This window comes from Bactrocera oleae, chromosome 2 (genome assembly GCF_042242935.1).
Source record: "Bactrocera oleae isolate idBacOlea1 chromosome 2, idBacOlea1, whole genome shotgun sequence".
In the NCBI taxonomy this organism is placed as follows: Eukaryota; Metazoa; Arthropoda; class Insecta; order Diptera; family Tephritidae; genus Bactrocera; species Bactrocera oleae.
The window spans coordinates 50128586-50200674 of record NC_091536.1 but is presented as its reverse complement, the minus strand read 5'-3'; the positions used below and the strand labels follow the sequence as shown (position 1 = coordinate 50200674).

The window sequence follows — 72089 nt, the reverse complement described above, 5'->3', positions numbered from 1 at the left end:
GTACATAAGAAGGAATTATTAAATTTTTAGACAGAAATAAAATTTATTACAACAAAAAACAAGGGCACAAGAACAATCCGTTTAACAAACGAAAAAACAAAGACAAAGTTATACTTGGTGGGAATAGCGCATAACTAGTACACACACAGTTGTACATATATTTAAAGTCCATATCGGCACTTTTCTGGCAATACCCCTTGTTCTTGTTAAAACTCAAGCAAGCAGGATTGCAAACAAAACATTTAAGCATATTACATATGCACATAAATACGCACATAACGTACACGCTTATGTACAAAGGTTAATAACCTCATTTTAAAAGCGGTAATATACACAATTAACATACATACAAACGAGTACGGAACAATAAATTATAAAACACAAAGAAAGAAAAATAAAGCGGAACTAAATAAAACCCGAGACTAAGAAAACGAAATACGCGTTTGTTATTGCCGAAGTCCGGATACAAAAAAAAAATCCTATTTATCTAAAAAGTAATATCTTTATTTATCGAATATTATCAGTGTACACTGAGAGAAAAAAAATATATCTAAAAAAAAAAATTAATTTTTTAATTTAACTTTCATTTTTGTAAATGAACGCAGATTCTAAGGAATCTAAACCAACCCAATATCTAAAAGTACCAAAAATGATTTCGGACGAAAAGAGTCCATGTACACCTGCAGAAGCTACACGCTCAAAGCAAGGTGCTACAAAACAAAAAAAGATAAAAGACATTTCATACACCAAATTCATTGCAGATAGTGACAGTCTAATACGATACTGCACTCGATTTTCATCTTCGCCGATTCAAGACAATTCTGAATCGGTATTAGAAATCAAAAAAGACAATCTTGGCAAAGTTTGGAAACGTCTCCAAACTGCATATGACGCAATCGTAGAATCTGACGACTCAGATCTACCGGAAAATTTAAAATCTTCGGATTTCGCCAAATACGAAAACTGCTTAGACCAGTTCGAAGAAACAAAAGCAATGATTTCTGACCAATTGAAATCAATTAATCAAAGCAATTGCACCTACTCCACAGCCAAGAGTAGAGCTGCCACAAATTCAATGCCAAGAGGCAAGTTCAGCCATCCATCTCAAGGTGTCCGCATGTGATACAGAAATATTTCATGGTGGTTATGAACAATGGCCGTCCTTCCGAGACATGTTTACTGCCGTTTACATAAATCATCCAAAGTTACCAAATGCACAAAAATTGTATCACCTCCGATACAAAACAAAAGGTCAAGCAGGCGTAATAGTAAAACAGGTCGATAAACAAATATCGATATTAATGAACTTGCCAAAAATGCAAAAGGAAACAAGTGAAGAATTTATCAAACTTCAATCCACTGTTTCAAATTGTTTGTCGGTTTTATCGACACAAAATATTTCCACAGACAGCTGAGACCCTATACTGGTAAACATATGCACTGCCGCATTACCAGAAAAATCATTACTTCTATGGGAGCAATCGCTCTCATCACGAAGAAAATGCCCCACGTGACAGCAAACGAAAGATTTCCTAACTATTAAGTACGAAATCGCAGAAAGGGTAGATAAAAAAAATGGTCAGAACGAAAACTGTTCACCGCGACCTAAATAGAAGCTTCCACAGACCCCAAGCCAGTAGCAACAACAATTTAAATAGAAGCTTCTTCAGAAATCAAACGTTCACATCCGAACAGTACAAACAAACGTCATGGGAACTGTGTACAGTGGGGCATTAGCTAAAATCTTGCGAGAAATTCAAAAAAATGAATATTACCGATCGAAACAATTATGTATGAACAAAAAGACTTTGTACAAACTGTATGTCACATGCGCATTCACTCAAAGTTCAATTGCGTTTATTGTCATAAACGACATCATTCCATGCTTAATTTAAATAATTTTTCCAGTTCACCCCCAAACAGCGCTAATATAAAAAGAGCCACTGGTTTATTTGCCACAACGAATTCCGAAGTGCAAAATCCCGAAAATTGTCTAGAAGCACTATGCTGTTTAAAGGCATTAAAAACTCAAACGCTACACAGCGAAAACCAAAGTAGGGTACTACTACCCACAGCAGTCGTCTCCATCGAACACCGAGGAGAACTGTTTAACTTAGGGCCCTAATAGACCAAGGATCAGAACGATCTTTCATAGCGTCTAGGGTAATAGGCTACAACTGCCAACAAAACCAGCCAACTTTGAAATTACAGGAATGGGCTGAAGATTAGTGCAAAACTCTAATAAAATCTGCCCCATTACCTTAATTTCCCCCCAAGCGGATAAGAGAATTAAAGCAGAAGCTATAGTCTTACCGCAACTTACAAATATGCTTCCAAGCTATCACATAAATAGCAAACATTGGCAAAAGGTTTCACACCTAAGGCTAGCAGAGCCCATCTGCAACACTCCCGCTCAAATAGATCTTCTATTAGGCAGCGATCTCATACCTCAGATAATGCTTGAGGGTATTGAGAAAATTTCAAACACACTATTGGCACAAAATACTATTTTTGGTTGGATCCTAAGTGGACTAGTTATGGAACCAGTACCACATTAACAATTCAAGTTGACGAAAATTCAAAAGAACACAACATTGAATCACAATTCAGTAAATGTTGGGAGTAAAAGAACTCTTCCCCATATCAGTTACAATCCAAGAAGATCAGTACTGTGAAGACTTCTACAAATCGACAACAACTAGATCAGATAATGGTCGGTACGTCGTACGACTACGACTAAAACAACAATTTCCCAACACAATCACAAATATAGAAAAAACCTACTTAAAAAAGGCGAACTCAAACCAGAATATGATGGTGTGTTGGAAGAATACCTCCATTTACTACTTATACTACTCATTTTACTTGCCGCGTCATGCAGTAGTAAAGCCAGACAAAAAAACAACTAAAGTAAGAGTTGTCTTTAATGCATCAAGATCCACTAGCTCGGGGAATTCCCTAAATGATATTCTATTTACGGGACCCACACTAAAACCAAATTTAATGCTACTAATTTTAAATTGGCGTATATTCAAATACGTATTTAATGAAGACGTCGAAAAAATGTATAGACAAATAGTCGTACATAAAGACAACCAAGATTTTCAGCGAATTATTTTCCGAAAATCTCCCAGTAGTCCACTCCGCGACTATAAATTGAAAACAGTTACCTTTGGCGTCAACTGTGCTCCATATTTAGCCATTCGAACACTGCACGAATTGGCAGAAAATACCAAGTCAGAATTTCCTCTGGCAACACAGGTGTTAAAAACACAAACGTATGTAGACGATATCCTGTCTGAAAGTCACAGTCTTCCACAAGCATACGAGTCACTAGCACAAGTAACACAAGCCCTCAAAACCGCAGGGTTTCCGTTAAAAAAGATAACGGCGAACCACCCTAATATCTTAAAGGATATACCTAAAGAAAATCTGTTGGACACTAATTTCCTAAAATTCGAAAAGAAAAGTACAACAAAAACTCTGGGGATCCAATGGAATGCGATATCTGACCAGTTTTCATACACTACAGAGTCAATATCTGCATTATCCGCCATAACGAAGCGACAAATTCTATCCTCTGTGGCGAAACTTTTCGACCCCGCAGGATGACTTTCGCCAGTTATGATACAAGCCAAAATCCTAATACAAGAATTATAGCTAGATGGAACCGACTTGGACGAACAAGTAAAACCACTTCGTTTAGAAAAGTGGTCCCCGTTTGCGAACAACTGAACGATATCTCACAGATACAAATCCCACTATGGGTAAACTATGCCCCAGAGCACAAAATCGAACTACACGGCTTTTGTGACGCCTCTGAAAAGGCATATTGCGCCACTTTATGCGTTCGCACACAAAGCGACACTGCGACCACAAGCCACTTACTAGAAGCAAAGGAAAAAGTGGCTCCCTTAAAAACAATAAGTCTACCACGACTTGAACTGTGTGGAGCGCTATTACTAGGCAACCTAGTATCCATGGTTCGAATGCATTTAAACATGGCAAAATACAAATTGTATCTATGGTCCAATTCTTAAATCGTACTAGAGTGGTTAGAAAAACCACCACATGCATGGAAGACGTATATTTCCAATGGAACGTCTCAAATACTTGACCTAATAGGATCAGCCACCTGGCGACACGTATCCAGTACTGACAATCCAGCTGATCTAGGTACAAAGGGTGCAAACCCCTGCACCTTGTCACCACCACCCTCTGGTGGAATGGCCCCCGATGGTTAACAGAATCTCCTGATTCTTGGCCACAATCGCCCATGCGCAATATAATTGCCCCAGAAAGTCGAAAAATCGACTCCTTTCACACAACATTGCAGGATAATGACATCCTTGAGCGATAATCGCTTACTTGCTCAAGTTCATAGAGCGACTCAAAATTAAGCTTAAGGGAGTAGCGTCATTAGATTCTCAAGCCGATACAGTGACGCACCTAGACTTACAAAAAGCAAAGGTCGCTCTTATCGCTTCTACTCAAACGCGTTACTTCAGCCGAGAAATATCATTACTAAGAGTATCGAAGCCGATTGATAAAAAGAGCTCACTCCTAGTACTTAATCCATTCATAGACACGAAAGGTCTGCTTCGGGTGAAAGGTCGGCTTGCCAATTCAAGCCTAACGTTTAACGAACGCCATCCCATAATTATACCAGAGAAGTCTCAACTTGCCACATTACTCATCAATTATATCCACATATTAATGCTTCATGCCGAACATCGTCTCATGCAACATATGGTCCGCCAGGAATTTTACACTCCCCGACTTAAGCCCCAAATAAAGAAGTGCATTTTCTTGTGCAAAATCTGCACCACGCATAAGCAAAAGATGCGAACACAGATTATGGCAGCACTTCTCCCGGAACGCTGCAACTTTACTCTGCCTTTCTTCATCACAGGTGTCGATTTTGCTGGGGCTTTTCAAATAAAGACGTCCATGTTAAGGTCTCCCACTCTGATGAAAGGCTATGTGGCTGTCTTTGTCTGTTTTACGACAAAAGCAGTGCACTTTGAGCTTTGTACTAATCTGACGAAGGAGGCTTTTCTTGCGGCATTTGCTCGCTTCGTCGGTCGACGCGGCTTTCCATCGAAGATCATGAGCGATAATGGTAAAACCTATATCGGCGCTCAAAGAGCCACCGAAAAACTGTTTGTGGACTTTGTCAAACAAGTCTCACCTGAGATTGTACAAAAGTACGCGCCCCAAGGCATTAATTGGCAATTTATCCCCCCAAGCGCTCCTCATATGGGTGGTTTATGGGAATCAGCTGTAAAAAGCATCAAATCCCACTTTAAAAAAGTAGCTGGAAACTACAAATTTAATTATGAAGAATATACAACATTACTAATTCGTATTGACGCCGTTCTCAATTCACGGTCACTAACAACACTCTCGTAAGATCCCTCAGATTTGACAGCCCTAACTCCAGGGCATTTTCTCAAAGGAACACCCATTCTGCCCATACCTGAGCCAGACGTGGAGTCGCTATCCTTATTAAATCGAAGGGAAAGAATCAAAATTCTCCATCATGACTTTAGCCGTCGATGGAAAGAAGAATATTTAAAGGACCTCCACAAGAGGTACCGATGGAAAACTCCAGAAAAAGCGCCAAAGCTTGGAGATTGCGTCCTAATCCATGATGATTGTCTCCCTCCCACAGAATGGCGGCTTGGCCGCATAGAAAAGCTTCATTCCGGGTCCAACGGTCATATCCGAATAGAAGATCTCCGCACGCAATCGGGAACGCTAACCAGACCGCTCGTAAAACTATGCTTCCTGCCCACCGACCGTACTACCGAAGCTAAAATGGTATCCAATTCAAATAAATCGAGTCAATAAACCCGCAAATAAATAAAAATAAAAATAAAACAAGTAAGGAAGGCCTAAGTTCGGATGTAACCGAACATTTTATACTCTCGCAAAGTTAAATGGTATATTCGTTTGAGACTTCTTTATATATTTTAATAATTAGAAGTAGGAACTGTTGCCTTAGTTATTTACTTTTCACTCACAGTGAAAATAATTAGAGCAATTTATGACCTAAATTCACTCAAATTATGAGAAATCGTTCTTGTGCTTTTTGTATACGCTTATAATTGATTTTATATAGAATGCATTACAACTGTATTGAGAAGTATGAAAAGAAATCGTTTTTGAACAATGAATAACATTTTTTATTTATTATATCGATATTATTATACATGTTTAGCTTAAAAATAATAAATATTAACAACTTTAAAAATAATATAATATTATTATATTAATTTGTATATAATATTTACAATATTAAACATAAATTTTTATATAGATTCTTATGCATATATCCAAATTATATTCCTTTTCTTCTTATACTATTTAATTTCTATCATATATTTATACAATAATGTCTTATATAATAACAAATTATACATATAATTTAAATTTTCTTAATTAGGTTATTTATATATTTTTCTTAAAATTGTCTTAAAAACTACTGTCAAAATTCCTATACCATTCCAATTCGATTATATTTGGAAAAAAATGAAGAACTATTGCACTAAGTCTGAAAACTTTAGTTCGAAATAGAGACACAAATACTGTTATGATAGCTGTGTACTGTCTCAAAAGTAATTGCATTTACACGGGAAGGATCCATGTTTGAAAATGCCCAATCAATTTATGTACCGGCAGGTGTAGTTGAATATTCTGCACCAAGCAGGGAGCTAAAGTTTTTTCTTGGAGCAGATTTCTTATTGCAGTCCCTGTAGACATTAAACAAATGTTAAAATCTCCAACAATTAGCACATTTTGATTGCCTAACTCAGAAGTAAGGACTTCCTGAAGTTCTACAATTAATTGTCTGACAGAGAAAGCTGAATTTCTATATAGAACCAGAATATTAATATTGAAACATTTAAACAAAACCGTTTCTAAAACTTTGCGGCCTGAATAAATTTTCTTTACAGCCTTTGGTTCTATAGAGCTAGCAATACTATGCTTTGCATATATTATAATGCCCCGTTTATTTCTGTTGGTTGTTTCCGTGCTATCTATCCTCAGCTCGTTAATTGGAGTAAATCCTGGTATATCAAAATTTTCGCAAGGATAACTCCAAGTTTCTACAAAACATAAAATATCTGAAGATAAAATCAAACAGTCGCTTTTTATATCATTAATGTAAGCGTGAAGACTCTGAACATTATGGAATAAAATTTGATGTCCTGATGTTCGGTAAATCATAAAATTGAAACTTGTTGTCAAAGCTTTATTTGTGTTCAATTCCCTCAGTTCCGTAAATACGGGATCCGATTCAGAAAATTTGTTAGGAGGAATAAAATTTCCTATGATGAATAGACCTTCTGCAGAAGTAGCTCGACTACAAGCGACATATATTGAAGCTCTAGGCATTCTGGGTCGAGTATGAACTACAACTTTATTATATGTGGCACCCTGTCTTTTATGAAGAGTTATTCCCTTAGCCGGAACAACTGGAAACTGATTTCTTTCAATTGAAATTTGTTCATTTCTTTTATATTGAAAAGATTTTAGAACTTATTCAATTGGTGTCCAAGAACTTTCTAGAGGATGAGGCTTTTTTGATCGTGCTACCAAACCAACAGAAGGTTCCAAAAATTTAATCCACAGAATTGTTGGAAAAGAACAATGGAAATCAATTTGCATAAGTTGTCCAGCTGCCCCATTAACCAAGCCATCACACGTGTTTATGTTCACTGTAATCATATATTTGCCGGAGGTTTTTAGTGTCAATTCGTAGGGCAGTCCCTGCGTTTCAGAAGTTTTGAAAAGTTTAACTCTTTCCAAAATATTATCAATTTCATTTATACCAATTCCTTTAACTGAGTCTTTTGCAGTTGAAAGGAAAGCTTCTGTTGGGATTCGACTGAGCTTAAGGGCATTGAAATTATTTGTCTCTTCATTGGACCAAATTAAATGTATGGCATCATCGGGAACTTCTTCGAAATTAACTACTCGAGTTTCAATGAGTGATATGTCCTCATTTGTCATAGTACCAGATGCCATATGACTCAACTCTCTATTCAACTGATTAACAGGTAAAGAGAATATTGAATGAAGTGTCATTCCACCTTTTCCGAATGCTGCTTTACCCGTAGGTGCGCAAAGAAAAACTTTTAAGGAACTTGGATTGGATCCAGGTGTAGAATTGTAACGATGGTTAAGAGCTTGATATATTGCAGATATCAAACGACTCTTTCCTACAGCTGCACCGCCGCCAATGAACTCATAAAATGGGAGATTTCTTTTTAGGTGGTGCATCAAATGTGTCAAATAGGTTCTTTGCTTAGTATTTAGACTTTGAACTAAAGAAAATAATTCCTCAACTGGAATTAAAGGGGGTAGTTTAATAAGACTAATATTGCAATCAGATTCATTGCCATTATCTGTTGAATCTTCGCCATGCACGTCCAGCAAATTTATATTTGGGTTTATTTCTGGAATTGCCAACACTCTGAACTCATTTTCCACGATAGGTAGTTCATTTTGAGCACCTTCGTCCAAGTCTATTTCATTATAAAGACTTTCTAGAACATTTTCAAGTTCTCTTTGCTCAAAAACATCATATTTTCTTTGATTTTCCTCAATTACAATACGATGTGTTATGCAAGTCTGCTCATTATCGTTTTCAATGAGATCTTGCTGTTCATTCCGCCAAGGATAGTAAAGCATTAACATTTCGCGGAAATACTCAACTCTGGCCAAATCTGGGTTAAACCTTCTATATCGAATAATACAAGGTTTCGTACGTTTTTTCACAAAATCGCTACCGTCTTTAAGAGGCATGACAACCCCGCTTTCTAGTAAATTATCGTCTTCCCTCTCTTCTTCTTCATGATCACTATATTGTGCTCTTCTACTAGATTTAAAATATTTATACCTAGATGCAAAATCAGCTAAGCAAAAGAGTTTCTAACTGATCGTATCTTTGAACATAACAGTCTAAAATACCGGCTACGAATATTTCAGTCGAACCTGAAGGTAGGTTCTGAAGTTCCGCTCTAGATTTTACCATTCGAACACGTTCCTCAGGTCGAGAGGTATTTATAAATATTTCTGCACTACTTGCTTCCGAAAGATGGAGCCCAATGCAGCAATATACTGCTTCTTGTGCAGATATTTCTGTGCCTGATATAAATTTGTGACCTATATGTTTAATTTTTTGCTTAATAGTATAATTTCCAGCATTTACCTCTGATATAGCTTCATTTAAGAGCCTAGAAATTCCCCTGTTAGACTTGTTAATATAATTAATTATATATGAACAGCAAGCATATGCATCCAGTATATATTGGATATCCATATTTGCTCTATGGAGTTCCAAAATCAGAGGATCATAAGCGTTTATAAAACGATCCTGTAATTTTCTTTTTAGAAAAATTTTGGGTTTTGTTAAACTTGACCTAAGGGCTAACAAATAGTCATCAAAAGACATATTTATTTTACTAACAGACAGGAAGTGTTCAAAATCGTTTAAATTAGAAATGTCTTCTGTAGTCATATTTGAATTTAAAACGTTTTGAATTTTGAAAAAGTTTTCCTTGTGTCTTTCTGAATTTTGACTTGTTTCTGTAAGAGGTAACAGTATTTGCGTTGAAGGCATTGGTGGATATGGTATACCAAAACGACAAAACTGTTGTCCTCTTATTTCCCTAGTACAAGACCGAGTATGGTTATTCTTTTGATAACCCAAATAATTGTCTAAGTGGCTGATCGAACCATCGGTAGAAATATAATTGTCAATAAAACGAATGACATCAGTGAATGTCTGAGGATCTTGAAGGTTGATCCTGGGAGCATTATTAAGCCAATACATGCCATGTACATGCGGGGAATCTCTCTGTTGAAACTCCACTCTCCAGTAGAAATTTGTAACAAAATGCTCTCCAAAAATGCCGGCGTTATCTTTAAAATGCTTAAGAATTTGTCGATAGCGGTAGTCAAAATATCTAGCACAAGTAACCGCGTCTGACCGAATTAAGCTATACGTTTCAGAGCATGTACGCTTCTGCCCAACGTATATTGTTCCAAATGACAACTCTTCTGAATTATTATCTTGAATTATGTCAATTGGTCTTTGTCCTTCACCTTTCGCTATAACTAAACGGTTATAGTCTAAGTTTTCTACAGGAATATTGTCCAAAAGAGTTTCTTGACCGCCTGGATTTAGCTCTGAATGTAAAAGACCCGTGGGAGTATTATTACCTGAGGGATTATCATGAGAAGTTTGTGCCGCATGAAAAGATTGAACCAATCGGGAATTCTCTGCAGATGCAACAAACGGAACTTCTTCTTGGTTATTAAATTCTGAAATCCAGTTTTCATTAATATGTATATTGTGCTCACGATACAGAGGGGTATTCACTAAGAACTGCAAAGCTTCCATAATTCTTGCCGGGCGTATGGTATAGATCATGTAATCATGATTGTATTCCAAACGCCATCTTAAGTGAATTTGTATAACATGAGCCTCATCAAAGTACCTTGGTAGAGATGTCACAATATTGTTAACAGAAATTGGTATATTAACAACAGCACCTTTGAGCAAACTCTGACCTTGATATCCTAATGGACGGATTGTCATAAAAGGCAATCTAGGCATTATGAGACGTTCTTCAATTGGGGTTAAACCTTTCAAACAATCCGGTATTTCGGGAAAGTCCGTTAGCTAAACATATTTTTGGAACGTTCTTTTTAACAATCGCAATTTTGCATGTAGCACAAAAATTGTAATTTCCATCTTCTGAAGGAAATTTTTGCATTAAATAAATATAGTTTAAAAAAACTAAAGACACACGTTTTTAAAGAATATCGAACTAAAAAGTTGAAAATAATTTTAAAAATTAACTTAAACAAATAATATATAAAAAATACTAGTATAATATAATTGAGGAAAAGGCTTAAGGCGCTTTGTGTCATAATTTTCGTATATCGAGCGCTCCACGCTTTTTCCTCAATTATACTAGTATTTTTTATATATTATTTGTTTAAGTTAATTTTTAAAATTATTTTCAACTTTTTAGTTCGATATTCTTTAAAAGCGTGTGTCTTTAGTTTTTTTAAACTATATTTATTTTCAACTTTTTAGTTCGATATTCTTTAAAAGCGTGTTTTTTTAATTTTTTTATTTTAAACTATATTTATTGTATATTAATTGATAGTTGTTCGATAGCCATCGCAACACTAATCTTACTTTCAGTAAATATTGAAAACAAAGTATTTTGCATAAAAATTTTTATTTTCATTCTTTCAAACAATTTTTTTTAAGCTATTGAATAGCTTTCATCGCGGGCTTTGAGCGCGGTACCGAATCAAAAAATTCCGCAACCAAACTAAACCCAACACGATTACAAAGTATGCGCAAAATGTTTGCATACTTTTAGGCATATTTTGACATCTCAAACGGAACAAATTAACTGAACAGACAAAACAAAAATAATAATATCTAAGATAAAAAATTTTAATGCCAGACCAAAATATGGAATTTAATAAAAAATAAATTATTCAATATTCGGATTCCTAATATACTAATATTATGTAACGTTATTATTTGGTATATAGCTACCCCACCTTTTGGAATAGTATCTCGTTTGAATTGAACAATACAATTGAAATTAGGTATTTTAATCGGGTTATCAATGGTAACAAATTTCCACTCATCTTCGGTGGCGTTTTCAACATCAACTTCGCTGATAAAAAGTCAGAGCGGTTGACAACTTTCCTTTCGGAAAGATTGAATTTGAAAATGAATAATTATAATGATTTGATAATGAAAAACTTCTCATTTATTCAATTCTTGATTATTATTTATTAAATTCCATATTTTGATCTGCCATTAAAAAATTTTATCCTAAATATTATAATTTTTGTTGTCTGTTTAGTTGATTTGTTCCGTTTGAAATGTCAAAATATGCCTAAAAGTATGCAAACATTTTGTGCATACTTTGTAATCGAGTTTAGTTTAGTTACAAACAGACATACAAGTGAAACTAATATAAGGGTGTTAAAAGGAAGGCGGATGCAGCATTCGGGTGACCTTGCGCAATAGTTTCGAAATTTAATTTGCGAACTTGGTGTGAAAACCATAAGCCGCCGCAGCAAATACATATTTCAGTAGGACCCTTATTTATATTTTGGAAATAAATGTTTTTGAAATCTGTTAAATTGCCACTATAATCATTTTCTATAACATTATTTTCTCTCGTTAATCGGATTCGTTGGGATTGGCTTTCGTTTTCAATTTTCCTATTAACCGGGTTATCTCTACAAAGGCGAACTTGACCTTGTCTAAGACGTCTCTGATTCAAAATTTCTTCCCTCATACCCCTCCTACCAAGCTGTCGACGTTGTGTTTCTCTATCACGCTCCTCTCTCCTTATTTCAGGATTTCTTCTTGCATGTTCCCTTTGTATTTGATCACGAATGCGCTCTAAATTCCTATACTCAGGATTTCTTGCGCGAAGTTCTCTATGATCCCTAGTGTTCCTACTTTGTTCATCATAACGTACCTCAGGATTTTCTCGACGAGATCTATGACCTCGAGTATTTCTTACTTGCTCTTCAGAGCGAATTTGTGGATCTTGCCGCCTTGTTCTTTGTTGAACAGTATTTGCAACTTGCTCAACAGATCGAACTTCAGGGTCTTCACGACGAGACCTATGACCTCGAGTATCTCTTATTTGCTCTTCAGAGCGAATTTGGGGATCTTGCCGCCTTGTTCTATGTTGAACAGTATTTGCAACTTGCTCAACAGATCGAACCTCGGGGTCTTCACGCCGAGACCTATGACCTCGAGCATTTCTTATTTGCTCTTCAGAGTGAATTTGGGGATCTTGCCGCCTTGTTCTATGTTGAACAGTATTTGCAACTTGCTCAACAGATCGAACCTCGGGGTCTTCACGCCGAGACCTATGACCTCGAGTATTTCTTATTTGCTCTTCAGAGCGAATTTGCGGATCTTGCCGCCTTGTTCTATGTTGAACAGTATTTGCAACTTGCTCAACAGATCGAACCTCGGGGTCTTCACGCCGAGACCTATGACCTCGAGTATTTCTTATTTGCTCTTCAGAGCGAATTTGAGGATCTTGCCGCCTTGTTTTATGTTGAACAGTATTTGCAGCTTGCTCAACAGATCGAACCTCGGGGTCTTCACGCCGAGACTTCTGACCTAGAGTATTTCTTATTTGCTCTTCAGAGCGAATTTGCGGATTTTCCCGCCTGGTTCTATGTTGATTTGATAAATTGTTCGGACAGACGTACATCGGAATCTAATCTACGATTAGCGTGACTTACAGTATTTTGTGACTGCTCACTATCTCTATATAAAGAGTTTGCACGAAGAACTCTCATACGTCTTCTATTCTGAAGACGACTTAGTAATATAGATTTTCTACTTAATCTAGGCATAATTAATTAATAATAAATGGATTAATATATAAAATACTTATAGATAATACTTATATAATTCAGTCCGTCCGGGTGTTAAAAGTTGGATCCTAGGTGCTGCTCTCTTTCACTGTTTTGCTTGTAAAAACATCTAGTGAAACTGAAACTACAAACACAGTGTACTGATATTTATTATACTCTTGCAACATGTTGGTACAGCTTACGTACTTTTGTAGACCTATATATTACTTAGCTATTCACTAACATAATAATACATAATATTTAGTTATATATATATTTTAGAAATTAGTAGTTTATTTCATTGTATCTAAATTAAGCTCTCGGAAAATCCCTCCGTAAATTACTTTTGTTAAACGCTTTCTAAAACAGGGGGATCTATGGTACCTATTTTGAAGGGTCTACCCATGAAGGCTAAATTAACAATAACTTACATATAATTAAGTATGGTGCACACATATGTAGAGCAGGTATGTAGATTTTCTTCATTCTGTCTTGATATCTAAACCTTTTATAAGCTGCCAACGGCGCTAGGTGAAAATGTAATTTTCTTCAGTTTACAGTTCAGCTCATGACCTTCATATTAAAATGTGTCGCAAAACTGAATTAATAGACAGTAGCATTTACCCGATGGTCGCAGTTTATCTATAACCACATAAAAAGGGTCTTTAACCCTTTTGATACTACATTACTAATATTTATTTCATGCAATTTTTTCTAGAAAGATTTTTGTGCTCTATACAAACTCCAGCACTCTAAGAAACTTTTTTAGCATTGTTGTCTGGTATATTTTATAATAAGTTCAACATGATGGCTGAGAAAATATACCTAACCACTGATTATCACCAAATATTAGAAGAAATATATATATATAGAAATCTATATCTATCACTTTAGGTGATGCAAACAACTCTTTGGTGAACAAAACTATACTCTGTTGCAACATGTTGCGAAAGTATAAAAATGTTGCGAAAGAATTCAACATTCATTACTCGATTATTATTTGGTATCTTATTAACTTATGTTATTGATCATAGATTTATTTTGTGTCAATACTATTTTTTGCTCCGAAATGTTAACTTTTATAAAAAGAAGCTATTTAACTCAAATATGGTATATGTGATATAAACTGAACCAAAGGGGTTAGATTTAATATGTGGGGTATATGAGGTTGCTGTTGTACCAGAGGAGCGGAAATCAGTATATTAGGGTTATAAGGTTTAAAAGTCTAGACCAATTTCATTCATATGCAGCGATATACATTATTTTTAAGAAAAACTGTCCATTTAATTTCGTTAAATTATCAAATTGACGAAAAAAATTATAGTACATGTGAGCTGGGAATTTCAAAGACCAGAAAATTCCTCCAAACCGTATATTAAAAAATGTTGAATTAGACATCCATTATTAAATGATATCGTGATTAAATTACAATCAAATTTGGTATCTTCTTTACTTATATTAAAGGCCATTAACTTAGTCTCAGTTTTATTGCTTGAAGTGAGATATACATAAGTATGAATGTGTTATTAACTCCACCAAAGTGGCTAAATTTTATATTATAAGCTTAGGTGGCAAACGTCAACTAGAGAATCGGAAATCATTATATGAAGGTGTGAGGTTTAGACTTAGTATATACTAATTTCATTCTAATTTAGAGTCAAACCACATAATTTTTAAGAAATCTTTTCCACTTAATTTCGTTAAAATATCACGTTGATCAACCGGAACGGTGTAAAGTCAGGTGGAAAGACGGAAATCATATATATATTGGGGATAGAGAAATATATTAATTTTGACATTGCTCAGCTATACTCGAGAACATATTTTGAAGCAATTTTATATATAAAAAAAAAATATTAATACTCACTGACCGACATATTCGGCATAAAACTGGTTAGAATAACGAAAAGCATTATAAGTAGTATATGGAATTTGAAGGCAGTATTAACCCGATTTTATTATTTTTTCCAATACCACATACTACTAACATGCCTCTCATTTTCATTGAGATAACTCACATAAGCGGGATAAAGTCACGCAAAAGTTCAAAAATATTTATATTAGATATATGAGGGCTACAAGAACTATTGATCCGATTCAACACATTTTTGAAACAAAGACATACTATTATCGATAATTTCATTTATTTATTCTATTATATGAATTTCAATTATATATCTTACACAATGGCCGATATTTACGGTAAAAAGTCAACTATAGGTACTGGGGTCCACATATTCAGTACCTAGGAGCTTGAACAGTTTTGGTTCGATTTAGAGAATTTTTGGTCACAAGGTGGCATACTTTAAACGTATTATTCGCGCAAAGTTTTACGCTGATATAATCATTGTTGCTTGATTTGCATAGTGGAAAGTGAAAGAATCAAGTGGTATTTAAAATGGTGTCATATGGAAAATAGGCGTGGTTGTAATCCGATTTCGCACATTTTCGCACCATAATATAGAAATATAAAAAGAATGTTATGTACCAAATTTGAAATCAGTTAAAAAGATCCCAAGATATGGGGTTTCACCTAAAAGTGGGCGGTGTCACGCCCACGCGTTTTCTATAAAGTCATCTCATACCATCCCTGAGATGAAATTTAATGTCTCTGGCGTGTTTAGTGCTTGATTTATAGTTTTTAACAGTACCGTTACATGGGGAGTTGGCGGGGTTGTCACCCGATTTCACCCATTTTCACACCGTAGGTAGAAATGCTAAAAATATTTGCTTCCAGTGAATTTGGTTATTATAGCTTTAGTAGTTTAGGAGATATGCACATTAAACCTATTAGGGGCGCGACCACGCCCACTTAAAAAAAATTTTAACTGCAGATGCCCCTCCCTAATGTGATCTCATGTACCAAATAACAGTCTTATATCTTATTGCGGAGCTTAGTTATGACAATTTATTTGTTTTTGATTAATGGCGTTTTGTGGGCGTGGCATTGGTCCGATTACGCCCATCTGCAAAACCAACCGTCTTACTGTACTAAGAAACATGTGTACCAAGTTTCATAAAGATATCTCAATTTTTACTCAAGTTACAGCTTGCACGGACGGACGGACGGACAGACGAACGAACGGACAGACAGTCACCCGGATTTCAACTCGTCTCTTCGTCCCTTCGATTAGTTTTAGGTGATACAAACAACCGTTAGGTGAACAAAACTATTATACTCTGTAGCAACATGTTGCGAGATTATAAAAAAGTTAACAACAATCCCAAACCAAACAGAAATGGTCGATCAATATGCCGACCCACGCGTGCCACATCACGTGGCACAATTGCCCATATTCAATTATATGCCACAAACATATACTAAATCTAATCTTTTTATGTAGATTAATATGGATGTGGAAATGCCAACAACCCCAACGCCAACCATTCGATCGGCTATCAACGTGCCACGCACTGGGCCGATTCCAACGCCCCGATCCACCGCTGCAACAACTGTCACAGCTGGCGCGCAAAACACAGCCCAACCACCGCCAGCGTCGCCATTGGTGCCACCGGAGTCGCACCGCACCCGATGTCCGCTGTGTCGCCGCTCACACCGGCTACAGCACTGTAGCATCTTCAAATCAATGCAGGCGCATGGACACTGCCTCAATTGTCTAAGTCTCACCCATACGATGCAAGAGTGTGACTCGGAGTGTTCGTGTCAATTGTGCGGAAGGCTACATCATACATTCTTTCACCGCACATCCAGGCGCGACGTTCGGCGACCACCCGCACCACGCAGTCGCGGCGCTGTCAGGCGGCCGCCGTCCAGCCACCAGATACAACATCAACGCCCAGCTGCCGCTCCACAGTACCGTCCAAGAAATGTAAGGAACGAAACACCTGCACGGCGCCAACGGCCCTGACCATCATCCCGCCGCCCCACTGGCCTCAGCAGTGTTGTAGCAACGTTGCAACAACTACAGAATTTGCTAGGCTAAACACATCATCCCACACACATTCCACACCAATCCTACCACCACGATGACCCCACACATTAAGACACACTACACACCACACCGAAGGAGGTAAAATGGGGACGACGAGGCTTGTTAAATAAAAGTCCCAATTTAATGGCTGTTAGGTCAGAAGTATGACACTGTGCAAAATCGGATGACCGTGACCATGAATTGAGCTATTCACCTCTGTGAGAGCACTGCTTATGCATATGCACACAAATTTTTACGTTTATATATATATGTTACGGTTTTCTATGATTTGTACATAATTGCATTTTTTATGTTCTCACTTTTCGCTTTGCACTTTGTAAGTAGATACATATATATATACCTACATACAAAAATACATATTTACATACCTACGCCCGCATAAGCATATACGCACATGCTTATATATGTACGTAGGTAATAAGAAAATAGGCACAAGACGGGATGAAAACCTGTGCTAGCATAATATTAAGCACATTATTAATAGAGCATTGGGAGTGTTAAGAATAAAAGAAATTGAATGTAAACTTATATTAAATAAATTCACAACCGTTAATTGGGCTATTATGTGTTCTATATTTAATATTTCTATCAAAGAAAGCCAATAGATTAATGTCTAATTTAAATTAAAATTCGTTTCGTGTAAATACTGGCTCTGCGTTTGTTCAACCACACGAAATTCGCCTACACTATCGCATCGTCTGAAGCAGTGTAGCGGTATCCAACAACCTGAAGCAACGGATCATTCGGAATGTTGTGCCCGGGCAACATTCTGTGTAAGCGCAGATAGCAACTCTTGCCAAATATCATCGTAGTAGCCGCTGTAATCGTATATAGAGATTATACGTGGTTTTCAACATTCGTTTAAGACTTTTTCTGATCAATATTTGTCGAAGTTGCCGACAGTTCGTCAACTCGCCAAAGTCACAGTGAAAGTATACGGGACTTTTTGCAGTACAAATTCATCGGATTGCAGATCTGCTTTTGCTACATCTACAATAACATCGTCATATTTTTTATTGCTCAGGTACTCGAATATTTTATATATTTTATTTTGTACCTTCAAATGCCTTATAACTGTAAAGCCAATATGCCTAACATGGCTGATGAGGAACAATCACCTTCTTCGCAACCTACATAGTATAAAGCAACGAATTGCTTGTGAAGAAGTCGATAGTGATACGAATGTTCTCGAATATCAATTACAAATTGTTGAGTCCTATTTTCAACATATTTGCGACGCTCAGAACAATATTGCAGCTCTTTCTCCATCAGATAAAATCCATCATTTCAACAAAATCTAAAATATTTTCGTTAATCAACCCCAGAAACCGCGTTTCTGAGTTGAACACTAGCATGTTCAACGCAACGACATTTGGAAATACTAGTTATCATAACCGATTGCCGTCGCTCAAATTACCAAAATTTTACGGCAAATATTTGGAATATATACGCTTTTCCGCACCTTTTGCAACATGGTGCACGATGTTCCAACAATGCCAAAGGTGGACAAATTTAATTATCTTTTAAACTGTCTTTTAGGACCAGCCCTTGGCGTAATCGAACCCTTTCAGGTAACCGAAGAAAATTATCCGAAGGCTATACAACGGATCAAAGAATGATACGACAATAACGTATTGATTTTTCAAGACCACATTATATCGCTTTTTAATACTGCAGTTATGAAAAGATCTGACACTATTGCAGCGCTGCGAGGTTCGTTACTCTTGTTGGGCTCAGAAAACGACATAATGAATTCAATGCTAATTAATATCGTCTTAATTTAAATTGATTCTGATGCAAAATCGGCATACAATCAAAACCAAGAGTTTAACTACAATATGCCATCATGTTACGATTGCTACAATTGGTTAAATCGGAACTGTCAGTATTTAGAAACTTGTTCAAACTGGGAAAACTCAAAGGTAACACAGCGAGATTGTAAGCTACTCGGTAAGAAAAACGCAAATACATTCATTAAAGCGATGTCAAATTGTATCATCATATCAGCTAAAATGCGTTTTGATTGGGTGAAGCAAACAGGTGCTTGCATCAATTGCTTACGCAAAGGACACACAGTATCTAAATGCCCAACGAAATCTCATTGCCGTATATGTCATCAATCGCATCACTCTCATCTACATTTCGCCACCGTTGGAGCTACGAATTATCCATTTGTACACAAGTTAGAACCTAAAGAGAAAGACCAAACACCTGTGTCGTTTCCTTCGTCGAATCCATCGCATCATTCACCAACCAATCCATCAGTTTCACTCATCGCATGCACACGTAAAAGAGCGATAATACCAACAGCCCTAATTTACATACAGGACAAATTTGGGGAGATGCAGCCAGCTCGTGCGTTATTGGATTCATGTTCCGAATTAAATTTCATCACCGAAGAAACAGTGAAGCGGTTGCAGCTTAAAAGGTTTTTCTCACATCAGAAAATCTCAGGTATTTCAGATGTTCGTTCTAATTCAAAGTATGCAGTAAATGCGAAAATCAAATCTCGTATTGGAAATTTTACTTGTATATCGCAATTTGCGATAACTAAACAGATCACGCCACAAATACCTAGTAGTTTTATTAACAATTCTAAATGGGATATTGATTTAAACATTCAGCTTGCGGATCCCTACTTCTACAAACTCTAATGAAAAATTCGTCAGAATGGCCTGTAAGCAAGAAGGAAGCTTACATTAAAATCTAGGACATGGAACAATGAAAAATAGTAAACCTCAAGTGTAGCAAAAGCAGCAACGAGGGATGAATGTTATCAACGTCATTATCAACAGCTGGTCATCGTACCACCGATTATTTCGCATAGTTGCATACATTTTTCGAATTGCTGTCAATAAGCAACTTACACCAGCAATGATAATTCAACTAACGGTAGAGGAACTTGAGCAGAATTTGTGGAGAATCATCATAGCTATTCAACAGATCGAATTCGTGGAAGAAATTGAAAGACTTCAAAAACCACAACAAGTTAAATTGTTCATACATATGGGTTATAAATGCCCGCGAAATCGTAAAGAAAATTTATCGAAATTGCGTGCTTTGTTTTCATTATAAACCTAAAATAATGAATCAAATCATAGAGGTTCTACCTGCTAATCGCTTGCGAATGCAACGCCCATTTCTAGTTATATGTCGACTTTTGCGGCCCTTTCAGTACGACCTATGGTCTTCGTGGAAGAGCTCCATACAAAGCGTACATAGCGATATTCCTATGCTTCGCATCTAAAGCCATACATGCAGAATTAGTATCCAATTTGTCTATTAATAACTTTATACTTTGTTTAAAACGTTTTGTATGAAGACGCGGCATACCTCAACGCATTTACTGCGCCAAGGCCACAAATTTCGTCGGTGCTCAAAGCAAATTAAAGGATTTTCATCAACAGTTCTTCAATAAAACGAATAATGATGGCATCACTAATTATAGCAATTTTTTCTATAAAGATTTTTGTGCTCTATACAAACTCCAGCACTCTAAGAAACTTTTTTAACATTGTTGTCTGGTATATCTTATAATAAGTTCAACATGATGGCTGAGAAAATATACCTAACCACTGATTATCACCAAATATTAGAAGAAATATATATATATAGAAATCTATATCTATCACTTTAGGTGATGCAAACAACTCTTTGGTGAACAAAACTATACTCTGTTGCAACATGTTGCGAAGGTATAAAAATGTTGCGAAAGAATTCAACATTGATTACTCGATTATTATTTGGTATCTTGTTAACTTATGTTATTGATCATAGATTTATTTTGTGTCAATACTTTTTTTTCTTCCGAAATGTTAACTTTTATAAAAAGAAACTATTTAACTCAAATATGGTATTTGTGATATAAACTGAACCAAAGGGGTTAGATTTAATATGTGGGGTATATGAGGTTGCTGTTGTACCAGAGGAGCGAAAATCAGTATATTAGGGTTATAAGGTTTAAAAGTCTAGACCAATTTCATTCATATGCAGCGATATACATTATTTTTAAGAAAAACTGTCCATTTAATTTCATTAAATTATCAAATTGACGAAAAAAATTATACCATAAGTAGTACATGTGAGCTGGGACAATCAAAGACCAGAAAATTCCTCCAAACCGTATATTAAAAAATGTTGAATTAGACTTCCATTATTAAATGATATCGTGATTAAATTACAATCAAATTTGGTATCTTCTTTACTTATATTAAAGGCCATTAACTTAATCTCAATTTTATTGCTTGAAGTGAGATATACATAAGTATGAATGTGTTATTAACTCCACCAAAGTGGCTAAATTTTATATTATAAGCTTAGGTGGCAAACGTCAACTAGAGAATCGGAAATCATTATATGAAGGTGTGAGGTTTAGACTTAGTATATACTAATTTCATTCTAATTCAGAGTCAAACCACATAATTTTTAAGAAATCTTTTCCACTTAATTTTGTTAAAATATCACGTTGATCAACCGGAACGGTGTAAAGTCAGGTGGAAAGACGGAAATCATATATATATTGGGGATAGAGAAATATATTAATTTTGACATTGCTCAGCTATACTCGAGAACATATTTTGAAGCAATTTTATATATAAAAAAATATATTAATACTCACTGACCGACATATTCGGCATAAAACTGGTTAGAATAACGAAAAGCATTATAAGTAGTATATGGAATTTGAGGGCAGTATTAACCCGATTTTATTATTTTTTCCAATACCACATACTACTAACATGCCTCTCATTTTCATTGAGATAACTCACATAAGCGGGATAAAGTCACGCAAAAGTTCAAAAATATTTATATTAGATATATGAGGGCTACAAGAACTATTGATCCGATTCAACACATTTTTGAAACAAAGACATACTATTATCGATAATTTCATTTATTTATTCTATTATATGAATTTCAATTATATATCTTACACAATGGCCGATATTTACGGTAAAAAGTCAACTATAGGTACTGGGGTCCACATATTCAGTACCTAGGAGCTTGAACAGTTTTGGTTCGATTTAGAGAATTTTTGGTCACAAGGTGGCATACTTTAAACGTATTATTCGCGCAAAGTTTTACGCTGATATAATCATTGTTGCTTGATTTGCATAGTGGAAAGTGAAAGAATCAAGTGGTATTTAAAATGGTGTCATATGGAAAATAGGCGTGGTTGTAATCCGATTTCGCACATTTTCGCACCATAATATAGAAATATAAAAAGAATGTTATGTACCAAATTTGAAATCGGTTAAAAAGATCCCAAGATATGGGGTTTCACCTAAAAGTGGGCGGTGTCACGCCCACGCGTTTTCTATAAAGTCATCTCATACCATCCCTGAGATGAAATTTAATGTCTCTGGCGTGTTTAGTGCTTGATTTATCGCGCTTTTAGTAGTTTTTAACAGTACCGTTACATGGGGAGTTGGCGGGGTTGTAACCCGATTTCACCCATTTTCACACCGTAGGTAGAAATGCTAAAAATATTTGCTTCCAGTGAATTTGGTTATTATAGCTTTAGTAGTTTAGGAGATATGCACATTAAACCTATTAGGGGCGCGACCACGCCCACTTAAAAAAAATTTTAACTGCAGATGCCCCTCCCTAATGTGATCTCATGTACCAAATAACAGTCTTATATCTTTATCCGGAGCATAGTTATGACAATTTATTTGTTTTTGATTAATGGCGTTTTGTGGGCGTGGCATTGGTCCGATTACGCCCATCTGCAATACCAACCGTCTCACGGTACCAAGAAACATGTGTACCAAGTTTCATAAAGATATCTCAATTTTTACTCAAGTTACAGCTTGCACGGACGGACGGACAGACGGACGAACGGACAGACGGTCACCCGGATTTCAACTCGTCTCTTCGTCCTGATCATTTATATATACATAACCCTATATCTAACTCGATTAGTTTTAGGTGATACAAACAACCGTTAGGTGAACAAAACTATTATACTCTGTAGCAACATGTTGCGAGATTATAAAAAAGTTAACAACAATCCCAAACCAAACAGAAATGGTCGATCAATACGCCGACCCACGCGTGCCACATCACGTGGCACAATTGCCCATATTCAATTATATGCCACAAACATATACTAAATCTAATCTTTTCATATAGATTAATATGGATGTGGAAATGCCAACAACCCCAACGCCAACCATTCGATCGGCTATCAACATGCCACGCACTGGGCCGATTCCAACGCCCCGATCGACCGCTGCAACAACTGTCACAGCTGTCGCGCAAAACACAGCCCAACCACCGCCAGCGTCGCCATTGGTGCCACCGGAGTCGCACCGCACCCGATGTCCGCTGTGTCGCCGCTCACACCGGCTACAGCACTGTAGCATCTTCAAATCAATGCAGGCGCATGGACACTGCCTCAATTGTCTAAGTCTCACCCATACGACGCAAGAGTGTGACTCGGAGTGTTCGTGTCAATTGTGCGGAAGGCTACATCATACATTCCTTCACCGCACCTCCAGGCGCGACGTTCGGCGACCACCCGCACCACGCAGTCGCGGCGCTGTCAGGCGGCCGCCGCTCAGCCACCAGATACAACATCAACGCTCAGCTGCCGCTCCACAGTACCGTCCAAGAAATGTAAGGAACGAAACACCTGCACGGCGCCAACACATGAAGAGCCACTACACACCACACCGAAGGAGGTAAAATGGGGACGACGAGGCTTGTTAAATAAAAGTCCCAATTTAATGGCTGTTAGGTCAGAAGTATGACACTGTGCAAAATCGGATGACCGTGACTATGAATTGAGCTATTCACCTCTGTGAGAGCACTGCTTATGCATATGCACACAAATTGTTACGTTTATATACATATGTTACGGTTTTCTATGATTTGTACATAATTGCATTTTTTATGTTCTCACTTTTCGCTTTGCACTTTGTAAGTAGGTACATATATATATACCTACATACAAAAATACATATTTACATACCTACGCCCGCATAAGCATATACGCACATGCTTATATATGTACGTAGGTAATAAGAAAATAGGCACAAGACGGGATGAAAACCTGTGCTAGCATAATATTACCTACATACAAAAATACATATTTACATACCTACGCCCGCATAAGCATATACGCACATGCTTATATATGTACGTAGGTAATAAGAAAATAGGCACAAGACGGGATGAAAACCTGTGCTAGCATAATATTAAGCACATTATTAATAGAGCATTGGGAGTGTTAAGAATAAAAGAAATTGAATGTAAACTTATATTAAATAAATTCACAACCGTTAATTGGGCTATTATGTGTTCTATATTTAATATTTCTATCAAAGAAAGCCAATAGATTAATGTCTAATTTAAATTAAAATTCGTTTCGTGTAAATACTGGCTCTGCGTTTGTTCAACCACACGAAATTCGCCTACACTATCGCATCGTCTGAAGCAGTGTAGCGGTATCCAACAACCTGAAGCAACGGATCATTCGGAATGTTGTGCCCGGGCAACATTCTGTGTAAGCGCAGATAGCAACTCTTGCCAAATATCATCGTAGTAGCCGCTGTAATCGTATATAGAGATTATACGTGGTTTTCAACATTCGTTTAAGACTTTTTCTGATCAATATTTGTCGAAGTTGCCGACAGTTCGTCAACTCGCCAAAGTCACAGTGAAAGTATACGGGACTTTTTGCAGTACAAATTCATCGGATTGCAGATCTGCTTTTGCTACATCTACAATAACATCGTCATATTTTTTATTGCTCAGGTACTCGAATATTTTATATATTTTATTTTGTACCTTCAAATGCCTTATAACTGTAAAGCCAATATGCCTAACATGGCTGATGAGGAACAATCACCTTCTTCGCAACCTACATAGTATAAAGCAACGAATTGCTTGTGAAGAAGTCGATAGTGATACGAATGTTCTCGAATATCAATTACAAATTGTTGAGTCCTATTTTCAACATATTTGCGACGCTCAGAACAATATTGCAGCTCTTTCTCCATCAGATAAAATCCATCATTTCAACAAAATCTAAAATATTTTCGTTAATCAACCCCAGAAACCGCGTTTCTGAGTTGAACACTAGCATGTTCAACGCAACGACATTTGGAAATACTAGTTATCATAACCGATTGCCGTCGCTCAAATTACCAAAATTTTACGGCAAATATTTGGAATATATACGCTTTTCCGCACCTTTTGCAACATGGTGCACGATGTTCCAACAATGCCAAAGGTGGACAAATTTAATTATCTTTTAAACTGTCTTTTAGGACCAGCCCTTGGCGTAATCGAACCCTTTCAGGTAACCGAAGAAAATTATCCGAAGGCTATACAACGGATCAAAGAATGATACGACAATAACGTATTGATTTTTCAAGACCACATTATATCGCTTTTTAATACTGCAGTTATGAAAAGATCTGACACTATTGCAGCGCTGCGAGGTTCGTTACTCTTGTTGGGCTCAGAAAACGACATAATGAATTCAATGCTAATTAATATCGTCTTAATTTAAATTGATTCTGATGCAAAATCGGCATACAATCAAAACCAAGAGTTTAACTACAATATGCCATCATGTTACGATTGCTACAATTGGTTAAATCGGAACTGTCAGTATTTAGAAACTTGTTCAAACTGGGAAAACTCAAAGGTAACACAGCGAGATTGTAAGCTACTCGGTAAGAAAAACGCAAATACATTCATTAAAGCGATGTCAAATTGTATCATCATATCAGCTAAAATGCGTTTTGATTGGGTGAAGCAAACAGGTGCTTGCATCAATTGCTTACGCAAAGGACACACAGTATCTAAATGCCCAACGAAATCTCATTGCCGTATATGTCATCAATCGCATCACTCTCATCTACATTTCGCCACCGTTGGAGCTACGAATTATCCATTTGTACACAAGTTAGAACCTAAAGAGAAAGACCAAACACCTGTGTCGTTTCCTTCGTCGAATCCATCGCATCATTCACCAACCAATCCATCAGTTTCACTCATCGCATGCACACGTAAAAGAGCGATAATACCAACAGCCCTAATTTACATACAGGACAAATTTGGGGAGATGCAGCCAGCTCGTGCGTTATTGGATTCATGTTCCGAATTAAATTTCATCACCGAAGAAACAGTGAAGCGGTTGCAGCTTAAAAGGTTTTTCTCACATCAGAAAATCTCAGGTATTTCAGATGTTCGTTCTAATTCAAAGTATGCAGTAAATGCGAAAATCAAATCTCGTATTGGAGATTTTACTTGTATATCGCAATTTGCGATAACTAAACAGATCACGCCACAAATACCTAGTAGTTTTATTAACAATTCTAAATGGGATATTGATTTAAACATTCAGCTTGCGGATCCCTACTTCTACAAACTCTAATGAAAAATTCGTCAGAATGGCCTGTAAGCAAGAAGGAAGCTTACATTAAAATCTAGGACATGGAACAATGAAAAATAGTAAACCTCAAGTGTAGCAAAAGCAGCAACGAGGGATGAATGTTATCAACGTCATTATCAACAGCTGGTCATCGTACCACCGATTATTTCGCATAGTTGCATACATTTTTCGAATTGCTGTCAATAAGCAACTTACACCAGCAATGATAATTCAACTAACGGTAGAGGAACTTGAGCAGAATTTGTGGAGAATCATCATAGCTATTCAACAGATCGAATTCGTGGAAGAAATTGAAAGACTTCAAAAACCACAACAAGTTAAATTGTTCATACATATGGGTTATAAATGCCCGCGAAATCGTAAAGAAAATTTATCGAAATTGCGTGCTTTGTTTTCATTATAAACCTAAAATAATGAATCAAATCATAGAGGTTCTACCTGCTAATCGCTTGCGAATGCAACGCCCATTTCTAGTTATATGTCGACTTTTGCGGCCCTTTCAGTACGACCTATGGTCTTCGTGGAAGAGCTCCATACAAAGCGTACATAGCGATATTCCTATGCTTCGCATCTAAAGCCATACATGCAGAATTAGTATCCAATTTGTCTATTAATAACTTTATACTTTGTTTAAAACGTTTTGTATGAAGACGCGGCATACCTCAACGCATTTACTGCGCCAAGGCCACAAATTTCGTCGGTGCTCAAAGCAAATTAAAGGATTTTCATCAACAGTTCTTCAATAAAACGAATAATGATGGCATCACTAATTATAGCAATTTTTTCTATAAAGATTTTTGTGCTCTATACAAACTCCAGCACTCTAAGAAACTTTTTTAGCATTGTTGTCTGGTATATCTTATAATAAGTTCAACATGATGGCTGAGAAAATATACCTAACCACTGATTATCACCAAATATTAGAAGAAATATATATATATAGAAATCTATATCTATCACTTTAGGTGATGCAAACAACTCTTTGGTGAACAAAACTATACTCTGTTGCAACATGTTGCGAAGGTATAAAAATGTTGCGAAAGAATTCAACATTGATTACTCGATTATTATTTGGTATCTTGTTAACTTATGTTATTGATCATAGATTTATTTTGTGTCAATACTTTTTTTTCTTCCGAAATGTTAACTTTTATAAAAAGAAACTATTTAACTCAAATATGGTATTTGTGATATAAACTGAACCAAAGGGGTTAGATTTAATATGTGGGGTATATGAGGTTGCTGTTGTACCAGAGGAGCGAAAATCAGTATATTAGGGTTATAAGGTTTAAAAGTCTAGACCAATTTCATTCATATGCAGCGATATACATTATTTTTAAGAAAAACTGTCCATTTAATTTCATTAAATTATCAAATTGACGAAAAAAATTATACCATAAGTAGTACATGTGAGCTGGGACAATCAAAGACCAGAAAATTCCTCCAAACCGTATATTAAAAAATGTTGAATTAGACTTCCATTATTAAATGATATCGTGATTAAATTACAATCAAATTTGGTATCTTCTTTACTTATATTAAAGGCCATTAACTTAATCTCAATTTTATTGCTTGAAGTGAGATATACATAAGTATGAATGTGTTATTAACTCCACCAAAGTGGCTAAATTTTATATTATAAGCTTAGGTGGCAAACGTCAACTAGAGAATCGGAAATCATTATATGAAGGTGTGAGGTTTAGACTTAGTATATACTAATTTCATTCTAATTCAGAGTCAAACCACATAATTTTTAAGAAATCTTTTCCACTTAATTTTGTTAAAATATCACGTTGATCAACCGGAACGGTGTAAAGTCAGGTGGAAAGACGGAAATCATATATATATTGGGGATAGAGAAATATATTAATTTTGACATTGCTCAGCTATACTCGAGAACATATTTTGAAGCAATTTTATATATAAAAAAATATATTAATACTCACTGACCGACATATTCGGCATAAAACTGGTTAGAATAACGAAAAGCATTATAAGTAGTATATGGAATTTGAGGGCAGTATTAACCCGATTTTATTATTTTTTCCAATACCACATACTACTAACATGCCTCTCATTTTCATTGAGATAACTCACATAAGCGGGATAAAGTCACGCAAAAGTTCAAAAATATTTATATTAGATATATGAGGGCTACAAGAACTATTGATCCGATTCAACACATTTTTGAAACAAAGACATACTATTATCGATAATTTCATTTATTTATTCTATTATATGAATTTCAATTATATATCTTACACAATGGCCGATATTTACGGTAAAAAGTCAACTATAGGTACTGGGGTCCACATATTCAGTACCTAGGAGCTTGAACAGTTTTGGTTCGATTTAGAGAATTTTTGGTCACAAGGTGGCATACTTTAAACGTATTATTCGCGCAAAGTTTTACGCTGATATAATCATTGTTGCTTGATTTGCATAGTGGAAAGTGAAAGAATCAAGTGGTATTTAAAATGGTGTCATATGGAAAATAGGCGTGGTTGTAATCCGATTTCGCACATTTTCGCACCATAATATAGAAATATAAAAAGAATGTTATGTACCAAATTTGAAATCGGTTAAAAAGATCCCAAGATATGGGGTTTCACCTAAAAGTGGGCGGTGTCACGCCCACGCGTTTTCTATAAAGTCATCTCATACCATCCCTGAGATGAAATTTAATGTCTCTGGCGTGTTTAGTGCTTGATTTATCGCGCTTTTAGTAGTTTTTAACAGTACCGTTACATGGGGAGTTGGCGGGGTTGTAACCCGATTTCACCCATTTTCACACCGTAGGTAGAAATGCTAAAAATATTTGCTTCCAGTGAATTTGGTTATTATAGCTTTAGTAGTTTAGGAGATATGCACATTAAACCTATTAGGGGCGCGACCACGCCCACTTAAAAAAAATTTTAACTGCAGATGCCCCTCCCTAATGTGATCTCATGTACCAAATAACAGTCTTATATCTTTATCCGGAGCATAGTTATGACAATTTATTTGTTTTTGATTAATGGCGTTTTGTGGGCGTGGCATTGGTCCGATTACGCCCATCTGCAATACCAACCGTCTCACGGTACCAAGAAACATGTGTACCAAGTTTCATAAAGATATCTCAATTTTTACTCAAGTTACAGCTTGCACGGACGGACGGACAGACGGACGAACGGACAGACGGTCACCCGGATTTCAACTCGTCTCTTCGTCCTGATCATTTATATATACATAACCCTATATCTAACTCGATTAGTTTTAGGTGATACAAACAACCGTTAGGTGAACAAAACTATTATACTCTGTAGCAACATGTTGCGAGATTATAAAAAAGTTAACAACAATCCCAAACCAAACAGAAATGGTCGATCAATACGCCGACCCACGCGTGCCACATCACGTGGCACAATTGCCCATATTCAATTATATGCCACAAACATATACTAAATCTAATCTTTTCATATAGATTAATATGGATGTGGAAATGCCAACAACCCCAACGCCAACCATTCGATCGGCTATCAACATGCCACGCACTGGGCCGATTCCAACGCCCCGATCGACCGCTGCAACAACTGTCACAGCTGTCGCGCAAAACACAGCCCAACCACCGCCAGCGTCGCCATTGGTGCCACCGGAGTCGCACCGCACCCGATGTCCGCTGTGTCGCCGCTCACACCGGCTACAGCACTGTAGCATCTTCAAATCAATGCAGGCGCATGGACACTGCCTCAATTGTCTAAGTCTCACCCATACGACGCAAGAGTGTGACTCGGAGTGTTCGTGTCAATTGTGCGGAAGGCTACATCATACATTCCTTCACCGCACCTCCAGGCGCGACGTTCGGCGACCACCCGCACCACGCAGTCGCGGCGCTGTCAGGCGGCCGCCGCTCAGCCACCAGATACAACATCAACGCTCAGCTGCCGCTCCACAGTACCGTCCAAGAAATGTAAGGAACGAAACACCTGCACGGCGCCAACACATGAAGAGCCACTACACACCACACCGAAGGAGGTAAAATGGGGACGACGAGGCTTGTTAAATAAAAGTCCCAATTTAATGGCTGTTAGGTCAGAAGTATGACACTGTGCAAAATCGGATGACCGTGACTATGAATTGAGCTATTCACCTCTGTGAGAGCACTGCTTATGCATATGCACACAAATTGTTACGTTTATATACATATGTTACGGTTTTCTATGATTTGTACATAATTGCATTTTTTATGTTCTCACTTTTCGCTTTGCACTTTGTAAGTAGGTACATATATATATACCTACATACAAAAATACATATTTACATACCTACGCCCGCATAAGCATATACGCACATGCTTATATATGTACGTAGGTAATAAGAAAATAGGCACAAGACGGGATGAAAACCTGTGCTAGCATAATATTACCTACATACAAAAATACATATTTACATACCTACGCCCGCATAAGCATATACGCACATGCTTATATATGTACGTAGGTAATAAGAAAATAGGCACAAGACGGGATGAAAACCTGTGCTAGCATAATATTAAGCACATTATTAATAGAGCATTGGGAGTGTTGAGAATAAAAGAAATTGAATGTAAACTTATATTAAATAAATTCACAACCGTTAATTGGGCTATTATGTGTTCTATATTTAATATTTCTATCAAAGAAAGCCAATAGATTAATGTCTAATTTAAATTAAAATTCGTTTCGTGTAAATACTGGCTCTGCGTTTGTTCAACCACAGGAAATTCGCCTACACTATCGCATCGTCTGAAGCAGTGTAGCGGTATCCAACAACCTGAAGCAACGGATCATTCGGAATGTTGTGCCCGGGCAACATTCTGTGTTAGCGCAGATAGCAACTCTTGCCACATATCATCGTATATAGAGATTATACGTGGTTTTCAACATTCGTTTGAGACTTTTTCTGATCAATATTTGTCGAAGTTGCCGACAGTTCGTCAACTCGCCAAAGTCACAGTGAAAGTATACGGGACTTTTTGCGGTACAAATTCATCGGATTGCAGATCTGCTTTTGCTACATCTACAATAACATCGTCATATTTTTTATTGCTCAGGTACTCGAATATTTTATATATTTTATTTTGTACCTTCAAATGCCTAATAACTGTAAAGCCAATATGCCTAACATGGCTGATGAGGAACAATCACCTTCTTCGCAACCTACATAGTATAAAGCAACGAATTGCTTGTGAAGAAGTCGATAGTGATACGAATGTTCTCGAATATCAATTACAAATTGTTGACTCCTATTTTCAACATATTTGCGACGCTCAGAACAATATTGAAACTCTTTCTCCATCAGATAAAATCCATCATTTCAAAAAATCTAAAATATTTTCGTTAATCAACCCCAGAAACCGCGTTTCTGAGTTGAACACTAGCATGTTCAACGCAACGACATTTGGAAATACTAGTTATCATAACCGATTGCCGTCGCTCAAATTACCAAAATTTTACGGCAAATATTTGGAATATATACGCTTTTCCGCACCTTTTGCAACATGGTGCACGATGTTCCAACAATGCCAAAGGTGGACAAATTTAATTATCTTTTAAACTGTCTTTTAGGACCAGCCCTTGGCGTAATCGAACCCTTTCAGGTAACCGAAGAAAATTATCCGAAGGCTATACAACGGATCAAAGAATGATACAACAATAACGTATTGATTTTTCAAGACCACATTATATCGCTTTTTAATACTGCAGTTATGAAAAGATCTGACACTATTGCAGCGCTGCGAGGTTCGTTACTCTTGTTGGGCTCAGAAAACGACATAATGAATTCAATGCTAATTAATATCGTCTTAATTTAAATTGATTCTGATGCAAAATCGGCATACAATCAAAACCAAGAGTTTAACTACAATATGCCATCATGTTACGATTGCTACAATTGGTTAAATCGGAACTGTCAGTATTTAGAAACTTGTTCAAACTGGGAAAACTCAAAGGTAACACAGCGAGATTGTAAGCTACTCGGTAAGAAAAACGCAAATACATTCATTAAAGCGATGTCAAATTGTATCATCATATCAGCTAAAATGCGTTTTGATTGGGTGAAGCAAACAGGTGCTTGCATCAATTGCTTACGCAAAGGACACACAGTATCTAAATGCCCAACGAAATCTCATTGCCGTATATGTCATCAATCGCATCACTCTCATCTACATTTCGCCACCGTTGGAGCTACGAATTATCCATTTGTACACAAGTTAGAACCTAAAGAGAAAGACCAAACACCTGTGTCGTTTCCTTCGTCGAATCCATCGCATCATTCACCAACCAATCCATCAGTTTCACTCATCGCATGCACACGTAAAAGAGCGATAATACCAACAGCCCTAATTTACATACAGGACAAATTTGGGGAGATGCAGCCAGCTCGTGCGTTATTGGATTCATGTTCCGAATTAAATTTCATCACCGAAGAAACAGTGAAGCGGTTGCAGCTTAAAAGGTTTTTCTCACATCAGAAAATCTCAGGTATTTCAGATGTTCGTTCTAATTCAAAGTATGCAGTAAATGCGAAAATCAAATCTCGTATTGGAGATTTTACTTGTATATCGCAATTTGCGATAACTAAACAGATCACGCCACAAATACCTAGTAGTTTTATTAACAATTCTAAATGGGATATTGATTTAAACATTCAGCTTGCGGATCCCTACTTCTACAAACTCTAATGAAAAATTCGTCAGAATGGCCTGTAAGCAAGAAGGAAGCTAACATTAAAATCTAGGACATGGAACAATGAAAAATAGTAAACCTCAAGTGTAGCAAAAGCAGCAACGAGGGATGAATGTTATCAACGTCATTATCAACAGCTGGTCATCGTACCACCGATTATTTCGCATAGTTGCATACATTTTTCGAATTGCTGTCAATAAGCAACTTACACCAGCAATGATAATTCAACTAACGGTAGAGGAACTTGAGCAGAATTTGTGGAGAATCATCATAGCTATTCAACAGATCGAATTCGTGGAAGAAATTGAAAGACTTCAAAAACCACAACAAGTTAAATTGTTCATACATATGGGTTATAAATGCCCGCGAAATCGTAAAGAAAATTTATCGAAATTGCGTGCTTTGTTTTCATTATAAACCTAAAATAATGAATCAAATCATAGAGGTTCTACCTGCTAATCGCTTGCGAATGCAACGCCCATTTCTAGTTATATGTCGACTTTTGCGGCCCTTTCAGTACGACCTATGGTCTTCGTGGAAGAGCTCCATACAAAGCGTACATAGCGATATTCCTATGCTTCGCATCTAAAGCCATACATGCAGAATTAGTATCCAATTTGTCTATTAATAACTTTATACTTTGTTTAAAACGTTTTGTATGAAGACGCGGCATACCTCAACGCATTTACTGCGCCAAGGCCACAAATTTCGTCGGTGCTCAAAGCAAATTAAAGGATTTTCATCAACAGTTCTTCAATAAAACGAATAATGATGGCATCACTAATTATAGCAATTTTTTCTATAAAGATTTTTGTGCTCTATACAAACTCCAGCACTCTAAGAAACTTTTTTAGCATTGTTGTCTGGTATATCTTATAATAAGTTCAACATGATGGCTGAGAAAATATACCTAACCACTGATTATCACCAAATATTAGAAGAAATATATATATATAGAAATCTATATCTATCACTTTAGGTGATGCAAACAACTCTTTGGTGAACAAAACTATACTCTGTTGCAACATGTTGCGAAGGTATAAAAATGTTGCGAAAGAATTCAACATTGATTACTCGATTATTATTTGGTATCTTGTTAACTTATGTTATTGATCATAGATTTATTTTGTGTCAATACTTTTTTTTCTTCCGAAATGTTAACTTTTATAAAAAGAAACTATTTAACTCAAATATGGTATTTGTGATATAAACTGAACCAAAGGGGTTAGATTTAATATGTGGGGTATATGAGGTTGCTGTTGTACCAGAGGAGCGAAAATCAGTATATTAGGGTTATAAGGTTTAAAAGTCTAGACCAATTTCATTCATATGCAGCGATATACATTATTTTTAAGAAAAACTGTCCATTTAATTTCATTAAATTATCAAATTGACGAAAAAAATTATACCATAAGTAGTACATGTGAGCTGGGACAATCAAAGACCAGAAAATTCCTCCAAACCGTATATTAAAAAATGTTGAATTAGACTTCCATTATTAAATGATATCGTGATTAAATTACAATCAAATTTGGTATCTTCTTTACTTATATTAAAGGCCATTAACTTAATCTCAATTTTATTGCTTGAAGTGAGATATACATAAGTATGAATGTGTTATTAACTCCACCAAAGTGGCTAAATTTTATATTATAAGCTTAGGTGGCAAACGTCAACTAGAGAATCGGAAATCATTATATGAAGGTGTGAGGTTTAGACTTAGTATATACTAATTTCATTCTAATTCAGAGTCAAACCACATAATTTTTAAGAAATCTTTTCCACTTAATTTTGTTAAAATATCACGTTGATCAACCGGAACGGTGTAAAGTCAGGTGGAAAGACGGAAATCATATATATATTGGGGATAGAGAAATATATTAATTTTGACATTGCTCAGCTATACTCGAGAACATATTTTGAAGCAATTTTATATATAAAAAAATATATTAATACTCACTGACCGACATATTCGGCATAAAACTGGTTAGAATAACGAAAAGCATTATAAGTAGTATATGGAATTTGAGGGCAGTATTAACCCGATTTTATTATTTTTTCCAATACCACATACTACTAACATGCCTCTCATTTTCATTGAGATAACTCACATAAGCGGGATAAAGTCACGCAAAAGTTCAAAAATATTTATATTAGATATATGAGGGCTACAAGAACTATTGATCCGATTCAACACATTTTTGAAACAAAGACATACTATTATCGATAATTTCATTTATTTATTCTATTATATGAATTTCAATTATATATCTTACACAATGGCCGATATTTACGGTAAAAAGTCAACTATAGGTACTGGGGTCCACATATTCAGTACCTAGGAGCTTGAACAGTTTTGGTTCGATTTAGAGAATTTTTGGTCACAAGGTGGCATACTTTAAACGTATTATTCGCGCAAAGTTTTACGCTGATATAATCATTGTTGCTTGATTTGCATAGTGGAAAGTGAAAGAATCAAGTGGTATTTAAAATGGTGTCATATGGAAAATAGGCGTGGTTGTAATCCGATTTCGCACATTTTCGCACCATAATATAGAAATATAAAAAGAATGTTATGTATCAAATTTGAAATCGGTTAAAAAGATCCCAAGATATGGGGTTTCACCTAAAAGTGGGCGGTGTCACGCCCACGCGTTTTCTATAAAGTCATCTCATACCATCCCTGAGATGAAATTTAATGTCTCTGGCGTGTTTAGTGCTTGATTTATCGCGCTTTTAGTAGTTTTTAACAGTACCGTTACATGGGGAGTTGGCGGGGTTGTAACCCGATTTCACCCATTTTCACACCGTAGGTAGAAATGCTAAAAATATTTGCTTCCAGTGAATTTGGTTATTATAGCTTTAGTAGTTTAGGAGATATGCACATTAAACCTATTAGGGGCGCGACCACGCCCACTTAAAAAAAATTTTAACTGCAGATGCCCCTCCCTAATGTGATCTCATGTACCAAATAACAGTCTTATATCTTTATCCGGAGCATAGTTATGACAATTTATTTGTTTTTGATTAATGGCGTTTTGTGGGCGTGGCATTGGTCCGATTACGCCCATCTGCAATACCAACCGTCTCACGGTACCAAGAAACATGTGTACCAAGTTTCATAAAGATATCTCAATTTTTACTCAAGTTACAGCTTGCACGGACGGACGGACAGACGGACGAACGGACAGACGGTCACCCGGATTTCAACTCGTCTCTTCGTCCTGATCATTTATATATACATAACCCTATATCTAACTCGATTAGTTTTAGGTGATACAAACAACCGTTAGGTGAACAAAACTATTATACTCTGTAGCAACATGTTGCGAGATTATAAAAAAGTTAACAACAATCCCAAACCAAACAGAAATGGTCGATCAATACGCCGACCCACGCGTGCCACATCACGTGGCACAATTGCCCATATTCAATTATATGCCACAAACATATACTAAATCTAATCTTTTCATATAGATTAATATGGATGTGGAAATGCCAACAACCCCAACGCCAACCATTCGATCGGCTGTCAACGTGCCACGCACTGGGCCGATTCCAACGCCCCGATCGACCGCTGCAACAACTGTCACAGCTGTTGCGCAAAACACAGCCCAACCACCGCTAGCGTCGCCATTGGTGCCACCGGAGTCGCACCGCACCCGATGTCCGCTGTGTCGCCGCTCACACCGGCTACAGCACTGTAGCATCTTCAAATCAATCAGGCGCATGGACACTGCCTCAATTGTCTAAGTCTCACCCATACGACGCAAGAGTGTGACTCGGAGTGTTCGTGTCAATTGTGCGGAAGGCTACATCATACATTCCTTCACCGCACCTCCAGGCGCGACGTTCGGCGACCACCCGCACCACGCAGTCGCGGCGCTGTCAGGCGGCCGCCGCCCAGCCACCAGATACAACATCAACGCTCAGCTGCCGCTCCACAGTACCGTCCAAGAAATGTAAGGAACGAAACACCTGCACGGCGCCAACACATGAAGAGCCACTACACACCACACCGAAGGAGGTAAAATGGGGACGACGAGGCTTGTTAAATAAAAGTCCCAATTTAATGGCTGTTAGGTCAGAAGTATGACACTGTGCAAAATCGGATGACCGTGACTTTGAATTGAGCTATTCACCTCTGTGAGAGCACTGCTTATGCATATGCACACAAATTGTTACGTTTATATACATATGTTACGGTTTTCTATGATTTGTACATAATTGCATTTTTTATGTTCTCACTTTTCGCTTTGCACTTTGTAAGTAGGTACATATATATATACCTACATACAAAAATACATATTTACATACCTACGCCCGCATAAGCATATACGCACATGCTTATATATGTACGTAGGTAATAAGAAAATAGGCACAAGACGGGATGAAAACCTGTGCTAGCATAATATTAAGCACATTATTAATAGAGCATTGGGAGTGTTGAGAATAAAAGAAATTGAATGTAAACTTATATTAAATAAATTCACAACCGTTAATTGGGCTATTATGTGTTCTATATTTAATATTTCTATCAAAGAAAGCTAATAGATTAATGTCTAATTTAAATTAAAATTCGTTTCGTGTAAATACTGGCTCTGCGTTTGTTCAACCACACGAAATTCGCCTACACTATCGCATCGTCTGAAGCAGTGTAGCGGTATCCAACAACCTGAAGCAACGGATCATTCGGAATGTTGTGCCCGGGCAACATTCTGTGTTAGCGCAGATAGCAACTCTTGCCACATATCATCGTATATAGAGATTATACGTGGTTTTCAACATTCGTTTGAGACTTTTTCTGATCAATATTTGTCGAAGTTGCCGACAGTTCGTCAACTCGCCAAAGTCACAGTGAAAGTATACGGGACTTTTTGCGGTACAAATTCATCGGATTGCAGATCTGCTTTTGCTACATCTACAATAACATCGTCATATTTTTTATTGCTCAGGTACTCGAATATTTTATATATTTTATTTTGTACCTTCAAATGCCTAATATCTGTAAAGCCAATATGCCTAACATGGCTGATGAGGAACAATCACCTTCTTCGCAACCTACATAGTATAAAGCAACGAATTGCTTGTGAAGAAGTCGATAGTGATACGAATGTTCTCGAATATCAATTACAAATTGTTGACTCCTATTTTCAACATATTTGCGACGCTCAGAACAATATTGAAACTCTTTCTCCATCAGATAAAATCCATCATTTCAACAAAATCTAAAATATTTTCGTTAATCAACCCCAGAAACCGCGTTTCTGAGTTGAACACTAGCATGTTCAACGCAACGACATTTGGAAATACTAGTTATCATAACCGATTGCCGTCGCTCAAATTACCAAAATTTTACGGCAAATATTTGGAATATATACGCTTTTCCGCACCTTTTGCAACATGGTGCACGATGTTCCAACAATGCCAAAGGTGGACAAATTTAATTATCTTTTAAACTGTCTTTTAGGACCAGCCCTTAGCGTAATCGAACCCTTTCAGGTAACCGAAGAAAATTATCCGAAGGCTATACAACGGATCAAAGAATGATACGACAATAACGTATTGATTTTTCAAGACCACATTATATCGCTTTTTAATACTGCAGTTATGAAAAGATCTGACGCAGCAAGTCTACGATATATCATCGACACTATTGCAGCGCTGCGAGGTTCGTTACTCTTGTTGGGCTCAGAAAACGACATAATGAATTCAATGCTAATTAATATCGTCTTAACTTAAATTGATTCTGATGCAAAATCGGCATACAATCAAAACCGAGAGTTTAACTACAATACTTGCCATCATGTTACGATTGCTACAATTGGTTAAATCGGAACTGTCAGTATTTAGAAACTTGTTCAAACTGGGAAAACTCAAAGGTAACACAGCGAGATTGTAAGCTACTCGGTAAGAAAAACGCAAATACATTCATTAAAGCGATGTCAAATTGTATCATCATATCAGCTAAAATGCGTTTTGATTGGGTGAAGCAAACAGGTGCTTGCATCAATTGCTTACGCAAAGGACACACAGTATCTAAATGCCCAACGAAATCTCATTGCCGTATATGTCATCAATCGCATCACTCTCATCTACGTTTCGCCACCGTTGGAGCTACGAATTATCCATTTGTACACAAGTTAGAACCTAAAGAGAAAGACCAAACACCTGTGTCGTTTCCTTCGTCGAATCCATCGCATCATTCACCAACCAATCCACCAGTTTCACTCATCGCATGCACACGTAAAAGAGCGATAATACCAACAGCCCTAATTTACATACAGGACAAATTTGGAGAGATGCAGCCAGCTCTTGCGTTATTGGATTCATGTTCTGAATTAAATTTCATCACCGAAGAAACAGTGAAGCGGTTGCAGCTTAAGAGGTTTTTCTCACATCAGAAAATCTCAGGTATTTCAGATGTTCGTTCTAATTCAAAGTATGCAGTAAATGCGAAAATCAAATCTCGTATTGGAGATTTTACTTGTATATCGCAATTTGCGATAACTAAACAGATCACGACACAAATACCTAGTAGTTTTATTAACAATTCTAAATGGGATATTCCTGTAAACATTCAGCTTGCGGATCCCTACTTCTACAAACCACAACTTATAGATTTATTGCTCAATACAGAAATATTTTTTGAAAGCCTTCAAGAAGACACAATCTCTCTTGAAAAAAGCTCACCTCGCCTTCAAAACTACAAAATAGGGTGAATTGTAGATGGCAGTTTTGAAACTTCCCGCCCATCCATTTGCAATATCACATTAAATTCAAATCCATCCATCGATTCAATTCTTCAACGCTTTTGGGAAATTGAAAATTTCACTGAAAAGACATTAATATTGTCCGAAGAGGAACGTTTATGCGAACAACATTTCATTCAAAACGTTCACATACAATATTATACAACTCTTTCTACAATGCCGGGAAGAGATTTCTTGCTCTTGAACGTCTTCTATCTAACAACAAATTATTAAAAGATATGTATGCAGATTTCATAAAAGAATACATTGAACCTGGGCACATGGTTGCCATAAAGAACTTTGATTAAAATAGTTCACTCTATATAATTCCGCATCATTGTATCCTCCGTCCACAAAGTACTACGACCAAGCTTCGGGGTATATTCGACGCCTCTGCGCGCACTACTTCTGATCGCTCATTAAATGAAATACTTATGGTTGAAGCAACAATTCAACCAGAACTAAACATGACATTATTGTCATTTCGCTTGTATCCTTATGTATTAACCACCGAACAAGATCAACTCATTTTATGGAGAAACGCGCTTTATGAGCCATTGAAGTTGTTTCAACTCAAAACTGTAACTAACGGTTTGGCTTCTACACCATTCCTCGCTATTCGCAGTTTATTTCATATTGCTGACGTCAATAAAGATCCCTTTCCACTAGCATCGTCTACTATTCGTGAAAATTTTTTTATTGACGATTTGTTAACTGACGAACTAAACATGACATTATTGTCATTTTGCTTGTATCCTTATGTATTAACCACCGAACAAGATCAACTCATTTTATGGAGAAACGCGCTTTATGAGCCATTGAAGTTGTTTCAACTCAAAACTGTAACTAACGGTTTGGCTTCTACACCATTCCTCGCTATTCGCAGTTTATTTCATATTGCTGACGTCAATAAAGATCCCTTTCCACTAGCATCGTCTACTATTCGTGAAAATTTTTTTATTGACGATTTGTTAACTGGTGCAGAAAGCATAGACAATTTACAAAAATTAAAAATTAAAACTATAGGCGTTCTTCGTTCTCATGGTCTTTCTCTTACTAAATGGCACTCGAATACTACACAATTATCTGGCGCAACTTATAATGAAGTCATAATTAAAACCACTGAAGAAAACATTACCAAAGCTTTAGGAACGTCGTGGAAACCTTTAGCTGACACCCTTTGTTATCGCTATGAATTGCCAGATATGCAGTCAGTCACCAAGCGATCTGTTTTATCTATTATCTCCAAATATTTGATATCCTCCGTTTATTGAACCCCGTGATCATACGTGGCAAAATATTAAAGCAAAAAATGTGGATTCGCCGATTAGATTGGGATGAAACACCACCAGATCTACATAATATTTTGTTGCAGATTACATCTGATTTAAACTTCAATAATAAAATCGAAGTTCCCCGCCATGTACAAACAACATCCAATTCTGATGGTGAGTTTCATGATTTCGCAGACTCATCAACGCGCGCGTATGGGTGTTGCATTTATGTACGTTTTAAGATAAATCATACCTACAAAACAACATTACTGATTGCGAAATCTAAAGTAGCGCCTATTAAAGCGCAATGTCTTCCTCGTGTGGAGCTATGTGCAGTACTGTTACTGAGTAGGACTTGCCAAAAAAATAAGGACAAGTTATTGACATTCAGCACTAACATTTATTTTTGCACTCAGAAATATTGCTGAAGTGGCGCAACACTCATTCGGCCACATTAAATTGCTTTGTTGAAATTCAAGAAATTTCAGCTGGCATCAGCTGGAAACATGTTCCAAGTACGCGAAGTCCCGCAGACATTGTTTAAATTGGTTGGAGCACTCAAGATCTTGTAGGTACAATTTGGTTCTCTTTTCCACAGTTTCTAATGAAAAATTCATCAGAATGGCCTGTAAGCAAGAAGGAAGCTAACATTAAAATCTACGATATGGAACAATGAAAAATAATAAACTTCAAGTGTAGCAAAAGCAGCAACGAGGGATGAATGTTATCAACGTCATTATCAACAGCTGGTCATCGTACCACCGATTATTTCGCATAGTTGCATACATTTTTCGAATTGTTGTCAACAAGCAAATTACACCAGCAATGATAATTCAACCAACGGTAGAGGAACTTGAGCAGAATTTGTGGAGAATCATCATAGCTATTCAACAGATCGAATTCGTGGAAGAAACTGAAAGACTTCAAAATCCACAGCACCTATTGTTCATACATATAGGTTATAAATGCCCGCGAAATCGTAAAGAAAATTTATCGAAATTGCGTGCTTTGTTTTCATTATAAACCTAAAATAATGAATCAAATCATGGAGGTTCTACCTGGTAATCGCTTGCGAATGCAACGCCCATTTCTAGTTATATGTCGACTTTTACGGCCCTTTCAGTACGACCTATGGTCTTCGTGGAAGAGCTCCATACAAAGCGTACATAGCGATATTCGTATGCTTCGCATCTAAAGCCATACATGCAGAATTAGTATCCAATTGGTCTATTAATAACTTTATACTTGGTTAAAACGTTTTGTAGGAAGACGCGGCATACCTCAACGCATTTACTGCGCCAAGGCCACAAATTTCGTCGGTGCTCAAGGAAAATTAAAGGATCTTAATCAACAGTTCTTTAATAAAACGAATAATGATGGCATCACTAATTATAGCACCAACACTGGTTTGGAGTTTTGTTTTATTCCGCCTCGGACTCCGCAATTTGGAGGTATATGGGAGGCGGCAATAAAATCTATGAAATCCATAAAAAAAAACCATGTAAAATGCACACCTGACATATGAAGAACTGCATACCGTTGTGGTTGAAGTTAAATCTATCCTAAACTCTCGCCTGCTGACACCTTATTCAAATGATCCTAATGATGGCGAAGCGTTAACCCCAGCTCATCTATTGATCGAAACGTCATTACTGTCGATGGCAGACAAAGCCATCAATATTAACACTGTATCTTCGTTAACGCAATGGCAACTGGTGACGTATTTGAAGCAGCGTTCCTGGGACTATATTCTTATCCTACAACAACGCTCCAAGTGGTTGAAGCCGGCAGCCAACATCAAAATTGGTCAAATGGTCATCATTCATCAAACCAATTTGGCTCCACAACAGTGGTGACTTGGCAGAATTATCGACATCGCTCCTGGTTCAGACGACAAAGTGAGGGGATTGTGGACATCAAAACTACAAAAGGGATTATACGAAGAGCAATCCATAAAGTTGCACCATTACCTATTTCGGATTGAAATGCAAGCATTTCAGTGGGGGGAGCATGTTTGGTCAGAAGTACGACACTGTGAAAATTCGGATGACCGTGACCTCTAATTAGGCACCTCTGTAAGAGCACTGTTTATGCATATTCACACAAATTCTTACATTTATATACATATGTTACGGTTTTCTATAATTGAACATAATTGCATTTTTTATGTTCTCACTTTTCGCTTTGTAAGGAGGTAGATATATACATACACACAAACATACATATTTTCATACCTATGCCCGCATCATCATATACGCACATGCTTACATACAAGGTGCGTTCCAAAGTAAACAGTGAAAAGGTATCAAAGTAAACTCTAGTGCCATCTCTATGTCGACTAGTGCGTTAGAATCTGCTACCCTTTAGCGACTTCCGGTAAAAATTTCATGACATTTCATCTATTGGAAGTGAAGCTATTGTATTTTAAGTGTCAGTATGTTTTTGTCATCGGTGCGAAAATGAGCTTCGAACAAAGAGCCAACATTAAATTTTGTTTTAAAATTGGTAAAACTTTTACCGAAACGAGGACATAAATGACGATGAACCCAAACCCAAACAATTGCGCCTGGAGAAATCAAAAGTGAAGACAAGGCTGATTTGTTTTTATGATTCCAAGGGTATTGTCCACAAAGAATTTGTTCTACCCGGTAAAACGTTAATGCGGTATTCTTTCATGGAGCTTTGAAGCGATGGAAGTTAACGTTTGTTGCACGATAATGCGCCGTCTCATCGATCGACGCTTGTGTACTTTTACTTTTTCGGAAAAACGCATTTGCCGATGAAAGGAAAGCGTTATGCAGACGTGGAGGCCATTCAAAAGACTAGCACCGGCATACTGGCGGCCATACCGGGCAACGAGCTAAAACACTCGTTCGACATGCTATTTGAATAAAATTAATTGATTTTGCCGATAAAACCATTTATTATGTATTTTTTTTAAAAGTCCTGTTTACTTTTAAGCGCACCTTGTATGTACGTAGGTAATAAGAAACCAAGCACAAGACGGGATGAAAATCCGTCTAGCATAATATTAAGCACATTATTAATAGAGCATTAGGAGTGTTAAGAGTAAAAGAAATTGAATGTAAACTTAAATTAAATAAATTCGAAATTGTTAATTGGGCATTAATCTATTTATGGCCTAGAACAATGGCTATACACTTATCTTTAGTTCTAATTCGAACAACCTAACGCCTTACTACTCATTATACCAGCTTACTATTTCTTACTCTAATCTCATGCGCTCTTTACACGGCAGCATTCGAACTAGAACTGTTATATAGTAGATCATTGCCAAAATATCGCCACTCGAAATTTCTGGCAACCACGAATTTCGATGCCTGGAGGATTCTTGCAAATTATAAATACTGTGTTTTGTTCTGGCCTATACCTAAGTCCAGTAGTCCCGATTAGACATATTTGCGGTACCAAACGTATAGTACAATATTTATGCCGCTTATCTCATCTTCTTGGGTGCTGTTGACTCCTTAGCCGTTCTTCTCTTATTGGGGTCAATTCCAAAGCTAAAATTAAACAGTTGCCAAAGATTGTTATCAAAAATTGCTCTCACTGGAGTCTGCTGCTGTTATTTCATGTACAGCAGGTTGATCTGCCGCCAGGAAAAATTATAAATGGGTATCACATTCTTTTGATATCTGGCTACCTTTTTCCTCAAAATTTCTTCCAAAATTCGACTAAATCCTTTAACTATGCAATCGGACTGCGGATGTAAAACAGAGGTAAGTGTTTTCCTAGTACTCAGTTTCTTTTACATCCTCTGAATTAAAGCTGACTCGAGATTCCTTTCACCACCAAATTTCGTTACCCACGTGTTCATGAATACGTCTGCTATGATTCAGCCTCTTGATTAGGATTTGGATATACCTCTGGCCATTCGCTCAAGTGGTCCTTGACTACCGAAGCATATTTGTTTCCTAATTTATTTGTGGGAAATGGACTACCTACATTCATGACAATTCGCTCAACTGGCGCACCCGAATTGCACTGTTTTATCTGGCCTCATGAACATCAACCTTTTAGCTGCAATGGTCTGCATTCCCTTTCATATCAGAGTCTTAAATTTTTGTAAGATTTATTTACACTGTGCGTTACAATGCGCAATACAATTTCAAACCTTTTTCTAAAATACCTATGTCTATTTAATATCCATATTCGTATATTACATACAAAAAATAGATAATACAATTCAAATTCTGGAGCATAGTGTATATAATAATCCGTCCCAGGATTTCAGAGTTAAAATGGGTTTGGGCTGTACAGGAGGTTCTCCAGATAAATGATGTATATAGATATAGCGGCGGCAAACTTATAGTTTTTGAGATATTTGCATATAAAGTTGAAAAATTCAACAATTTATCGTACGTATTTTTTCAATTTATATAAATTTTAATCCTATATTTTTTACTTTTATATCCACTAATACTACACTTATTTGTTTTACACTTTTACATCATATTGAACAATGCATAAATTGCTTGAAATCATAATAAAATGTTCTTCAAATTTCTTGGTTGCGTAATATCCAGGTAAATAAATAGAATAAAACAAAACTTTAAATATTGAATTAAAGCTATTTTTTCACTATATAATGGGAAATAAATATGTAGAAATGAATAAGTGAAATGTTAGTGGATATGAAAGTGAAAAATTTTACTTTAAATGGTTGAATTTTACAAATTTAAATGCAAATATCTCAAAAACTTTAAGTTTCCCGCGGCTATCTCTATATATATTCTTGATCTGGAGAACCTCCACTTCGAGCGCCATGGAAACAAATTCAGAATGAAAAGGAATGTCCAATTACTTTGTTGGGTAAAGGATAATTTATTTTAATCGTCTTATTTTATATATTTCCTTATATATATATATATGTTTAACACACTTTGCACGAATTTTTCAATGAACTTATTTTTAATTACACTGTACACATTAAAATATATCTAAAATAAAAAATTCGACTTTTAAGAAAACAAGTATATTTTAAAAATTATTTCGCACACTCATACTGCACTGGCGCCTTTCGGCGCGCTTAAAAAAACATATTTGTCGCTCCAACAACAGCGCGTCCATAAGTCATATTTTGTTGCTCTCCGCCAACAAAATATTATATAAGTTTGGTCAAGGAAAGCCTTCGTGGGCGGAGTCAAGCAAAGCTAAAGTTTAAAGCAATTATATACAGTCGACAATAGCGGGTAATCAAAAATTACACATCGAGATGGGGTGTAATAGTTGATTGGGTTCGTTTCGTAGGTTTCGTTTGAAATCCATTAACATGGTTAATTTTAATCGATGATCACCATCACTAATGATTATTTTGATATGACGTAGCATTAGTAGCTGTATCGTTATTGGTAAGCCTAAGAATTAGGGACATTGTCAGAATCTGATTATTTCTGCTAAGAATCAGGATGATACGTGTGTTAAATTCTGTTGTTGAGATGTGTGGCCCTCGATTTTCATATATTATAGAGGCTTGTAAGCTTCACACTTCTGTTGTTATGCGAAAAGTAGAAGATAGGAAGGGAATGATGGCTTCCCTCCCTGATAAAGACGAGGGAACAATTGGAGAGAAATCGATTGACATAGATACGCTAATCCAAAAGTAAGCAAGATTTATTTCTACGAATCGATAATAAATTTGTAGTAAAAAAATTTAAATGTATAGTTTAGGTCCCGCAACTACGGGTTCCTCAGAAATTAAATTTTTTTTAATAAGAAAGAATTTTTGAGGCCTCTTTCCTTGGGGGACCTAAACTATACATTTACCAATTGTGCTTTCATTTGTGACGGTTGCTTTTTCGTTGTAATATTTTTGCATTTTTTTTTGTTTACACTGTCGATCAATGTTTAATGATTGCCGGAAATTGACGTTCTTGGCAGGATAAAAATTGCGTCCGTTCCTGTTATGTCTGCTAATACACTCATGTCTCAAATTCGTTTCTCGTCATCCTAATATTAAAAGGTAATGTGCAATAGTTTCAATCAAGACAATGCTCGCATATGTTGATCTGGGCAGATTTCAATTTCCTTAAAATTGAAATGGCTACTTTGAGTTGCCCGCTCTATAAATGCACAACGTAATTAACCTATTAATTCATATTTTGACCGTGTGCTCAGGCCCGCCAATGTAATAGCATACTACATATAAGTACATATATACTTACATATGTATAAACGTGAAATAAAAATATCTAATGGATAACTAGAGAAAACAAGAAAATAATGATAGGATAGCAAAGGTTATGTAATTAACAAAATTTTCAATTATTTACTTGAGTCTCATCATCTCAAATTAGTTGTCTAGGGATTAAAAATTATCTTAAATATAATATATTAATTTTAGTTTTAAAAAGAACGCACGAGAATATATCAACTAAAAAGTTGGTGGTTTTGCCACTGAGATAAGATATTAATTTCTTCAATATACTGTATTTGGCAGGAAAGAAAAATTCTTCCCCGATGTCAAAACTTATCACCAATTATATAATGGGATTCCATTTGCTGAATTACCTATTTGTAATATACGAGTATCACCTAACAACACTGTAATCAGCGTTACCGATAATAAAGGTATACCTAGACTAATCCGATCTTGCGGTATTGAAGGTTTTAAAAACACTCGCAAAGGTACAAATATTGCAGCTCAAGCCACTGCAATAACTATTAGCGAGGTAAATAACATGAAGTTTTAAAATATCACGCGGTAATATTATATCTCATTTATTTACAGAAAGCAATAGAATTAGGTTGGAAAACCGTTCGCGTAAAAGTGCGTGGATTGGGACCTGGTCGTATGGTAAAACATTATTATTATATTTTTTGACAATGTATGAAATTAGTTTAATTACAGTCTGCAATTAAAGGTTTGCAAATGGGTGGTCTTAATATTGTTTCCATTACTGATGCAACACCTGTATCATGGAATCCTCCCCGTGCTAGAAAGCAAAGAAGTTTGTAAATTAAAATGTTGTATATATTTAAGTTGTATTAATATTATCCTGTACAGAGTATATTAAATTTGCCAGAAGGAAACGTCAAGACTAATTTTTTTTTTTTTTATGGATACGGGTGGATGTAAATCTTCCAAAGATATTTTAAGAGAATTTACAAAACGTAACAAACATAATTTAACACCCAAACGCGTCTTTATTCAGTCGATAATGTATACAAACATACAAGTAAATGCAAGCCAAATTTCACATGCGACTCCCCTGGTGCATCAAGTGGATTACTGTGCTCTTTTAATATATTCCTTTTATTTTTTTCGTTGCTTTTTTTCTTCAAATAAAATAAGAGCTAAAATAGCGGAACTCATTGTAAACTTTAGTTGACTTCATTCAGCATTTCAAATGTATAAAACGCTTCCTAATTTATTCATTTGAAAATTTTATCACATTAGTAGACAGCTGATTCGAATATTAGTTTGGATATGTTCGAAAAGACGCAAATCCAATCAGATTATGTGACACCATTCAAAATCAGAATTGGTTCGCAATTCTGACAACTACGCAAATCTGTCTTGAATTCCTTAACACCCCTGATTATAAACTATTCAATATAGCAAATGATATTTACGAATAAAGACGAAAACGTTATAGGCGGTATAGTACTATTGGGATACGTGACAATGGGACCTTTTTTCCAGTCGTAATGGTTGCTGCAATAAAATTTCCTGTAATCTCTTTGATTATTAAACGTGTACTATTGCATATTCGAGTTGCATTCAAATTACTCTAAAGAGTAATAGGTGAACCGAGGATTATGTGTGTATATTTAGTGTATTTAGAAACACAAATTGACATTTTTTAAATTTAATTTTCATTTCTATCAACAAAATTATCGATTGATTTAAAATACATCAGATCACCTAGCAACAACTGTTGTATCTGGACATACATTTTGTCAACATTTACATTCGTGGCTGCGATTTTAGCCCGATTATGTGAGAGCCATTATGTACTCATCTTAAATTGTGATTGAACTTTTTCTCAACACTGGAATTATTGCAGTAATTTTTTATGTTACACGAGTTTGAGATATACATATATATACATAAAAACCTTCAATTCTAGTATAACATTATTTAACAGAAATTATATACTAAAATGTGATAATAAATTTACTAAACCAACTTTAAGAGCGAATATTATATTATTAAACATGTGAAAATGTAACATTCTCAATTTTCAACTGTGATATTTTTTCTGCTTCTTTTGTTGTTCTGATTTCACTTCCAAAGTTTACTTTCTCTAAAAGTTATTTTGTGTATTTTTGTATTCACAATGATTAAAATTACAGATATAATCAAATTGGAAAGTGATAATGAAGTTTCGAAAGACCGTGCTTGATATGTTCTCTAATATTGTAAATCTTAATATTGTAAATCTTTCCACTTTATAATCTGAATTCATCACATTAATTTAAATTTATAAAAAAAATTGGGACGAAAAATAAAAGAAAAATATGTATGTATATGCTTACATATGAATACATAATATAGGTTGGTTGAAAAGTTTATGCGCTCGAAATGAAAAAGTAATGTTTTTGGTACGAAATTTATTTTTTTATTCAATATTTACTCTCTTAATTTCAATACACTTATTTCAATGATCCTTCAATAATTTTATGTCATCCCTATAATGACTTTACGGAATCTCTGCAAAATACCCGTATACGGCTGTAATAGCTTCTTTACTCGACAAAAAACGCTTTCCACGAAGGAATTGTTTTAGGTTTCTGAAATGGTAGTAGTCGCTGGGAGCCAAATCTGGTGAATACGATGGATGCTAAAGTAATTCGTACTTTAATTCGTTAAAGCTCTGTGAGCAGGTTCATTGTCTTGATGAAAAATGATTTTTTTGTGCTGCAAAGCGTGATTTTTTCTCACGAATTTTTTCATTCAGCTAATCCAAAAGGCTGCAATAATATTCATAGTTGATTGTTTTACCTTTCTGCAAATAATCAATCAACAAAATTTCTTTTGCATCCCAAAAAACTGATGCCATAACTTTCTTTGCTGCTCGTTGTGAACTGAACAACCAGCTTCAGTGCACTGTAAACGTTCATTTTTCAATTTAAACGCTCCAAATTATGTTGAGAAATTTGTTTTCGATTCAGTTTTTGTTGAATTGTTAACCGGCGCAGCACTAACCTACCAAACAGCTTTTTCATATGTAATTCCCCATTTAAAATATCAAGTACTCGTTCGTCTGAAATGCCTATGGCAATAGCAATTTCATGCTTAGTTAAACTTGGATATTCACTAACAATATTATGAACTTGCTCAATGATTTCTTGTGTGGTTGCGGTTTTTGGTCGTCCTTCGCGTGGATTGTCTTCAAGCCTAGTTTAAGTTCACCAGCCCAAAATTCAAGTGTGCGTTTTGAAGGTGAGGACTCCTTATACGCTTCTAACAATTGTTCATAAATTTTCTTTGATTTAAACCTTTCAAAACAAAGAATCTAATCACTGCGCGATATTCAGTTTTTTCCATATTAAAAAAATACTGACATGTCAACGTCAAATGGTTCGTAAACAAAGAATTAATTGACAGAATGACTTGTAACTTTGTATGTGTTCTCACGACAGATATAACTTGCGAAAAAAAATTGGGGCTCGTAGCAGAGAACGTATATCATAGAGAAGGTTCATGGTGTGCCGATTGTCAAAATGTTCCTCTTGACGGAGGGTTACTCGCCAACTTAAGAGGATCTCACCTCAAACGCTCATTATAAGCGGATTTCACCAGAATTTTACCCCTGCGGAGCGCAAAATAGCAGAATTGAGCATTTTGAATGTTAATTGAGAAAAATAATGCTAATTTCAATGTTAAGAAATGTACGCTTACAGATTCGTATATTTACAATGCGCAAACGAATTTATATATAATTTTAAGATATTCTGCATATACAGGGCGGCTCACGAATCGTTCTACAAAAATTAACCGTAATAAGTTTCTTTTTATCTATCTTTGTTGTATTGTATAGAAAATTTTAATTTTATTTTATACAATTAATTATTCCTCCATGCTCAGCCATGCATATTGGACACCTAATCAGAAAATTAATGCGGCCTGGAGGGTTCAAGTCGGGATTGCCTCAAATATCTATCTAATGTACTGCTTCTGTTCAGTCAGATTTCTGGGTTTGATTTTGTACACCTCTTGCTTGACATAACCCGATAAGAAAAGACGAAGTGGTCCCAAATATGCTTATTCAAATATATATGTATAATTATGTTTGCATGTAAACAAATATGAAAGTACCCATTATAATTGTTAATTTGTCTATATGCAACGTATGTATGTAAATATGTACACTCATTGTTTCATGGGAAATCTCCGTTGCCCTGGACAACCAATGGCCGAAGCTCACGTTTTTTGTTTTCTTGTCAAAGAGTCACTGTGTCGAAGGACTGACGCGACGACAAAGCGTCACAACATTGTGTTGTTGGTAGAAAATCCGAGCTATGCCGAAAAAAAATAACGAACGGCCGCCTAATGTCACCGCTTCCAGCGGTAGCTTTGCCTACAAACTATCGTAAATATGTATGTTTATGTATGAGCATGCATACATATTGACGCAGATTTTTGTGAGACACGGAAAAATATTTTAAAATTGTAAAATATTTTAAATCGACAAAAGCTTTGTTGCCAGTTTTGTCAATTTTTTCTGTGTTTTGTGGGCTTGCGTGGTTGCAACTTTTCCCTTCCAGAGGGAATATCAGAAATTTGTTCAATTTATGATTTTTAGCTTTTGCCATCGTCGCGAAAAGATGCTTGTTGGCAAACGCATGCTCGGGGAGATGAGAGGGTGTCTGTTTTATGAATGAAGCGAGGTTGCTTGTTGAAAGTACGCCTGCGTTCATGAATGAAAATGTTGTTGTTGTGTGATTTACTATAAATTTGGGCTTCGCCTATTTGGCTGACATATTGACTTGTGACGATTGTTGTTTTTGTAGAACAATGTTTGTAGTTTTTGCGGGTGACATATTTACATGTGTACGCACACACATATGTAGGTTGGTTTGTGTATGCATTATTTGTTCGGCAATTTTATGTAGATATATGCGTGTACATATAAATCAATGCGCGCACATATAGTGTATTGATAAGTGATAAAATCATGATTTGACTTTCTGAATGCGTACATTCAAATACATACGTACATACATATGACTATATAAGATTAATATGATAAAATATGTACATACATACATATATCGTAATAAATTTAATCTCTATTATTTAGTAAAAACTAAATAAAATTATTAAATGCCCAAATTGACTATAAATATTATTTCGAATTTTCATAATTTAAAAGATCTTATCAGTTTTGCATGCATTCATAAAAATTCGCAAAATGATATTCATATCAATAAATATGATTGCATATAAGCGTATAAGAATATATGCCAAAAGGCTAACATGCAGCTGTAATATCAAAGCAAGTCTCTGAGCATAATTTTCATACAATGCTCAGCTCTGTTCACTCTCCACTGTTAAAATTTCTCCTTCCGAGCCAAAAGTGGTGAAATCCTCTATTAAAATCTTGTTAGGTTTTGACAATTCACACGCTGGTCCGCAATTGAACCTTCTCTATGATATACGTTCTCTGCTAGTAGTGCTTGGTGAGACCAACCAACCTGTATATTTGATTTTTGACGTAATTATCGACACTTGAAAATTGAATGTGAAATGCCGAGAGCAAAACGCAATTCTGTACTTTTGTGACTCCATAATGGTGTCAATTACATGATTTATTTAGAGAAATATGTATATAAAAATATTTTATCGTTATTATATTATCGATATTCTAAATAACAAACTGAATAGAAAAAAATCACTTTTACGAAAAAAAACTAACTTTCCGACACTTTTACATTTAGTTATTACGTAGGGAATTCCCATTTTACTATACTATGGGATTATGAAATAGACTAGTGATAAAGCACTTAATATGATTATGCTCTAAAATTTAGTATATAAAAGTTATTTTTTAACAAAAGAATATAAGATATAAGCGTTTACGCAGACTTTTTCTGGCGAGTGTATGTATTTATGTATGCACACATTCATAATATTATCACTTATAAACAAACACAATTATCGGAATGCGAATTATCGGCAAATTCTCTTATGTTGGTATGGCGGTATCATATTTTACTTAGAAGGAATTACCATGAAAGTGGTAGAACAATATTTAAAACATTCGCTAATAATATTTTCAAAGAAAATGTTATGACGGGAATTCTCTAGTCCACAAAATGTATTGAATATCCGCTATTAATATTTTCAAGGCCAAATGTATGGCGGGAACTATTAAAAAAACGTAATTTGTTTACTCCACATTTTTTTTTATTTATTACAAAACATTCGGATTCGCTCCCCACAACACAATGTTGTGACGCTTTTTCGTCGCGTCAGTCCTTCGACACATTGACTTTTTGACAGGAAAACAAAAAACATTGGCCTCGGTCATTGGTTGACCGTGTCAACATAGATTTCACATGAAGCAATGAGTGAACAAATCAATAAAACGAATTGGTGTTAATTAAATCACGATTTATTATTTAACTTGCTATGCAAGTACAGCTGTATTCGCTGGGTGAGTTCTTACGATTAATCAAGACATTACATTTTATATACAAATGCGAAATCATTTGGTATTTTAAGATGTTATATTACTTTTAACGAACTCAGTAAATAAATATAACAAATATACTTCATAATTCATCAAATATATTATATATTAGTTTTATAACATATTAGAAGACACGACCACGCGCTGCTGTGGCTAAGGTGCATATTAAATTATATTATTCAGGGGTGTTGTAAAATCTGATAGTTGTCGGAATCAGAATTGAAACCGATAAAAAAATGTAGTAGGTGTCATGAATTCAGATGTTATTGGTTTGACGTTCGAAACAGAAATTGCATCGGTTTTGGGTGTCACGGAAACCAATTTTATCGGTTTAGTTATCAAAAACAAAGCAAGAGGATTTTTGCTGACAGATTTGAAATGTAAGTTAAGCAAATAATTTGTATTTTTGTTACGATTTAATTTATCGTTATTTCTATAGGGGAAAACATAAAAATAAAACAAAAAATGTCATAATTATCGAGTTAATGGAAAAAATCTAGATATTTTAAGAAAATTTATTCAGTCGATAATGTGATATAAATCTGCAAATTCAGCATGTATACAAACATACAAGTAAATGCAAGCCAAATTTCACATGCGACTCTCCTGGTGCATCAAGTGGATTACTGTCATCTTTTAATATATTCCTTTTATTTGTTTCGTTGCTTTTTTTCTTCAAATAAAATAAAAGCTAAAATAGCGGAACTCACTGTAATCTTTAGTAGACTTTTTTCAGCATTTCGAATTTATAAAACGCTTCCTAATTTATTCATTTGTAAATTTTGTCACATTAGTAAACAGCTGATTCGAATATTGGTCTTGCATATGTTCGAAAAGACGCATATCCAATTTGATTCTGTGACATCATTCAAAATCAGAATTGGTTTTTAATTCTGACAACTACACAAATCTGTCTTGAATTCCACAACACCCCTGCATACTTGCTATATCACCCCCTTGCTCTTAAAAATCGCAGATTGTAATTCGACACGAACGAGGGCCCTCTGACCTACACTATTTCGAGTGGAGTACCGCAAGGTTCGGTCTCAAGCTTTATACTATGGAACTTGATTTACGACGGGGTACTAAGAACACATCAACCAAAAAACGTGAAAACAATAGCGTATGCGGATGACCTCATAGTGGTAGCAGTGGTAATAGATGACTTTATAGATGACCTCAGGCTTAAATGCAACGATTGCATAAATGGTCTGCGCCAATGGTTTGCTACCATGAGTTCACAGCCGAAGCTGAAGTATCTGGGAGTAATACTAGACTCCAAATTAAAATTTAAGGAACACCTGGCGTATACTTCCGGTAAAGCAAACAAAATTTATAATACCCTATCGAGAATGATGGCCAATAAAGGCTGCGTGCGTTCCTGCCGACGGTTTTTATAGCAAAAGCAATGAACTCCCTGATATTATATGCAGCATCAATATGCTGCGTTCCTGCCGACGGTTTTTATAGCAAAAGCAATGAACTCCCTGATATTATATGCAGCATCAATATGGATACAAGCGCTAGATATAAAATCATATGCTAGAACAATAAACGCAGTACATAGGCTCTCTGCAATCCGAGTAATAAGTGCTTTCCGAACGATATCAAGTGATGCTGCTAAAGTATTAACTAGCATGCCGCCTATTGATATTCAGGGGGACGAATTCGGCCGACTGTACCAGCTTTCAGTGCTGTCTTCAAAAGTAAAAAAAAGGAGAGAACCAAGAGCCTAACAATGTGGCAGCAGCGGTGGCAAACCTCATCTAATGGACGATGGACCCACAGACTAATTCCGGACATTCATTCGTGCATAGACAGACGACCTGAATTTGCATCTAACCCAAAATCTGAGTGGGCATGAATGCTTTAGAAAGTATATCTTCAAAATTCATCATGATGTTAGTCCGTATTTCCAACGTGTACAGAGTGCATAGAAGACTCTGAACACGTATTTTTTCAGTGCCCCGTTTTTTAAATATTAGGGAAAAGTTAAAATCTACACTCGGCGGTAGTCTAACGGTGGAAACTTTGACAGCACATATGTGTCAGTCCTCTGATAAATGGAAAGCTGTCAGCGAAGCGGCAGCTCTAATAATGACAAAACTGAGATACTTACAACAGATTAGGAGTCAGTCAGTCCGTACCGTAGATTAGACCTAAATGTAATTTTCTCTCCCATGAAGTAATATTTAATATGGTGGTTCCGTGGGAGAGACATGGGTGGGTAGTAGGTTAGGTTTAGCGGATTAAAGTTCCGCACTTCGGCTTGCAATGCTTCCCGCTACTATAAAAAAAAATCCCCTTGCTCTTAGACTTGTGATTCTCTACAGAACTATCATTAGGCTTTCCTTCGCAGAACAAGTATTATATACAATAATTCTTCTTTATTTGTATTCCGTTGTGTGGGCATCTTAATTTTGGTTTGCAGTATCTGGACTGCGCTCTCGGTATTTCAGCAATTTCTTTTTGCATAATATACGTTATTATGCCGCATACTGTATCCCAAGCAATTTGGGAAAATAGCATATGACCCATAACATCAGTGGAACGTATTGGTAGAGGTTTCTCTAGTTTCTCAGAGAGTATTCGCCTTTCATTTCGGAAACGGGCACAATTTACCACGAGTTGATCTGCCGTTTCAATATAATTTTCACAGTACATGCAATAAGGTGTTTGTATTTATAAAGATATGCTCTGAAGCAACCGTTGCCAGATAAAAACTTTGTGAGGTAATAATTCCCCTCGCCGTGTTCGCGCATCACTCTTGAATATTGGATATCACCTTCCCTTGACGCATTCCACCTTTTCTGCCAATGATCGAGGCACTTCTCGTTGATTTTTCCTAGCTCTTCAGCATGCTGGTTGGATGTTTTGATTTGTCGAATATCACGCCCTAATGAACAACGCAAAGCTGCTATGTCTATGGGTAGTCTATCCGAGATAACACTTATTGCATCGTCTGAGTTCGCAACGCACAGCACGTTCTCAGTGATGCTAGTCTGTGGGCTGAAACCATTCCTCTCATATAAGAATTACATTTGGTTGCTGGTAGCCAAATCGGCCCGTGAAACAGTTATTGAATGTCAGTTCACTCCATCGCCATCTACTCCCTTCCAATACTTTTTTGGGTATTTTTGTGACTGTGTTTATAACATCCACGGTGCTTAGTCTTTTCCGGAAACCAAACTGCATAGGGTTCGATTCACAGTCTCCATCAATTTATTTTTCAAGCCGTCTATATATTATAGTTTCCAGAACCTTTCCTGCCATATGGAGCATTTAGAGGGTGCGATACTATGAGGGTTAATTTGGAGGTTTGTCACATTTGGGGAGAACAAGCCGTTGCCGCTTCCAGTCTTGGGGAAAATCCCTTCTCTCAAACAACTTGCATACACTTGACGAAACAGTTCGGGTTTTCTTTTTATGACAAGCTTGATAACGAAGTTGGGTATTCCATCCAGGCCAAGTGCTTTTCCGATCTTTATTTTTGCCACAGCATGTTTCAGTTCTTCATGAGACATCTCCGGGATTTTCTCTATGTTTATTTAAACAACTGGCACGGGCATCGGCTTACATCTTGTAAACAGGGCACGAACTACCTTTCGCAAGATGACGCGAGATATAAGAGGTTCTTCATGAGACATCTCCGGGATTTTCTCTATGTTTATTTAAACAACTGGCACGGGCATCGGCTTACATCTTGTAAACAGGGCACGAACTACCTTTCGCAAGATGACGCGAGATATAAGGGGTCTCTTGATCTTCTCAGTTTCTTCTTCACTATCTTATAAGCTTTTCTCCAAGGATCATTTTCTACTTGTGAAAAGAAAGCAAGTTGAAACATTTTTACTTAACCTTGACTATCGCTCTATGTAGTTCTTTCCACTTTTTTCGGAAGTTGGCACGATGAGCTTGAAAAGGTTAGGTGAATATAGAACGACGCCCTGCCTTTAACAAAAGTTGATTTTCGTCCGTTGCTAAAAAGTACAAAATCGAGATTTGTGAATGATGATATTAGCACTGCATCCCTCGCATTTGTAATTGTAATACCGCATTTGACCGCCCATGCATTAAAATCGCCAGCTACCACTAAAAATACTTTTCCCCTTGCGCGAGTTATATACAATTGAATCAAGTTATTTTCACTTTTGCACCGTCAGGGTAAGTTCTTTTATTAATACAAAAACTAAGACTGCCTACATTTTGATCATTAAGTGCTATTTATACTACTTTATGGTACTAGTTTCTATTTGCTGTCTGCTATGCTATTTTAAGATAGACACACTATCTACGGTCGATTGTTTGTCGTTACAAACGGTCCCGAGAGGATAGCGTGTAGGAGATAACACTAGTTATGTGTGATACCATTTCTGTTTCACATAATGTGTGCAGCAGATATTGGAATTGCTTATCACTATTTGTTTATGCGTGGTTCAGCATAAACAAGAGATGCTTGGTTATTTCTGTTTAATGAAACGTTCCTTAACTCTCCCCTGTGTTAAGATGAAATGTCCTCATTTCAAGTTATATAGGCTTGGAGTCGACGAAGTTCGATTTCGTATGTTTGGCGGAATAATCGTTCTTTTTTTATCTTCTAGATGTGCTCGATAGCATTCACATAATTTTACAGCAGCATAGATTAAGAAAGCTAAAGGTATTACATTAAGTATTAGGTACAATATTAACTTTTATGGTTGTTCTTCAATAGGAATCATGTATATATAAATTTTTTGAATATTTGAAAATGCATAATCTGAATTGGAGGTTAATATTTTCAGAACTTTAATTTCCTGATCGTGATTGAAATATACTTAATTATCTAAATTAGTACTGTGATTAAATTGTAACAGGTTTGGGCCGTTAACACGTTGTCCGTACCACAAATGTTCGCCATCAATAATTATATTTCCGTGATCTAATTCAATAAGTGGTCCATTATTTTCTTGAATAACATTACATTTTGCCGTATTATTTTCAAGTAATGGGATGGTTCAGTTGTCGGGAGACTCCTGTTCATCATCCTGTTGCATCATCTGATAGAGTTCTAAACGCATAGCACGTTCTTAGTGATGCTAGTCTGTGTGTGGAGACCAAACTTCTTATATAAGAACTATATTTGGATGCTGGTAGCCAAATTGGCGTCGCATACAAAAGTTTTGAGTTACTTACACCGCGTGTTAGGCATTATCCTAGCGGTTACCGATACAGAACGAGCCGCTTTGATATGAGTTGCAATTAGGTGCTGTTTGAATGAGAGTCTGTGATCCAGGATGACTCCAAATTATTTGAGGTGAGGGCTCGATTTTGTGGTGTCCCCATAAAAGCTGATCTCAATGGTCTCAACTTTCTTTCCACTACTCATTAGCACCAGTTCAGTTTTGTGTGTTGCTAGTTCCAAGCCGGTCTCTAGCCAATTTTAGACGTGGCTTACGGCTTCACTGCAATTGTTCTCCGCTTCCGTTAGGGGTTTTGCTACTACTACAAACGCGATGTCGTCCTAGTATCCTACTATTTACTGTGTTTGGGACGGCAACTCTTAGAACTCCTTCGTACATTATGTTCCATAAGACAGGACCAAAAACTGACCTCTGTGGGACACCGCAAGTAACTTTGTATTTTTCCGGACCATGTTCAGTATCGTAAACCAGAACTCTGTCTTCGAAATAGCTTGTCACAATTCGACAAAGGTAATCCGGGACCTTTAACTCTTTCAGGGTCTTTATAATTAGCGCCCATTTGGCCGATTTGAAGGCGTTCTTTATGTCGAGGGAAATGACAGCACAGTATTGCTTATATATATATATTGTTTATAGCATCCACGGTGCTTCGTCCTTTCCAGAAACCAAACTGCATTTAGTCCAATCCACAGTCTCAGTGTACTTTTCAAACCGTCTACATATTATAGTTTCCAGAACCTTTCCTGTCGTATTGAGCTTGCAGAAAGGGCAATACTATGTAGGTTCTTCCAGAGGAGTGTCACCCTTGTGGAGAAGAACAAGCCGTTGCCGCTTTCAGTCTTGGGGAAAAATCCCTTCCCTCAAACAACTTGTATACGCGAGACGAAACAGTTCGGGGTTTCTTTTTATGACGAAGTTGGGAATTCCGTCAAGGCCAGATTCTTATCCGATGATTATTCTTGCCACAGGATGTAGCAGTTTCCATGAGACACCTCCAGGATTTCCTCCATGTTTATTTGAAAAACAGGCACTTGGATGGGTTCACATCTTGGAAAAAGGGCACAAACTATCTCACGCAAGATAATGGGAGATATATCACCTTCGCTGGTTGACCGAAACTATACAATTACCGCACTTAGATCCAGCACATGAAAGATATCTAAAAGTAAGTGGCTTATAGGTAAAGTAGTAGGTACAATAAACAAAGTTAACTTCGGCATCGAAGCTATAATACCTTTCACAAAAAAAAGTTTCTATACAAGATCTCGATTTTGATCGTTCGGTTTGTATGACAGCTATATACTGTGGTTGTTGTTGTAGGTTCCTTAGACCCGACTGTCGTAGGAACGTGTGCTCGGGTGCTTTTATCAAATGATTGCAAATGCCCTGTCCTACAAAAATAAACCCGAGACAGGTGGACAAAAACGAAAAACCACTAAAAAAAAGTCGATCGACGCATATCCCAGTCGCCTAAAAAAGATCTAAAGTGTCATTTAGAGAAACAAAGAAGTGTCTAGATCTTGACATTAGTGTAGTAACAGTTCATAGGCGTTTATTGGAAAACAATTTATTTAGACGGAGTCCAAAAATTTCATTGTTGAAAAAACAAATTGCAGCAGGTCCCCAATTTGCCAAGGAACATGTCAACCGGCCAACGGAGAAATGGAGAAAAATTTTGTGGACAGACGAATTTAAGGTGATTTTATTTGGTGGCACTGGGTCTAGGCAGTATGTGTGTCGTTCGCGAAATACTGATTATAATCCGCAATACATTTTTAAGACTGTCAAACATGGTGCTGCAAAAGTGCTGGTATGGGTAAGTTTCTTGTATAACGGCGTTGGGGCAATTCATCTGATAAAAGAAACCATCGATCAGCACGTGCTTGTGAAAATATTGGCAAATGTTACGCTGTTATACACAGACAGTTTCAGCAAGATGGTGGACCATCAAACACATGGGAATTATGGAGCACAGTTCACTAGGCATGGCAGCAAAACCCGCTAAAAAGTTGTCGTGATCTGATCGATTCCCTGACACGCAGTTGAGCGGCAAAACAATCGATAGTTTTATTTTCATAAAATTTCAAAATTTCTCTTAATAAAGCTACATCATGATATAGTCTGGTAATACCAAATTGAAGTCTTATTTTGGGCATGGTGACCTTAAAAACATCTTTTCATTCTTGGTTTGGTTGCGTGGACGGGTTTCAAATTATTTTTTACATTTTAATTAGTTGTTGGATACGTTAGAAAGAATGTTCCGAAAATATTTATTATTAGGGCATGTGCCAAACGTTAAACGGGTGAAAAAATTTCCTAAGGGTAAACAAATTTAACGTTTTACTGTGTAAATGGAAAGGAAAATTTTGACGTTTGAAATTTAAAACAAACGCAATTGCGTCGTTTGAATTTTCATCTTGGTAATTGAATTATTAAATATATTCGCAAAATGAATAAAATTAAAAGCAAAAACTTTGCTTTACTAATTACAATAACTATGAGACTATAAAAATGCATTAATTTTAAGATTGGATATTAATGGAGTATTTTAGGCAAAGTGTTAGCCCACTACTAGGCAATTTGCTTTTGACATGCATACATACTTACATATGTATATTAATATTTGAACAAATACATTGATGAAACAGTTTAAATTCCCTTGAAATGTTTTTTCAATTTTTTACAAAAATATATTTACATTTTGATCAACTACAAAAATATTATTTTTACTTTTCTGCAGAAGAAGACAATAACTTTCCTTATTAAAAGTGCAATTCCTGTATTGAATGGAATAAATAATAGCATAAACAAATGCATAATTACAAATAAATCATCTATTATGACTTACATGTTTTGTATCGAACGGTTCCCTTAAATTCGTTTCTTCGTGTATGCATATCTGTAATCACACATATAAGTTGTCAAAATTTTATATAGTTCCTGAGCTGGGTGAAATTCTAAGATTCGGATTCACCACGAAATCTGTCGAATGTTCATTTTTCTAGCGTTTGGTACACATTCTAGGTAGGAATTTTATACACATAACCTCACTTATTCATATATGCAGCCGCAATTCAGAATTTTGGACACTACGGTTTTCTAGTATTTTAATAAACATAAATAACAGTGGAAAAAGAAAAAGTGTTAAAATTACTCGTTATTCGAGTTTACAAATTATTGCTTATAGCTCAACTGCTCTTTACACGGCAATACTCTAATTAGAACTGAGTCTGCTGCACAATACGGCAGCCCTGATATAGTAGATTGTTACCAAAACATCGCTACTCGAAGAGTCTGGCAACTACGAATTTCGCTATCTGATCTAGCTTTTTATCGTTGATGCTAATTACCTCTGGCATTGGTATTCGCCACACTGCCCTCCACCTAAGTCTGATCGTCCCGATTAGACATATATGCGGTACCAAACCATCGTGAGTTCATGAAGGCTACTAGCTACGCTGGAAAAATTTGTAACGAATCGTCGATAATAAGTACACAGTCCAAGGAAACTCCGCAATTTATGTAAATTTGTAGGAGTGCGCCAATCTTTAACTGCCTCTATCTTTTCATTAACTGAGCAAATGCCCTCCGTTGTCACTTTGTGTCCTAAGTAGCATAAATCCTTTTTGAAAAGAGATCACTTCCTTGAGCTCAGCTTTTGATCAACGCCAGCTATCCATTGAAAAACCTCTTCCAAGTTCTTAATCGAATCTTTTACCCAACACGATGATATCGTTAAGGTATACCAAACAGGTCTTCCAGTGTTATCCTTTTAATACGTGGTCCAGAAGTCTCTCAAAAGTAGCAGGAGCGTTACATAATTCAAAGGGCATTATGATAAATTGCCATATACGATCTCCAACGCTGAAAGCCGCCTTTTTTTTGTCTTCTTTGTTTACCTTCACTTGCCAATAACCACTTTTTAAATCAAGTGTTGAGAACCATTTTGTGCCTGATAACGAGTTCAGAGCGGCATCGATTCTACATCATTTAACCTTCTATAGTCGACACAAAGCCTCATGTTGCCATCTTTCTTCTTCACAAGTACTACAGGTGAACTCCATGGACTTGCTGGTGGTTCGATTACTCCGCTTTCGCCCATTTCACGTATGATCTGACCTACAATTTCAGGTCTAGTGGAACGCTTCGAGGAGCCTGGCGGATTGGTCTTGCATTACCAGTGTTAATAAAATGATTCACAACTTTGGTTCTTCCTGGTTTGGAATCGTCTTTATCAAATATGGATGAGTATTTGAGAAGGAGTTATTTAGCTTTATTTTATTGGTTTGCCTCTAGTTCCTCGATACATGCGTTCATTTCGCTCGATATGTCTTTTTTGTCCATGGAATCTTCCTCAAGACATATTTCGCAATTTATCACGGGCTCAATCTCTTGACTTCGTCCTAACATACCTCCTCTGGAAAGTTTGATTGGTTACTTGTACTCATTAAATACTCTTACTGGAAGACTTTGATGGAATCTGCTGGCTCTATGCTATTATCACTCGTCTAACATTGTACTTGTTAATAACCGAACATAAGTGGTCACTTCCAAATTTGTATAAGTCATAGACCTGTTCTCCATATCAATTTCGATTCCTTGATTTGCTAGAAAGTCTACTCTAATTATGACGATATCTGCTACTATAAAATTGTCTACCAAAGCTGGCTTTCTAATTCCTATCTAGCATATTACTTTTCCGAGAATGTGAGTATTTTCTCCAGTTGCAGTACGCAGCTTTGCCCCAGCTAATGGTATTCCATCTTTATTAACTAGATCAGATCGAAAAGTGGAGTGCGAGGCGCCCGTATCCATAGCCTTTTTAACGTCTACAAAACCAATAACAGTAACGTTAGTCATATTCATGTTATGTTGGCTCGCTTTAGTATAACGATTGGTTGGATTTGACGTTTGCTTGACCTTTCTCAGCTTTGAGTTTACGTCCAACTGAATTATTGGTCTGGTTACAATTGCGTGCAATATGGACACTTTTTCCGCAGTTGAAGCATTTAACCACACCATCATTTTTCTTACGCGCTTCTGTAGATGTGTCCAGTACTTTCTGCATCTTTTCTTCCACTTTTTCAAGTATTTGGTTCACCCAAGTATGTTCGTCTATTTCTACTTTATGAGCTTTAAATGTTCGATTACTAAGCAGAGATGCAGTTTCCTGTGCCAGAGCATGCGAAACGGTTTCCGCAAACGTTAATTTTGGACATGCGTTCCATTGACAAAAGTCTAAATTTTCGTGTCCTCGATGTATTCCGCGGATTTATCTGCATAAGTTAAGTGAGCTTACCTCTCAATCTCTGTAGAAAACTCCTGCAAAAACTCATTGCCTTTCTGCTTCCTGTGCTCACTACTATACCGTCTTTCTAATACACCCATCAACGTTTCGTAGCTACTGGGATATTGCAACAAAAACCATGTTTACGTCCATAATCTTTGACGAGCCTTGAGTCTTTCCCTTTTCTTCTATCTTCGTAGTGTCTTCCTCCTCCAATTGAAACACATATTCGTCAACATTTATGTTTTCTGCTTCCATGGCTTCTCGTAACCGTGATTGTAAATCCGACTTTACTCCTTTTCTTGCTAAATCACGTTTTTCCAGCATATTTTCAGTTGTGGAATCTACAGATCCTTAAACCTTGCCGTTTTAAAAAAATGTTCTCTTTGTTCTTTTTTTGGCAATCCCCCTTTTGACAATATTTGTAACGGATTTCTAAAAAAATTGTCTACCTATAACTCACTCTTGAGTTCGAACATTGGATTGTTAAATAAAAGTCCACATCTAATGCTATACACCTATCTTTATTCCTAATTCCAACAACTTTACACTTATTACTCGTTATTCGAGTTTACAAATTATTGCTTACAGCTCGATTGGTCTTTACACGGCAACATTCTATTTAAGATTGTGTCTGCTGCGCAATACGGCAGCCCTTATATAGTAGATTGTTACTAAAATATCGCCACCTGAACATTCTGGCAACCACGAATTTCACCATCTAGGTGGTTCCAGCAGTTTATCGTTAACCTTTTTTGTTATGGCATTCGTGTTCGCCACAATATTATGTGAATATTCTGACCTTGTTTGTCTTATTATTTGTCTATATGCAACGTATGTTTGGAAATATATACACCCATTGTCGAAATCTTCGTTGCCACGGACAACCAATGGCCGAAGCTCACGCTTTTTGTTTTCTTATCAAAGAGTCACGGTTTTGTTGGTAGAAAATCCGAGCTGTGCCGAAAAAAAATAACGAACGGCCGCCGATTGTCACCGCTTCTCTTGCCGCTCTAACCATAGATAAAATGATCCGAAACTCCTCTCTTTGCTTTCTGAGAGAGCTCATGAACTTTCAGTGCTGCCAAGAAAAACCACGAGTTCATGAGCTACTGAACAGATGACAACCAAAACAATGAACTACCACTAAAAATCCCGCGGAAATAAAATGCGAAATCAGTGGGTAATTTGTGAGATCTGATTTTTTGGTGACTTTAACGTATATTTCTAATCTTTATTTAAAGAGTTTCAATATAGCTTTGATTTTAAGAAAGAGCATGTATTTTGTCGCAGAGTATTGTTTTGCTTAGCAGTACCAATTGTCAACGTATATACATATTTTGGCTAGAATTCCCAGCAAATGTTATGTAAACTTTGACTTCCGAATAAATTATCGAAAGATATTTGTTTATTCAGTATATAAAAACTAAGTAATTTTCATGTTTAACTTATTTAAAACTGGAAAATGTTTTGAAATATTAAAATATTTTAGTAAAATTAGTTTTAAAAGTTAATTTAGAAAATCTTTTGTGATTAAAATATACACTTACATATATTTAGAAGTCATATAGGATATCTAGCTTGTTAAACTAATTTTAGTTACGTATATTTTTCTGTAAAATGGAAACCGAAAAATACCCAAGAAATACATTAAAAAATCTTAAAACGTATTTTTTTCACTAGTGGCACCATTGCCAAATGTTATAAAAAATGTGGACTTTTACAGCGCTCTCTCGATTCAAAGAGTTTCAAATCATATTATCCATGGCTCTAACAGCTTTACCAACAAATCATCGTAAATATGTGTTCTTATATATGAGCAGATTTTTGTGTGCCACAAAAAATTATTTAAATCGACAAAAGCTTTGTTGCCACTTTTGGCACTATGTATTCTTTGTTTTACGGGGTTGTCACGTTTCCCTTATCGAAAGAACATTAGAAATTTGTTCAATTTATGCGTTTTAACTTGTGGCATCGTCGCGAAAAGACCCTTGTAGGCAAAAGCATGCTCGGGGAGATGTGAGGGTATGTGTTTTTATGAATGAAGCGAGATTGCTTGTTGAAAGTACCCCTGCGCTCACGACTGAAAATGTTGTTGTTGTGTGATTTACTATAAATTTAAGATTCGGCTATTTGGCTGACACATTGACTTGTGACGACTGTTGTTACATATGACTATATTAGATTAATATGATAAAAGATGTACATATGTAATAAATTTAATCACTATTAGTAACAATTATATTTATTAGGAATGCATATTATGTAAAAACTAAATAAAATTGTTAATGGGCCAAATTGACTATAAATATTATTTTGAAAATTACATAATTTAATTAGAGTTTTATCAGTTTTTCATGCATGCATAAAAATTCGCGTAATGAAATTCATATCAATATATATAATTGCATATAAACGTATAAAAATATAAGCCAAAAGGCTAACATTCGGCTCTAATTTCAATGCAAACTTTTGAGCATAATTTTCATTCAATTCTCAGCTCTATTTACGCGCTACTGTTAAAATTTCTCCTTCCGAGCTAGCTGTGTGTGTGAAATCCACTAATCGAATCTTGTTAGGTTTTGACAATTCATACGCTGGACCGCAATTGAACCTCCTCTATGATATACAGTTCAATATATTTATTGCACCAGTATCTATTCGAAATAAATCGCGTTTTTGAAATAAATATGGTAAAAAAAATGGTTTTGATATATTATTTGTTTAATTTGTTGTTCGGCTTTTACAAAATGTCGAAATTGAAGAAATGCGTCTAACCAAAGAAATAATTGGACCAACATATGCTAGACACCCATGTGAAGAATTCTTCAGATCTTTTTTAATTATCTGCAATGCTTAATTCTGTCGAATCGCGAAGTCACATACAATATATTGAACAATATACATAATTGAACTAGATCTATCAATATTGCGTGCTAAACGTTCAATAAATATCGCGGTCTATATACATATGTAACTGTGGTGTATTGTCATAACATCTTAGGTCCAAAAAACATTTTTGAAAGTATTGTTTTTTTGTTGTTTTGTACTTTACATGTTTTTGAAAACGAAAATTAAAAGAGAAGATTGTCTTGTTATACTTAAAATTTTGTTACGAGAGAAAAACTAGAGTTCTTAAGTTTGTAAGTTGTCATAAGGGCTTCCGTTAAAATTAAAAAAGTAAATAAGGTAATATGTTTGCTTTTTACTTTTACACGTTTAAAAAACGATTTCATTAACTAATTTACAGTTTTCAGTTATTATTTATTTATTATTTAAAACCAAAAATAACAATAAAATATGAAAAGTAATATCAAAGTGTTTTATTCAAGCTTGCCAATATTTGGTTTCAATATAATGAAATAATTATTCCTAGTACTTTCCTAGTTTTCGGTTAGATCTGGATGGCACACTAACATATCTTCTGAAGTTAAATTGTTATGGTCTCTAGTATATAGTCTCTATAAATTTTATCCACAGCGGCAGCATGTTTATGTGATAATTTTTCTTTTTAGTGTTAATTTTTATTGGTTAGATATAGGAATGTTTTATATATTTTAATGTTATACCAACTGAATTTGTCTCAGTTATTATCTATTTTTCTCCAATTAAAAACATGTTTTGATTTGGGTGCAAAATCTAAAATGTCTGATAATGTTTTAAGATTATTTTAGATCGTTCACCAAAAATTTTTTATTTACTCCAACTGTTCTTATTGAAGACTAGACTTAATAAATTTAAAGCTTTCTTATAAACATTTTTTATTGCCTTTTTTGCGGAGCGTAAATATATAAAAATGATGGTTTTCCAACGCGCGAACACGCAAAGTACAACTGTCCGTGCGCGAAAGAGAGAAACGCTAAGTTGATTTAGCAAACTTCCAACACCTACCCTTGCGATTTATTGATGGTCCTTGCAAACGCCAGACGCACGGGAAATTGTAAACGCTTAAAATCGAATAGCAAATCCGTTAGAAACTTCGGTATACGAGAAATCAATACATATTCTCCATTGATGATCTTGACTTCGATGATGTCTCATCCATTGGAAAGTCAAGGTTGATTTATGTTATGTAGCATGGTGACAACTGATCATACTTTTAATGGCAAACTATGTGGTGGGAGTTCAGGCAATTCCAATGAATTTAAAAATTATGTGGGATAGTTGGCTACGTCATCTTGGTTTGTAGCTGTGTTAACTGATTTGTACTCTCCTTGAAAGAAATACTGAATTGTCGCATTGAGATCATCGATATCTTTGTTTTATCCTTAGACATGTCATACCGATATTTTATCCACAAAGCTTTCGGAATCGCGGGAAAACAAGTCGATATTACATTTGTAAACAATATTTCAATTTGATACGCCGATTAAGAGCGAACGGAATCCTTGAGCGTAGTTACTTGCCCCAGATCTGAGTTGCACTATCACTGTCACTGTTCCTTGGAATGAAAAATTAAAATATCTCGGCGTTATTCTTAATACAAAATTAATTTATAAACAACATATTTCGTATATTTTTAACAAAATAAATATTTTCATCAAGACGCAATACTCTCTCCTTAATCGGAAATCCGGTCTAAATTACAGTAAGTTTTAAGTAAATTTTTCAGAGCATAATTTTCTATGGAGCTCCAGTCAGAGCTAATATTGCAAATAGTCACTTAAGAGAATTGCAAATGATGCAGAACAAACTTTTAAAAATGACCTCCCTGACACCATTCCGCTGTGAATCTGCACCTTTTGGCTAATATAGAGCTAGTGTCGCACAGACTTTATAAACTAACGCAAACATAAAACTCCAAATGTTGTAATTCTACAATATATTTATCAACAATAAAACGACTTGTTTCATAACCATATTAAGCTTATATTATATTCTTTGAATAATAAAAGCAAACCAAAATAGCTGATTTTTACATTATGAATGAACACTTTTGACAAATTTTTGTTTTTGTAGGGTTGGGAGTCTTAATTAAAAATTAGATACCGATGTTGGGATTGGAAATTGATAATATTACATTTTGATTTAAATGAGCTCGAAAAAATGTTAATTCTCAATCATATGCTTAAGATTGAAATTTTTTTTTCAATCCGGTAGTTGGGATACAGTTTTTAATTATTTTTTTAATGTATAACTTCCAACCCTGGTTTTGGGTATCGATACAACCTTATATAATTGAATGAAGATTCTAATCAAATAAAATCATCAAAATATTTCAATACAATAGCAAACAAGTCTTAACAACCATGACAACCCTCAAAATATTTGTGGAACATAGTGATACGTAAACATACATATACGCAACGTATTCACGCACACTACCGCGAGCAGCGCTGCTGCGCAACTCGACGGCGTAAATCTACCGAAACAGCAAACAGGGAAAAGACAAAATATGAAATCAATAGTAGTCGTTCATAAGTAACCAATGTATATCACACGTACAATAAACTGCTGTCGTATACCCGAATTACATTTCTAATTAAATTAATTACTACTCATCCACTGCTTAACTCCCGCAGGTTATGGGCCCAGTGATCGTAGATTAACGCAGCGAGTAAAGTGCTAATTAAAATAATAAGAAAAAGAAAAAAGTCGGCGTGTAATTGACCGCGTGGAAAAACATAACCTAAAAATGGCACACAACGGATCATAGAGAATTGAAATGCTAGACAAGCAAAATTACGACGTTTGGCAAATACGTATGAGATCAATTCTAGTAAAGCATGATCGTGGAGAAAAGAAGATGAAAAAGCAAAGGCAGACTTCCTACTATCGATAGGAAACGCCGAACTTAAGAAATCCAAATGTGAGACACCTAAAGAAGTCTGGGACAAATTACAGTCAGTACATGCGTCAAAAGGTCCAGTTAGGAAGATAGAGCTGCTGACCGACGTTACATCATTCAAAATCGCCGAGGACGAGGACTTCAGGGAACGCCTGGACAGCTTCGTGAGTGCCGTCGAACACTTAGAAGATATGAAAGTAGAAATACCAAATTATATGTTAGTTGTATTAATTCTCAAAGGACTACCTCCAAGCTTCGAGAACTTTCGATGCGCAATAAGATCTAAAGATGAATTACCCAACACAGAAACATTAATTGGTAAAATTCTGGATGAAAAAAGAAGCAGAAACACAACGGAAGCTGACAACGAAGATAATGCTTTGTATGCAGGTGATCGACGACATAAATACCGACATCCAGGTAAAAATAAAGCAAAATTCAAACAGCCATGTTACATATACTTTAAAACAGGACATTGGGCAGCAAAATGACCAGAACGAAGTAAAAACTCAGTTAAGAAGGTTGAGAAGGAAGAAAGCAACTACATGGAGATATTAAAACTTTAAGAGGTAAGGAACGTGACAACGGCGACCAGATGGTGCTTAGACAGCGGCTGCACATCCCACATGTGTTCCAGTGAACAGTTGATGACCGATTTGCAAGAATGTACAGCGACATTGAATATGGCAAATTCAGCATCAACAACAGCACGGGCAAGGGGTACAGGGGTTAACTTTTGGAAGGACACCGTGCGACATATGTCATCAAGGAAAGATGACATGAAAACCTTTCGAACCAAGAACTGAGAGGAAATTTACTCGAGATAGTGCACTTAAACTTGTGCCAACCATCTAATACTAAATCAGAAGGTGGAAACAGATACTTCGTAACATTCATTGACGGCTACAGCGGCTGGTGCGAGCTGTACTTACTAAAAAGCAAAGATCTAGTATTCCAAGCATTCAAAGAATACAAAAACTTCGCAGAACGTTAAACAGGAAAGAAGATCAAGAAATTGCAATCAGACAATGTTCGATAATACTGCAACAAACCATTCGACGACTACTTGAAGCAGGAAGGCATACAAAGACGCCTGCCAACGCCATACACACCTCAGCAAAATGGAGTAGCTGAACGTATGAACAGAACGATCGTCGAAATGGCCAGATGCTTGTTAATCCAATCAGAATTGCCCACGATGTATTGGGGTGAAGCTATCCTGACCGCGAACTACTTGAGGAACAGTAACCCAAGCAGAAGTCACCAAGGGATGACACCGTATGAGCTGTGGATTGGTACCAGACCACTCCTACGTCACCTTTGAGTATTCGGATCAAAGGCATTTGTACTTGATAAAGGACCTGGATGACGAAAACTAGATGAAAACGGTATTAAAGGCACACAAGTCGGATATTCACGCACGGCAAAAGCCTATAGAAAAAGAAAAAACGACACGGGAAAAATTATTGAGACCAGAGACGTCCAAATAATTGAGAAAAGCATGTTAGCTCCTAGAGAAATAATACCGGTGGACATTGCATACAATCAACCACACAAAGAAACTCGAGAGCCAGGGAGAGTAACTCAAAATGAAGAACAATGCGACGAGCATCTAGTGAGACCTCCAACAATTGGTTTACGACGCA

General features: G+C 36.1%; 1 protein-coding gene and 4 long non-coding RNA genes across 5 annotated transcripts; 4 read left to right on the top strand and 1 right to left on the bottom strand.

The window, feature by feature from the left end:
* Window positions 1-17982: 17982 nt before the first annotated feature.
* Window positions 17983-20438, top strand: LOC138859011 (uncharacterized). The gene is made up of 2 exons (XR_011398047.1): window positions 17983-19337; window positions 19395-20438. It is a non-coding gene; the product is annotated as an uncharacterized lncRNA (long non-coding RNA).
* Window positions 20439-24719: 4281 nt separating this feature from the next.
* LOC106623875 (uncharacterized) lies at window positions 24720-27973 on the top strand. The gene is made up of 2 exons (XR_011398046.1): window positions 24720-26074; window positions 26132-27973. It is a non-coding gene; the product is annotated as an uncharacterized lncRNA (long non-coding RNA).
* A 2146-nt stretch (window positions 27974-30119) lies between these two features.
* On the top strand, window positions 30120-34691 carry LOC138859010 (uncharacterized). Its single transcript, XR_011398045.1, has 2 exons — window positions 30120-32792; window positions 32850-34691. It is a non-coding gene; the product is annotated as an uncharacterized lncRNA (long non-coding RNA).
* A 12158-nt stretch (window positions 34692-46849) lies between these two features.
* On the top strand, window positions 46850-48585 carry mRpS11 (mitochondrial ribosomal protein S11). Its single transcript, XM_014243508.3, has 4 exons — window positions 46850-47149; window positions 47987-48218; window positions 48278-48343; window positions 48398-48585. Exons 1-4 carry the CDS (start codon window positions 46956-46958, stop codon window positions 48503-48505), a joined length of 600 nt encoding a protein of 199 aa, XP_014098983.1. The 5' UTR covers window positions 46850-46955; the 3' UTR covers window positions 48506-48585.
* Window positions 48586-50088: 1503 nt separating this feature from the next.
* LOC138859009 (uncharacterized) lies at window positions 50089-52709 on the bottom strand. Its single transcript, XR_011398044.1, has 2 exons — window positions 50831-52709; window positions 50089-50765 (listed from the first exon to the last, which is right to left on the bottom strand). It is a non-coding gene; the product is annotated as an uncharacterized lncRNA (long non-coding RNA).
* Window positions 52710-72089: the final 19380 nt, after the last annotated feature.

Coding starts and splice junctions, on each gene's coding strand:
- mRpS11 (XM_014243508.3), top strand. CDS start 46,956: ATGATACGTGTGTTAAATTCTGTTGTTGAGATGTGTGGCCCTCGATTT. Junction 48,219..48,277: donor CTGCAATAACTATTAGCGAG/GTAAATAACATG, acceptor ATTTATTTACAG/AAAGCAATAGAATTAGGTTG. Junction 48,344..48,397: donor GATTGGGACCTGGTCGTATG/GTAAAACATTAT, acceptor GTTTAATTACAG/TCTGCAATTAAAGGTTTGCA.